Genomic DNA, 69,835 nt, shown 5'->3' with positions numbered 1-69,835 from the left:
CCTGAGCTCTGAAGTGTCACAGAGCAGACTCATTCATGCATAGTACCCTCTACGGTGTCTTACAGGGCTCCTCGCAGCTGCCCTGGGAAGGAGGCATTTCACGGAAGACCTGAAGCTTCAGGAGGACATAGTCGTCAGTGGTGGGTCAGCTCTGGGGTCTCCCCTTCTTCTGGACCCAGCCCCGCACTCGTCAGTCCCTCACAGAGCCACACAGAGATGACGGGGACTCCAATCCCTTTCCTGGGCTGGCAGGAGACTCACCCTGAGGACATGGGCACTGTGTGCTGCTTTCAGCCTGGGCACACCCCCAGGCGGAACCAAGCTGCCAGAGGGCTTCTGGGAGGCAGATCCCAGTGTCGGAAGAACTTTTGTAAAGTCTTGTCTCTTTAGATTTTGACTCAAGTCTCAAATGCCCTGCATGCAGGCTGTAATCCATCCAGATAGAATTGTGTATAAAGTTACAAGCGAGCACTCAGGCTGCTGCCCGCATTCCACTTCCACGAGTGACTATTCCATTTGCTGTGAACCCAGAGACAATTTTCAAACAGTCAGAGACAGACCAGGAGAAGCAGCAGGAGCTAACTTCTCAGCAATGGAAATGTGAAAGAAAGATCCAGGAGAACTGACTCTGGGTGGTGAACACACAATGGGATTTATAGATGATGTAACACAGAATTGTACACCTGAAATTATGTAATTTCACTAACAAATGTCACCCCAATAAATTAAAAAAAAAAGAAAGAAAGATCCAAATGCTTATCTGTCAGAAGAGCTGTGAAGGGGACACCTCTGATTTGGGGAGGGGGCAAGAGGGTGGGTCTAGCTGGGTGACCTCAGGCAAGTCACTGTCCTTCTCTGGAAGAAGCCTGAGGTCCTTCCAGCTAAGAGTTGCTTTCACCAGCAGAGGGAAGAGGGACTATTGTGCAGGCAAGGGTTGGCTAGGACATGATCCTCTCCAGCTTAAACCCACATACAGGGATATGGGGGTCAGGGAGCCCCTGTTCCCCAGCCTTGACTCCAGATCCCTTCTTTCAGTATAGGGGAGATCCTGGCCATCTGGTAGAGGAAGGGCTGGACTGGTGGGGAGTTTAAAGGAAGGTGAAGGGTAAGAGCTGAGGTAGGAAGTGAGGGTTGGGGCATAGGGAACCTCGACTGTTCGCTTTTCTGGTAGGCAGTGGGGAGCCATGGAAGGTTATTAAGCATGAAGGAAGGGGACTCTATTTAAAGAAACTGTAGGCAGGGAGAGCTGTGAGAGGGTCAGATGTCTAATACAGGGTCATCAGTGGGGCAGGGGAGGTGGCAGGGAAAGGAGAGGGCAGGCCTGAGAGACACACTCCGGTAAAAAGGGCTGACTTGGGAAGGAAGCAGGTGTGGGGGTAAGGAGGATTGAGGGGTCCCTGACGGGGTGGAGCCTCAGGCTTGTTTGGTGGATGGAGGGCAGGACAGCCTGGGGTGGAAGGCGGTGACTTGGATATTGTCCAGCTTGAGTCCAAGGTGTTTGGGGGCTTCTGGGAACAAGTCCAGGGAGCAGCTGGAAATGTGGGGTTTACTGAAAAGGAGCCACGGGATCGGAGGGGCTGTTTTGGCTAACATTCCCAAACTGGGAAGGGGTCACCTCAGGATCTTAACTTGGGTCCATAACCCTATGAAGTCTGTACTTTCATATCAAGGGACCAGCAAAGATGCAGCCCCTTTCTTTCTCCTGTGGGATCTCAGGTTCTGGGCTTGGCAGAGAGATCAGCTACCTTCTTGGGGATCAGTGCTCTTCTTGGGGACATTGTAGCCATCCCTCTGCCGCAGAGCCCGGCAGCCACTAGGGCTCTGCAACCAGCATCTTCAAGTCCAAGTTTCTGCTTTGTAGAGGGACCATCTCTAACCAGCGTTAGCCTTCCCGATCCTCCAACACAAGGGTTTCTCTGTTAGCTGCTTGGAACCCACATTAATTGGGCAGAGACTGTGTGCAGGCCCAGTGCCCACACTTTACAGGTTTTCTCTCACTTAATCCTCACAATGACCCTTGTTGGGGTGGGGCAGTATTATTATCCTTTCCATTTTACAGTGGAAGGAAGCAATTGAAGCTTCCAGGGCCTTGCCCCTCTCCACGGTGGGGGTGGGTGGTGGGTCAGGGTTCGCACCCCTTGGTGAGAGCTGCAAGGCTACTGTGTGACCTGGACAGGCATGGCAGCTCTCTGAGCATCATCTATAGAGTAAGGGACCCATCCCCACCACAAACCACCTCTTAACTGCTGACTTCAGGTCTGCAGTTCCAGCTCCCAGGACTTTCCCAGCCCCCATCGCCGTTCTGTTCCTCCTGGCCCAGCTTCTTTGGGAACAGCCAGGCCTAGGCTGTGCTCCTGGCAGCTCTGCCACCTTGGGCTCTGGTCTGGGGGTGGTCCCCGGCGGTGGGGGGGGGCGGGCAGAAGCTGGGATTGTTCGGGCTAAGATGCTGGGCACCAGGAGACCCCCAGGCTCCCATCTCTGTGCTCCAGGTTAGGGTAGGCAGGGCCCTTTGGAAAGGGGTGTCTTGAGGTTTTAATCACTTTATCAATGTTTGTTTGTATAATTCAGCCTCGAGATGCTTTTCCCTCCATCTGTCCCCACCATCTGCTCCCATCAGGATTTTCCAAACCATTTGGGACCAAAGAGGGAGGGTGGGGGCTGGGCCTCTCAGGGAGGTGGGGAGGGGCTACCTCCATTTACCTTATTGAGAGGCTTCTAGGGAGGGGCCTGGGCTTCTGAGTCAGACAGAACTGGGTTCAAAGCCTGACACTGTCACTTTCTTTCTGTATTACCTTAGGCTGGTGACTCTGAAGCCTAAGTCTCCACATCTGTAAAATGGAAGAAGCATTATTGACTCCTCGGGTTTAGTGCAGACCAAGTGAGATGACACATGCAGAGCACTCTGCACACAGTAGGTACTCAAGAGCTATATGCTCCCCTCTCCACTCATCCCCCACTTGCTTCTCTCTCTGACATGCTGGGAGCTGGTCTGTCCCTCTTTAGTGCTAGAGGGGGGTAGCCATCCCTCACGTCACTTTTCACATGTTACGGACATCCCCTTCCTTGGGACTTGCCGTCTCTTCCCTCTCCCACAGACCCTGCCCACTGCTCAGTTCCTTCAACAACCACCCTTTACATTTACCCTAAGATGTATCTCTTCTCTCTCCTAGAGGCCTCAGTCTGAGGTGGAAGGGGGCTGAGTATCATCAGCAAGGACACCTCCACACTACTCTGCAAAGGGCCTTCATAGAAAGCAAATCAACAGGGTTCCAGGGCCACTGGGGCCTCATCTTATGTCTGCTCATGTCTAGAATTTCAGGTTTGAGGGGGCCAGTGAGGCAGTAAACGAGGCCTGTCATATCAGTACTCTGATCTGGGGGGATGTCAAGGCACCAAGGTCATCTGTCTAACCTTTCTGGTCAGAAAGACGAAGAGACTTACTCCAAGGTATCTAGAAGTGAGGGACCCAGGCCTCCTGACAGCCACCTCTCTGCCCCCTTCTCTGGGCTATATCTCAATACATGAGGTCTTGGGCCAAGGGCCTTGGCGTGCAATGTGGGGAACTCCCAGCCTTCTCCTTTTGCTCAGGGGGGCCTCCCATTGCTTCTTTGGCCCCTGGGAGGGGAGATGTGGCTGATGGGAAGTAAACAGCCAAGCCTACCAGGGCCCAAACTCTACTTCCAGATCCATCCTACTCATTCGAGGTGGAAGGAAAGTCAAAGGGAGGTGGAGTACCCAGGGTGATGAGAAGACATGGTCCCACCTTCAGAAGCCCCATTTATTGGAGAGACAGCATGCAGACTGGGGGTCCTGAAGGCAACGCGTCAGTCACCCACACAGAGAAAAACAGTGGGGCTAAGAGAAGTAGGCTCCTGCGCCAAGGAGTCAGCCTAGAGGAGGTGAAGCTGGGTCAGGGAAGTGGGAGGAAGCAGAGAGAGTGGCTCAGCAGCCCCCGTGAGGGTAAATTGAGACCCACAAAGATGGAGAGTAGGAGTCAGAGCAGGCTGGGAAGATTCAGCTTCAGACAGGTGGGAGAGGAAGGAGGAGGGGCAGGAGGCCCCCTCTCTCTGCCTCAAGCACAGCAGACCCTCCAGGCCAGGTGGGGAGCGTGGAGAGAGCTTGTCATTCAGGAGGCCTGGGGGGAGGGCTGAGCAGCAATTCTCTCCCCACCCCCAGGTCCTCATGCAGGAAGCAGCTGGGAAACACCCACAAATGTCTAGGTCTCTCCACCTGGCGGTCCCAACCGCAGAGCCAAGGTACATAGAGGAACTGGCTCTGGAGGGCCCAGCTGCCTTCCCAGTCCCTCACAGCCTGGCTGCCCAACTCCTCCAGTTGAGACCTCCCCTTTCCATTTGCCCTCAAGCAGAGGGACTAAGGCTTGGTCTGGGAACCTGAAGGTGGCTGCCATGATTTGGGAGGAGCTGTCCAGTCAGAAGACAAATGCTGTCAGCTGACCTTCAAAGTATAATAGCTCCGGAAACCAGACCCCTGTCTGCCACCTTGGTCATCTCTCACCCTGAGTTGTCCCCCTGCTCCCACCTTGGCCCCCACTCCTCAAAGTCTGTTCTTGACAGAATGCTCTAGTAAGCGTGACCTGGATGTCAGACTCACTCTGCTCAAAGCCCCGAGAGCTTCCCATCTCACCTGGAATAAAATGGAAAGTCCTTGGCATGATTCTAAGCACTGCCACCATCCCAGCCTCTGTACATGGATCTCAACTTTTTTCCAAACACTTATCTATTACATTGTAGAACTGACTTGTTCACTGTCCACACCTTTAACCCCCCTGCTAAGACCTTGCTGGGCACAGAACTAGTGCTTGACAAATATGTGTGAAATGAATGGATGAGGGCACATGGATTCAGATCCAAGCCTTCCATTCACTAGCTGTGAAACAATGGAAAACAATTATTTAACACCTCTGAACCTGTTTCCTCATCTGTGAAGTGGGGACAATAAGGACCACCTCCTAGAGAAAGGACAAAATTTGAGCCCAGGATGTGGAGATTGTTGCTGAAGCTGGGGGACTGGGAATGCAAACCCCATTCTGGCCGGAGGAGCTGATGGGAGTGGTAACTCTAGAAAGGGGCTGTCCAGTCTGCAAGCGGGGCCCTACGCACCTCAGAACCCCCCCAGCTGGAGATAGACGCTCCCCAGCCCTCACTGGCAGAGGGCTGGGGAGGGAGGGAGGGGTTTTCTTGCTTGGGGGGGCAGTGGGAGGAGCAGTTTAGATCAATGTTGGGAAGTGGGATTCATTCTGAGGGTCCCGGGAATGAGATCCGGAGTGGCGGGCCAGAGATGGAGGGTGGGCTCTCCAAGGTGGAGGTGGGGTAGGGGGCGTGCCTGGAGGAGTGAGCGCTGCCCCCTCCCAGAAGAGCCCCCAGCTCAGTTCCGTAGTTGAGGCGCGGGGGGGGGGGGTAGGGAGGGCACACTTGAACCGCCAGGATCCGGATTCCACTCTCCGGGCAACGCGCGGCTCCGCACGCAGGTATGGGTAGGGGAGGAAGGTGGCGGAGCGTCCGGGGGTAGTCCCAGCTTAAGAAAGAGGTGTCTGGGCACTGACCCCCCCGCCACCCCATTCAAACTACCTAAGCGACATGCTGAGGTTATGGGGACCTCGGGCCTCCTCCCCCGGCATGTGCTTCCTCGTGAGGGGGGCCGGGAAGTGAAGGCGTCCCTTCCCCTCTCCTGGAAAAGGGCGGGGGCGGAGCCTAGGCCACCGCTCCCGCCGCCCCCAGGGCTGAGGAGGGAGGGAGGAACGGGGACCCCCCCCAGGGAGGGACTCCGGGCGAACGCCGCGGGGCGTCTCCCTCGCAGTGCCTCTCCCCGCCGCGCGCCCGCCCTGCAGGCCGTCTCTGCCGCAGCAGCGCCGCCTTCCCTGCGCAGTCGGTGGCTCCACGTCGCTGGGTGAGTGGGGGCCGCTTTGGCCGGGGCTGGGGAATGCGGGGAGGGGGCATCCCCGAGGGAGGGAGCCACGTCCAGGGCTCCCCAACCGCGCCGCTCCCTCGTCTCCCGGGAACCCTCCCTCCGGGTGCTACGAGTGGGGGCTCCCCAGGGTAATCGCGCGGAGCTCTCCAGGGTCCTGACCGCTGAGTGACCAGCCGGGAGGAGTCTCGTTACTGCCGCCTCGGAGCGCCCCCTCCAGGAGGGGCCACACGCCCGGTGCTCTCCGAGTGCTGAAAGGATTGAGGCGGGGGGGCTCAGGGCGAAAAGATGGGGAGAGAGCTTCAGAGAGGGTCCCCGGGGCAGGTTTCTCAGGTCGCGCTGTGGGTCCCTCCCATTTTGGGAACGGGGGTCTTTGCGAGACAACAGAATGTTTTACCACCCTCGTTTGCAAGTCTTCCAACTGGGAGGGGCAACTCTGGGTGGCAGGGAAGAGAGAGCATTCTAAGACCTCTCTTGCTCAACGCATCTCTCTGCCCTCGCCCCGATGACCCAGTTGCTTGGACCTTCAGGAGAGGATTAAGGGACACTGTCCGCCGCCCCAGCCCCAGGTATTTCCTCAGTCTCCTCCCACACACTTGTTCAATGTGTCCTCATCCGGGGGCAGAAGAGGCTGATTTAGAAAGGAGGGTGACCAATTTACAGATACACGCATGTGACACACTGCTGAGGACACATACAGATCCCCCAAATGGCCACACAGCCAAATCCCCCTCACACCGCCATAGGTGCATACCTAGTCACAGGCAGGTGACAGACATGCACACACACAGATGTGGAAACACATGGGGAGATAAATGCAGTGCAGAACCCAGGGACACACAGGCATGCATGAGCACATGCATTCACACACACGCTCATCCACATGTGCACAGAGCTTTGTGCAAATGCACACAAAAGGAATCCCCCTCATCATCTCACAGTCCCAAGTTGGGGGGAGATTCACCTGCCCACACTCTCACATCCCTGCCCAGAACTGCCGGGCTGTCTCCTCTCCTTTGCCATCCCCTCGGCCCTCCTCACTCTAAGCTCCTACACTGAGGGGACCTTTCTGGACTAGATGAAAGGTAAGTGTTGGGGGAGGGTTGGCTGCCTATGAGTCTCTCTGGAAAAGGGGTCCCTTGCAAGTCTGAGAAGTGCCAAAACTTCCTTTCCTGGGACCTGACGGCACCCCTGGGAACAGAAAGATGGCAAGGGTGCCCGATGGTCCCATGTGCAGCTGGCCATGTGAGGTGTCAGCATGGGAGTTGGTTTGTGGTGGCATGTTTGAGACATGTGGGATCGTGGGCTGGTGTGTCTTGATGCACAGGGTATGGGAGTTGTGCCTGCGTGGTACCGAGTGTCAGTACATGTGAGATGTGGAACAGAGGGAATGTTGTTGTGTGTGGAGGTGACCCATGGAGGGGTGTGGGCTGGTATGTGTGTGGCACGGGACGCAGTGTGTGGATTTGGTGAGTTGTGTCGCATGTGTATGTATTCATGTGTGTTGTGCATGAGTTTTATAGCATCTGGTACATGTAAGTGTCATATTTAACACTTGTGTAGTATGTATATGTGCAGGAATTGTTCCAAATGCTTCCCAGGTATTAATTAATTTAATCCTCACAACAGCGAGGTAGGTACTATTACTCCCACTTTACAGATGAGGCAGAGAGAGTTTAAAGAACTTGCCCAAGGTCACATAGCTGGTAAGGGCAGAGCTGGATTTAAACCCAGGTGGTCTGGTTCGGGAGCCCAGGCTAACACCTTATGCCCCCCCATGCCAGGCACAAGTGTGTGGGTGAACAGGCCAGTGTCTGGGCTGCAGGTGTATTTTGTGGTGAGCAGGCACATGGGAGACAATGAGGGGGCAGTGGGTAGGAAGGAGGAGGACGAGGCCTTTCTGCACCTCCCCGGACAACTCTGGAAGTCAGCCCTGCCATTCCGTGGCTGTATGACCTGAACCAGGTCACCTCAATTCCTTGATCCTGCCTTCTCTTCTGTAAAATGGGGCGAATCCCCAGGCTTCACTTTGTGATGGTGAAAGGGTATACACCTGTGAAGGCTCAGTGGCTGTCCCGAGAAGGGCTTCAGTAAATGTGAACCCTCTTCTCCTCCTCTGTCTCCAGACCTGTTCCCTGGGGAAGTGTAAGGTCTCGGAAAATGGTATGAAGTACATCACAAAGGCAAGATGCCTGGGTGCAGGCTGTGTGACCTTGGGGTGGCTGGTGTCTGGGGGCCCTCCTGGAGTGGTGTCAAGGGACCAGGAGGGCCTGATCTCTCCTCTCCATTCCTTGACCCCCTTGGGGACATAGGTGGGACTTGGCTCAGTGGCCATGGGCAAGCAGAACAGCAAGCTGCGGCCGGAGATGCTGCAGGACCTCCGGGAGAATACAGAGTTCTCAGAGCTGGAGCTGCAGGAGTGGTACAAGGGCTTCCTCAAGGACTGCCCCACCGGCATCCTCAATGTGGATGAGTTCAAGAAGATCTACGCCAACTTCTTCCCCTACGGTGACGCCTCCAAGTTCGCTGAACACGTCTTCCGCACCTTCGACACCAACAGCGATGGCACCATCGACTTCCGGGAGTTCATCATTGCACTGAGTGTGACCTCGCGTGGCCGCCTGGAGCAGAAGCTCATGTGGGCCTTCAGCATGTATGACCTGGACGGCAATGGCTACATCAGCCGTGAGGAGATGCTCGAGATTGTTCAGGTGGGCTCCTGGGCCCCTCAGAGTGCCAGGCACAGGGCCCAGCAGCTTGCACCCACCATCCCTTTTTATCCTCTCGACAGCCCTTGTGGGTAGGTAGTGACAGGTGCTATTCTTACAACCTCTTTATTAGGAAATAATTTCCAATTTAAAGAAAAGTTAAGTAAACTCTCATATACCCTTTACCCAGATTCACCAATTAACATCTGACCACATTTGCTTTATCATTATGTGTGTGAGTGCGTGTTTGTAATGTTTTGTTTTTCTGAACAGAACCCTTTACCCCTGAATACATCTGGATATATTTCTTAACAGGGACATTCTGTTACATAACCCATAATATGATTGTCAAAGTCAGGACATTTAACATAAAAACAATGCTATTATCTAACTTACAGATCATAGTCCAATTTTGTCAATTGTCTTCATAATGTTCTTTTTTGTCCTGATCTAGGATCATGCAATGCATTTTGTTTTCATGTCTCTTTAGTCCCCTTTAGTCTATAACAGTTTCTCAGCCTTTCTTTGTCTTTCAAGATTTGACATTTCTGCAGAGTACAGGCCAGTATGTTTTATCGATCCTCATTTACTCAAGAGGAAACAGATGCTCAGAGAGGTAAAGACATTTGCTTGAGGCCACACAGCCTGAGTAGGCCACCTGGCTCCACTGTCCACATTCCATCTGGATACCCAGCCACTTTCCAACTAATTAATTTAGGGCTCTCAAAGAGTCTAGTGCTGAGTGAAATGCTTATACCCAGAGCTCAGTGCATATTTACAACAACCCCACAGAGATGGACTCTTGCCTTTGGCCTCTCTCTTGCTAAGGGTCTGGGTCTGCTTCCTCCAGCTAGACTAGAATGGGCTCCCTTAGGATGTGGTGCCCTCCCTACGCTTATCAGTAAGGGAAAGCCTTAATGTTTGTCAGTGACTCCCGTGGGCCAGGAATAAAATCTCTAGTTGATAGATTGGGGGAGTTCTAAGGGTCCTGGTTATACTGGTAAATTTCACTCCTGCTGGAGGTGCCAAGCCAGTCCCATTCCTTGGACATCCTCAGGAACCTCTGCTGTCTGGACCCTGGTTTCCTTCACCAGAGCCCATCAGTGAGCCCCAGACGGCCAGTGCAGACAGAGTTCTGCAAACCCCAGTGCCTGATTAACTACAAATTGGCTCCAGTGAAACAATGAGCAGCAATTCTAGACAATTAATTAGGAGGCTAAGGAGTAGGGTTGTCACGAGGGGAGCGTTCATGCTCTAAGTTGCTCGCTCAGTCCTTCTCACAATCGAGAACTGTCGTCAGGTGGTGAGCACACTGGAAGGGGAGAGACTGTATCTCAGCCACTTGGGGCTTCCACTCTGGTGGGAGAGACAAGTGTGTACGCCATACTGACCAGCCGAGTGACAGGGGTGTAAATGTGACATCTGGGAGTTCAGGGGACTGGAGGTCAGGGAAGACCTGAGGATGTGGTAGATGAGTAATGATTATTATATGAGCTGCTGTTTACTGACCTCTTACTCTAGCCAGTCACTGTTCTACACACATCGTCTCATTTAATCCTCTAGACCAGGGGTGTCCAAACTTTTTTTAACGTTTTTCACCAAGGGCCATATGCGGTAAAATACACAAACAGCTGGGCCACTCACTCGAGGTGAAGTACGTATTGCCTCACCTGGTTTATTTAAGTAAACTAAATATATTTTTGGAATTTGCTGTGGGCCAATTAAAAATGGATTGCGGGCCGCAGTTGGCCCATGGGCCACAGTTTGGACACCCCTGCTCTAGACAATCCTCATGAGGGAGAAGTGATTACCCCCATTTCACAGATGAGAAAACTGAGGCTCACAGAGGTTAAGTACTTGTCCAAGGCTACACAGCAAATGATTAATGGAACCGGGATGCCACTCCAGGTCCACCTTACTTCAAAGCCCCTGTTGATCATTACCACCCCAACAAGCACCTAAGAGGCAATGGGTTCTAATCTGGTCTCTGCCACTAATTCCTTTTCTGAGTCTCTATTTCTTATCTGGAAAATGGGGATCATGATACCTGCTTCTCAGGGCTGTTGTGAGGTTTATAAATAATGCATGTAAAGTACTTGGCACATAGTAGGTGCCTGATAAATAGTAGGAAGTATAATTGTTCCAGGCAGACGCCATGAGTGCTGGGAAACCTGAAAGGTGTGGGGGTGTTTGGTTATGGCCAAATCATCCATCGGGGAGGCCGGATGGTGGAGAGATCAGCAGGCACCAGAATGTGAAGTGCCTCGAATGCCAAGGGCTGACCGGTTTGGACTTGGTACAGAGGGCAGAGGGTGGTGCCAATGGCTTTCAAAAGGGAAGTTCCTGCTAGATGCCAGGCACTGTGCTAAATTCTGGGGATATGGACACTAGCGAGATGTCTATGGTCCTTATCTGTATGCTGGGTTACTGGGAACAATCCTACAAAGTCATACTTAATTCCAGAGAGGAAAAGCCCAGGAAGCTGTGGGCCAGCATATGGGCCCTGACCCAGCACGGATCAGGGAAGGCCTCCCTGAGAAAGCGCCATGTAAGCAGAGCCCCAAGGAGGAGTGGGAGGCAGCAGAAGGAGCGTAGGGAAGCATCCAGAAGGAGCTGAGTGCATGGCGGGCCTGGAGGGAGGCCTGTGTGTGACTGGAAAGAGGGGGCGGCCCACTGGGCTGAGGACGTGGTGGTGGAGATCTGTGTTTGGAATAGAGCTTTCAGAGGCAGCGTGGGGGGCAGACCCAAGGAAACGAGGTAGGAAGAGACCAGTGTGGAGGCTGAAGTTGGATCTGAAACAGGGAATTTATGGTATCGGAGGAGGGAGGCATTTTGGAGGACGTTTCGATAGCAAAAAGCTGGAAGATTGAGGCAGCCGGTATGGTCCTTGAGCTCCAGGACTCAGCCGATCCCACAGGCCAAGCCCTGTGGAAAACCTCTTCGCTTCGCCTCGGGAGCTCCTGCACGTGGCGACTGCAGCACTGGGCCCAGCAGAGCCCAAGCTGTCCCCGCCCCCGGTAGATGCTCATTTGCGTTTATTTGCATAACGATCCCCGCTCCCTCTGGACCCAGCAGTGTCGGGCCAGCATCCCTCAGGTCGGCCGTGCGCCCCCTGCCGGCCGCAGCCTCACCACAACCCAGTGCCACCCCCAGTCCTGCGCCCCTGGCCGGCCGCCGAGCTCTGGCCGTCCGGAGCTCCGAAGTTTCTGACAAGCAGCGCTAACCCCGTACTTAACCCCGGAACCTTTGGCCCAGTTGTCCAACATCTCTCCTCACCTTCTGCACTCAGCCACCCCCACATTCTCGGCGTCCACTCAGAGCTTCCTACTGCGGGGTCTTTGTACACGCAGGTCACTCTGCCCGCAATTCCTTTCCTACCGAGCGCTCTAAGGGAACTTGATCCGAGCCCACTCCGACAGCCCCCTCTTCCGGGAAGCCTTCGCAGACGCTCCTTCCAGAAAGCCCCGGTTCCCTGCGCCCCCGTGACTCCCTCTTTACCGCATCCTGGCGGAAGCGACAATTGTCGGCGTACCTGGGGTCATTTTTGAACGCTGGGCGTGAGACGAGGTTCAGGCAACTCCTCTCACTCCCTGCCTTCCTCTCCCGCTCCCTAGGCCATTTACAAGATGGTTTCTTCCGTGATGAAGATGCCGGAGGACGAGTCGACCCCGGAAAAGAGGACTGAGAAGATCTTCCGCCAAATGGATACAAACAACGACGGTGAGGGCAGCGCAGGGAGCGGGGAGGGCACCATCCCCTTCCCCTCCTGCCGCCCTGCTCTACCTCCCCTCGCTCCGCCGCCGCCCTCCCCCATCACTGCTCCCCTCGCCCCGCAGGCAAGCTGTCCCTGGAGGAGTTCATCCGCGGGGCCAAAAGCGACCCGTCCATCGTGCGTCTGCTGCAGTGCGACCCCAGCAGCGCCTCCCAGTTCTGAGCGCGAGAAGCCAGGTTCCCCCTCCTCCCCGCCTTCCATGGCCCTCTCCCGGCTCTCAGCTTCCTCTCCTTTGTGTCTATCCAGGCTGGGCCTCCCCTCCAGGGTCTGCGCTCTGGGAGGGGGCTATGGAGAAGGGAACCCTGCAGTCCCTCCAGGGCCCAAGCAAGCGGTTAGCACCCCCAAATCTAACAGGCAATATCTCCTTTTGGCAATGATAGGGAGACAGGCGCTGGCTTGGAGTCAGTCCTCCCTTACCTAGATATAAGAATTTCAATCATTCCCCCTACCACACAAGGCCATGAGGCCAGACTTCCCTCCCCCAATCACCGGCCACGCCCCTACCCCACCTCCCCCCACCCCTATCCCTGCCCTTTTAGATCTCAGCCTGGGTGGAGGGGGAGAACCACGCCCAGGTGAGGAGCCTGTCTTTTTATTTGGAGGGGAGAGAAGGATTCCAGAGATGGAGGGTATGGGGGTTAAGGGAAAAGCTTCTTTGAGCCACCCTTCCTTGCAGGAGGGCCTCAACCCTTCTTGTTCTAGCTCTTGTTGGCCTGGAGATCATGATGCAAAAGGAAATCTGCCGATTCCAGCCCCTCAGCTGTGGGTCTCATGAACCCCCCCACCTGCCTTTCAGCATTTGGATGAATACAGACCCACAGACCCCTCTGTGTATTTTGTCTCCCTCAGACACACCCCGCCCACCCACCCACACACACACACACACACACACACACACAGGCCCACAGACAGATGGGAAGACAACACCCAGAGCCTCACCCACAGTATCCTGTGTGGGAAGCAGCACAGGCCCCCCTGGATGAGCCCTCTCCCCTATTGCATGCATCCCCGTGGAGCATCTCTGTTCTTTTTAATAACTTCAGAATAAAGTCTTGTTTCAGTGCAGTGGGCTCCGTGGCCGGGGGAGGGGTTTGAAAGCCCCACCCGGGTCCCCGAGAGGCCATTGAGCCCTCGTGGGCTGGCTCCAGGAATCCTGGCTGGTCACAGTGCAGACTTGGTTGCAGGACCCCAGAGGCCATGGGGCCCAGGTGAGGCATCAGCTGTCAGAGAGTCAGGGGCCCGGAGCTGGGGCAGCTCATCAGGTCATGGTCCTCCACGGGCTCTGGGCTCTCCTGCATCTGTGGAGACACAAGAAGCTGCCAGGCTGCGGGGTCTCTGTGTCTGGGTCTCTTCGTCCAGGACACCCAGGGAATGGGAGGAGGAGAGGGTTGGGAGGATCTGTGGGGCAAAGGGGCATCACTACACCTCGCCCTCCCTCTCTCTCAAATCCTGGGCCTTGGGTGAGCTTGCTGTCAGCTATGTGATTTTAGCTAGGAGATCTGACCTTTCTGAGCTTCCAACCCTCTGCCTTTGGTCACGAGGAGAAAACTATTGTCCCAGTTCTCAGTTAGAGAGGATGGGGGCTGCCCGGCAGGGAATCCCAGGAAATATCGAGAATCAGGGCTGTGGAGGGGGTGGTAGGCCTTACCATGTGGTGGCTGCTTTTCCCCCACCAGGGCCTCAGTTCCAGCAGCTGGTGGGCGAGTTGGGCGCACCGCACAGCAAACACACTCTCTGCCACGCAGAACACAAGAGAGATGCCCCAGAGGCACAGGCTGGAGCTCTGCAGGTGCACAGGGAAGATACAGCGATCTGGGGCTGGGGGCGGGACTCCAAGAACCCTTCCCACCTCTGATGAGCACCTGGGTGACCCCCACCCCATCCAGGCCTAAGCACTCACGTAAATGCGTGTGGGGTCGAAGGGACAGTCGGGCGCCAGCGCCAGTAGTTCAGGGCTCTCAAAAGTGCAGGCGGCCAGCAGTGCCCGGCCCTGGGTGGCAAAGGTCACGGCGATTGAGGCCAGGAGGCCAAGAGCACAGGTCAGAGAGAGAAGGGCACAGGCCACACTCGAGCTAAACACTGCCCAGCGCTGGATAGGAGAGGCCACTGGTCAGGCTCAGACCCCATGGGCAGCTCTGGCCCCCATGGGTCAGCCTCACCCCCTCCAAGCAGGCCAGGCCCTTCCTACCCTTAGGCCCCATCCCAAGAGGTACCACATACCAGGGGGATGCTGGGGAGGTAGCGTGACAACACGATGGCTGCAATGCCCGAGGTGATCACCTGTGGGGAGGCTCAAGTCAGCCCTGACCCCCCTGCTGGTGGAGAGTGGGCAGGAGGGTCAGGACCACCCTCGGATAAGGACTCCACCAGTGCCAATTGGAGCCTTCCAATCCCGGTGCTGAGCCCCAGCTTAGCCTTGGTCTCATTACCTCCATCTGCACGGAGGCACTGCCTCCTCATGTTTCTAAAACACAATCACTTCCTGTCTACAACCTCCCATGCCTCCCCACTGCCCACAGCTATGTATCTCAAACAAGGACCTGTGTGTCCCAGCACGGCAAGGGCAAGTCCCATGGTATACATGACTTTTCTCTCTGGAGTGGAAGAGCTTTTGAAAGAAACAAAGTAACCCAACTGGCAAATCAGGACATGTTATGGAGTAGAATTCAAAATCTTAGGAGTAAATTATCCCAGGCTCTCAGTGACCTGGCCCCAGTCCCATCAGCTATCAACCCCACCCTGGCCAGTCTCTTTGCTCGTTGCCCTGGATATGGACACCCACACACAGCCGCTCATGATGCCCACGCAGCACCCTCTCAGGAACACCCTTCCTGCTCCCCTTCACCTGCTTGGGTTGTTTTTCCTACAGGCCTCCCTAACGAACCTCAGTCCCGAGGCCAGTGTCTAACCCACCAGCTGCCCCCTGGATCTTTTGGGCTTGATTCAGCCAAGCTTCTTCCCTGAGCTCCCTCACTGTACCACGCTTGGGAAGCAGGTGGTGTGACAGGAGCCCAGCAATGTCTTTAATTAACTGTGCAGCCACAAGTAAGTGCCTCAAGCTCTCTGGGCTAAGCCCCCTTCTGCAGGATGAGCTCATGGAAAGGTCTCCGAATTTGGTGTTAGACACAAATCATTTCAAATTCAGCTTGGCTTCTTTGTATCAGCGGGAGGCTGGGTGAGTCCCTGAGTTTCAGTTTCCCCCCTCTGTAAAGTAGGGATAATAATGGCCTCACGTTGCTTGGAACAGTGAGGATTAACCGAGGAAACGAGGGCAAAGCAGAAGTGTTCCAGCCCAGAGCCCAACCCCGGTGGCCCGCCTAACCCTGAGCTCACTGCCTTCCCTGCCTTCTCATCAGGCTGGTGAGAGGAACAAAAAACAGTAATAGTAACTCCAACGGACACTGCACACATCTGTGCAGCCCTGCCCTATTCCACTGACGAAGGCTCTCCTCCTTGCTGATCCTCCTAAGCTTTGGAGCCAGCAGGCTGAGTTTCTGTTTTGCAGGGGAGGAAACAGGCTTAGAAAGATAAGTCCCTTAGCCAGGACGTGGCCAGGACGTAACTCAGACACTGATGTACAGATGTTGCCCAAAAGCTGTGGCCATCTCTGCTACTAGGTAGGAAAGAGCTTTATGAACTTCAGAATACCAGGCCTTTCCATTCATGTAGTCATCAAACAGGTACTGACATTCAGTCATAACCATAGCTACCATTTATTGAGCACTTACTACAGACCAGGCCTAATGCTAAGCTCCTGCCAAATTGGTTTTCTCAGTGTCTCCAGAGCAGATCTTAGCCATTCCCACCTCCACACCTTTGCATCTGCCATTCTCTGTACTTGGAATGCTATCCCAGCTTCCTCTACTACCTTTTGGCCCCAGCATGCCGAATACCTGGGGTATATGGTCATTGCAGTGTATCGTTGAACTGCTACTTATCCATCGTTACCTAGCTCAGGGGCCTCCACCTCCGTGAACCTTCCCGAACCCCCCCAAGCTGAGCTAATGCTCCTTCCTTCTGTCCAATGGTGCCTTGACTATTTCCCTATTGTAATAATCATCCTAGCTCACAGCAGTGAGCACTAACCCTGTATCAGACACTGTGTCAAGCATTTTATGTGGATGATCTCATTCAGTACTCATCAGGACCCTCGGAGGTGGACACTGTTACAATCCCCATTTTACAGACGAGGAAACTGAGGCAAAGAGAGGTTGAGTGGCTTGTGCAGTTGGTAAGTGGCAGAGCAGGGGTTAGTGTTCTCTGCGTGCCCACCCCAGTCTCTGGGTGGAGACTCATGGAAGACCTTTCAAGCCACCTCCAGCCCTCGTTAGCCATCCTCCCAGCCTTGTCATACCACGATGGCGGAAGCGACGGAGAGGATATTGACCACGCAGTACTGCAAAGCCACAGCATCGTGTGGGGCAGTCACGTAGCGCAGCACGGTGCCATGGAGGAGAGCAGCTGCGATGAAGCTTACATGGCCCAGCACTACCAGCACCAGCCCCGTCTTCATCAGCACCTTCCGGAAGTCACCCACACTCAGGCCACCTGTGGGGGACAGCCGTGTCAGGTCAGGGCCATGGAGGGTGGGGAAGGGGGGCTCATTCTGCTGCGCAGAGGAGAAAACGGAAGTCCTGGTTTTCATTGTGTGGTTTTCATTCAGTGGGGAACACTGGGTTCTAAATATTTCTGCATAACTTGAGACCATTAACTTGTCTTCTCTGAGCCTCAGTTTCCTCATCCAGAAAAGGGGTTCACAACGCCGTCATGAGAGTTCTTGGAAATTTAAGTTGGAAAAGTACAAAGGTGGTACTTTATAAAGGGCGGCAGTCCTTATCGGTGCTCAAGGTCATGAGTGGCAGAGCTAGGATTGGAACCCAGGTCTTTAGTTTTAGACTCATGATCCTTCTACTCAGCTCCCATTCACTGATTTATTTATTCCTGTGTTCATTACACAAATGTTCACTCAGTGCCTGTTCTGTGCCAGGCCCTAAGGTACCACAGTGAGCTTGATAGTCACTGTCCAAGCTTCAAGGAGCCCCTAGGTCACTGGGTAGGGATCAGGTCCTGCTTGGGATTTAGTGTGGTGGATAGGGGCTGGCACACAGTAGATACTCAGCTCACAACTGCTGAACTGAACTGCCTAGAGGTGGGTGACTCAGGGCAAGCTCAAGCCTCTGGGTCTCCATTTACCCATCTGTAAAATGGGAAGTATAATTAATCCTTGTCTCACAGTTGGGGAAACCTCCTTCCCCATGAGGAGATGGATGGGAAAGTGGGACATACTCTGGAGGTGCTGGAAAAAACAAGCTCTTGGTGCAGGGGTACTGGGCAGGGACCAGGCAAGTGGGGGTCCAGGTGGAGCTAGGATCAAACGCATATCAGGGACTTGTGCAAATTCCGAGTGGCCAAGTGCCCACCCAGTTCCTATCTGCACACCCCCAAGAACAGGGAACCCTTTTGCTTGGGCAGTTCCAGATTTGCTGTCTGGAATTTCCCCCCTGGGTCCTGGGGACACATCCTGCTGGTCCCCTGGCTCTGCTGGCCCCTTCACTCTAGCCAGCTCTGTGACACTGGAAGACTGGCCAGGTCCCCAGAACGAAACAACCCCTTCTTCCTTTAGCTACTTCTGGTGGGACCTGACTGAGTCCCTTTCTAGACCTCAGTCTCCCCATCTGTGGATCATATTTCATATATGGGAGCTTTGCAGCTGGAAAAAAAATGAAATCACGAGATTGAATGTACTTGGGGGCCCCATACCAAGAGGCAGCCGCCAGGAATCAGGAAGGGATGGGGCCACCCAGTCACAGACACTCTCTGTGATCGTGTACCAGACCCTCCGCCTTCTGAGGCCCAGATTGCCACTAGGAGGTTGGACAAGTAAGTTTGCGAACTTTCTACGGTGTAAGCACATGGTGGAAATCTCACGAACTTACTTGTCCAACCTTTTCGTATATAAAATGGGGTTTGGTTTAGCTGTCTGAGAGCCAGGAGCTTGCAGGACCCTGGAACAGGAGCAGATGTGGAAGAACCAATCAGAGGGCAGATGATAGGCTCTACAGGCATGTGGAACTGGCATGGCATGGTGAAGGGTAACTGCTAGCCAAACAGGAAGGGGCACAGGCGCTTCATCCCAGGGGCCTGACCCACCGCACCCCATCGGACCCCCGACCTGGCTCAGAGCTGGGCTCATGAACAGCAGTAGCAACCCCGGATCAAGACTTTGGTCAAACTGGAGGAACTGCCAGCTCGGGCCTGTGCCTAGAGCGCTGCAGAGAGTCTGAGGGCAGTCCCTGGCTTCTTGATTTCTAAGCCACCATTCTTGGAGCACTTTGCATTGTGGTTGGCACCGTAGTAAGCCCTTTATTCTTAGCGCTTACTTCATCCTCAAGGTAGCGGGTGAGAGCGCTACCGTCCCCATTTTACAGATGGGGAAACAGGCTCACCAGTTCTTTTGGCTAGAGAGTGGGGTGGGGTCTCTCCGGGTCTGTCTGATGCCCGAGAGCAGCCTCACTGTGCCCAGGGAGCGATGAGAGGAGACTCATTCGTCCCGTTCCTTTGTCTGGATCCTGTTTGTCAATGGTCCTTCCTTCCCCTCCTGGTTGGGGGAGTGGAGGAGGGTATGGAAGTGGGGACCCTTTTCAGGGTTTGAGGAAGCGTAAGTCAGGCGGTCTGGCTCAGAACTCTCCGGGGCCTGGAGCCCTCCTCTGCTCTCCCTTCCGGGCGAGGTGAGGGCTGCTCGCTCCAGTGTCTCTTCTCCCGCCCGGGGGTCCCACCTCCGCAAGAAAGCAAAGTAGGGGACAGGGGCGGAGGTGCCACGCCGCACTGAGAAGATGCCAGGAGCGGTCTTCCCTCCATCTCACTGCTGGGGAAACTGAAGCCCAGGCGGAAAGTGACCTGCAGAAAAGGCAGCCTGGACCCCGAAGTTCCGGGCTCGCACCACAGTGCTCCGCCCCTGCTGGAGGAGTTGGGTGGGTTCGGGCCGCCCGGGGAGGCCCCCCCGAGGCTCACCAAGGCGCAGACACATCTCGGCTCTCGCGCAGGGTCTCCGCGGCCGGTCAGTGCGGCTCCAGGGGCTGCCGGCGGCCTGAGGTCCACGCTTCCATCCTGGTCGGCGGCCGCCGCGCGCCTCGCAGCCGCGCCGCGCCTACTTCCCGCCCCGAGCCCGGGCTCGCCGGCACCCGGCCAGCCTCCCTTCCCGTCACCCCCCGGGCGGCCTGGCCCCGGGAGGGCCCTGGCGGCTCGTTTGCAGCCCAGGCTGGTCAGACCGGCTGGGCAGCCCTTCCTGGCCCGCCCAGTTGAGTCACAGCGCTGGCCCCACCCTCCTGTGCCTGCCTGGGATCCTGGCTGGCACCCAGCCACCCCCCCAAACACACACTCCTAGCCCACCCCCACTCCAGTGATGCCCATTTTACAGATGGAAACTGAGGTTCAGAGGAGCTGTGATCGTCCCGGCTAGGGAGTGTGAAGGGTATTAGCTGTGGTTATCGTGACCTGGTGGGCACCTGGACAGAAAGACCCCAGGGTGAAGGCTGGGAACCCACTTCTGTCTAGAGGATGGGGAGAGGCAGCAGTGGTTGGTGAAAGAGTACTGCCTAGCAGCCCACACACCACCTGGGAGACTAGGATCTCTCCTTGACCTGCTGTGTGACCACAAGCAAATAGCTTTCCCACCTTGCCCTGGCCAGAGAGCAAGGTGTCTTACCTCTCTGCCTGAGGGGGTAGGGGACCTCTGTTCCCTCACTGGAAAATCAGGGATGATAATTCCTGTCCCCTAAGATCGTGGTGAGATCAAATGAGATAAGAAAATACTTTGAAACTCTCTAGAGCATCTTTACAAAGTGTAGGTGTAGGAGGAGCAGACAGCAGGAGCGTTTCTAACCCTGGCTATTGGTTACTGAGCTTCTGAGTGTGCCAGGACTGACCGTGCCCTCCCTTCTTCCTTCCTCAGCATCCAGAAGTGGACTTGGCCACGAGCCCCAGTCAGAAGTGGTGGAGTAAGTGGGAGCCCATATTCCCACCCAGGTCTCCGTGCCCGTGTTCTTCAGTGTGGCTGTGCTGTGCCCACCTTCCTGGGCTCTCTTGGTCCCCACAGCAGGACTCTGGGAGGCACCTTACATGGCATCTGGACAACATCTGTCCATGGTGTACACCCTCCACCTCATGGTCAGTGCCCTGGGCAGGGTCTGGCTTGATGGTATCTGGGTACTCAGTCAGAGCCTGGCACACCAGTTGCCTACTGAGTGTGTGCCTTTCTGCACACCTGTGCCAGTGCCTACTGTGTGCCTGTGCCTGTGTGTCAGGCACCAGGGTGAGTACACACAGAATCTATGGAGTGTTAATGGAGCATATTGACACCAAAGGAGGGAGTGGAGCCATCTGGAACCAGAACCAGGCAAGCAGGCAGGTCTGGTAACCTCTGGCAGACATGCTTCCCGGTCATCTCCTGTCTGAAGGCCAAGGCAGGGCAGGTGCAGCGTGGGAAGAAAAGCTTGTAAGGTAGAAGGCAAGTGGGGACAGTTCCTCAAGCCATCGGGGCTTGTGCCCTGCAGGACTGACATTCGAATGTCAATGTCTATGAGGACATTTAGTCGGGCAATTGGGCAGGACTCGCCCATATTGTAAATGGTCAGCCACTTGTATTTGTGACCCAGCAATTCCATGTCTAGGTCTTTACCCTCCACTCCAAAGAGTGCAAAGATAAGCATGCATTTAATGAGGTTTGTGGACAAGCTGTTCCTAACAGCACGCAACACCACCAAAGTGACAACCAAGAGCGGTGTGGGCTGGATGGGAGCGAAGGGGAGGGTTTTGCTTTGTGGCTGTACTGTTGGAGTCTTACAATGAGCACTTATTTATTCGTGTCTTGCTTTTGTTAGGAGGGAAAGGACTGAAGGAAGAAAAAAAGTCCCCCTCATCACCACCGCCTCGTCCCCACTCCACCAACAACTTTATGATGACAAAGGTCACCTCCCAGGGACTGCCTTGGAGAGCACATGTAGTCACTACAAAGCTGATTTTAAATCTGACGTGTGTATATGCCTGTGGCTTCCTGATCAGTCAGTGTCAGGTAGTGACAGTGATACCCAGCCCATCTGGGGTCTTCTGAAACCAGGTTGGGAACCAGACCTTTTAAATGTTTCTGCTTTCAGATACATAGATGAAGATTCTCTCTTTTTATCCTGGGGACAGTGGTGAGAGTTAAAGATTATCACCCTGTTTTACAGATGAGAAAATTGAGACCAGAAAGGTAAAGGGCTTCTCAAAGATCACACAACATGTATCAGTGGCAGAGCTGAGACTTGAATCAGGCCTGTCTAACTGTGAAGGCTGCCACTGACTTCTGAGTGTGGTGGGGGGGGGAGTGGGGAGACAAAGCCCCCAGGGAGTGGGCCTGCTCTCTGGGCCTCTGAGGAGGGAGAAGTGCCCACCTGTTTCTCCCCAGACACAGTTTCCTGGCCAGGGTCCAGCCTTAGCAGCATGAAGTTATTCCTGTTTGTCTTCCTTATTGCCAAGCGGCCAAAGTCCACTAGTCCGAGCCACCCGGTGTCCCTTGCCTCTGCCCCACCCCTCCGCACACTGGCTTGAAGTTCCAGGAAGAACTCCAGGAAGAGCTCTAGTCACTTGTCCTTTACCAACTCACTGCTACACCATGGCAGCTCACTGCCGTTTCCTGGGCCTCAGTTTCCCCATCAAATGGGGATAATGATTGCCTTCCCTGTTTCCCAGATTTCTGAGGCATAACCGATTTGAGAGATATGACGATGGGTTGAAACCTAGCCAGAGAAATACAAGTAGTAATTCTCTCTCTTCCTGGAACATTTAACGACCAGGTGTGGCACTAAACTGGAGGCTGGGTCTTCCCAGGGTGTGGAGTCCCCACTGGGCTGCTCAGCTAAGGATGGGGCTTCAGGCTTTTTTCCCCGTGCAACCTCTCTTTACCTTGAAAAAGACTCCCACATTATAAGAACAGTTCCTCCATGTAAATAAAACAATCGTCCACAAAACTTACCATATTCTAATTTATATATATATATGTATATGTGTGTGTGTGTGTGTGTGTGTGTGTGTGTGTGTATATATATATACAAACACAAAACTAAAAGCCCACTGATCATGCTTGTCTGAGAAGAGGAAGCAGTTAAAGGTTAAAGGGGACTTTGCAATTACGAATTTTAGATGGTGGGAAAGGGGGGCTATTGTTATTCTTTGTATATTTTTTCTGTCTTTCACATTTCTAAAAACATAAAAAATAAAAAAAGCTCATTGTAGAAAACTTGAGGGGAAAACGGGAAAGTATGAAGAAGAAATCAGAACTACCCATAGTCTTCTCCACCCCCACGGACAACCACCATGCACGTTTGGAAGGTTTTTCCCAAGTGCATCTATCGTTTTACTCTTCTTGAGACTCCGGCCACCTGGCTCTGCCCTGCCATCCCGTCTCATCCCTTGTAATGTCTCCCTTCCCTCCATCCATCAAGGTCTCGGATTTCCAGATTTCTGTCAAGCGATCTGTGTTAATGTCCTGCTCACCCATGTGAATGATCCTCCAATACCCTTCCTTGACCCCCTCAGTGACCTTCACCATAACTCGAGACATTCTCTCTGGGGCCACACCATGAACCCTCCCCTTGCAGTCCCAACCTCAAACATCCCACCAAGGCCTCTCCTACAGCACGGCCATCTCGCGACCCCAAGGCCTTACCCTCTGACTTCATAGAGGCCACAGGTCCATCCTAATCTCCGCTGTTCAGTTACCTCACCTGGCCTCTTCACCACCAAGCCTACACCACAAGGTTGAGGTTCTGAAGGCGAGCTCCGTTGTCCAGGTGAGAGATGAGAAGTGTAAGTGTCTTGGACTTGGACCAGGATGGTGGCTACGGAGATGGAGAGGAGGGGGGATTTGAGATGTGGGATTCATATGCACGTTAAAATTTGAAAAACACAATTCTAAATCCACTTACCTCTTTACTCCTTCTCCCGCGTGGACCCCAGCTCCACAGGGACCCTTCTCCATCCTTCATCCTCTCCCTGTCTGCTAAGTCCTTCTCATCAGCCTATAAACATGCCCAAGCCTCTGCTATCCTACAAAAACATACCTCCCCTTGACTCCCTTTACATTTTCAGTTCCTCCTTTTTCACTTCCTTTCCCTTTCCTTCCAAACATCTGAAGTGGATTATCCTTACATGCTGTTTCCCTCTTCTTAACTCCCACCTCCTCCTCAGTCTACACCAAGATGGCGCAGCCCTCCTTTGGAAGAGCCCTTGACTATGTCACCAGTGACTTTTAACTCCACTGAATCCAATGGAAACATTTCAGTCCATCACATTATAATTAGCCGCCCCCCTTGCACACTTATGGCACACCTCTTTCCTGGTTTTCCTCCTACCCCTCTGGTATTTTCTTCTCAGTCTCCTTTGTGGACTTTTTGTCATCAGCTTGACCTTTAAATGTTGGTACTCCTTTACGTCCTTTCTGCTTCCTTTCTTGTTCCCAGTGGTTGGTTCATGCACTCTCATGGCTCCCCTTTTAAATGATGATTCTCAAATCACTGCCTCCAGATGAGACAGCTCCCCTGAGCATCAGACTCAAATATCCAGTTACCTTACTTCTCCACCCGCATGTCCCACAGTCATCTCAAGCTCAACATGTACAAACCAATTGCTTCATCTTTTCCCCTAAACTGCTTCTTGTGTATTTTCTGTCTCGATTGGTGGCATCATGATGTACCCAAGCCAGAACCTGGGAGTCATTCTTTACTCTTCTCTCTCTTTCTACATACATTCAATTATCAAGTCCTGCCAATTTACATCATAAACAGTTCTGTAACAAGTGCCTTTCTTTTTGTCCCTGCCATTATTTCCCTTGTTCACGTAGCGTCTTTTGCCCTCCAATCATTTTTCCACACTACTGAGTATCATCCTAAAATATAAAGAAGACAGAAATAAATGGAAAGACAACCCAGGTTCATGGATTGTCAGGCTTAATATTGATAGGATGACAATTCCTCTTAAGTTAATCTACAAATTCAGTGCAAACCTTATCAAAATCCAAGATACCTTTTTTTTTGAAGAAATTGACAAGCTGATCCTAAAATTCATATGGAAATGCAAAGGATTCGGAATAGCCAAAACAATCTTGAAAAGAAACAATCACATATCCCAATTAAAAAATGTACTAAAGGCTACAGTAATCAAGACAATGTGGTACTGGCATAAGGATAGACATAAAGATCATTGGAGTAGAATTGAGAGACCAAAAATAAAGAAATCATAAATAAAAATACACACATAATCACTTGAGTTTTGACAAGGGTACCAAGATGATTCAAGGGTGAAAAAACAGTGTTTTCAATAAATGTTGCTGGGACAACTGGGTATCCACATGCAAAAAGATGAAGTTGGACCCCTACATCATGCCATATACAAAAATTAACTCAGTGGGGTGGTCAGATGGCTCAGTTGGTTGGAGTGCGAGCTCTCAACAACAGGGTTGCCAGTTCGATTCCCACATGGGCCAATGAACTGTACCCTTCACAACTAGATTGAAGAGAACGAGCTGCCGCTGAACTTACGGAGGGGTGGCCAGGTGGCTCAGTTGGTTAGAGTGAGAGCTCTCAACAAGAAGGTTGCTGGTTCGATTCCCACATGGGATGGTGGGCTGCACCCCCCGCAACTGAAGATTGAAAACAACGACTGGACTTGGAGCTGAGCTGTGCCCTCCACAACTAGGTTGAAGGACAATGACTTGGAGCTGATGGGCCCTGGAGAAACACATTGTTCCCCAATATTCCCCAATAAAAAAAAAAGAAAGAAGAGGACCTCTTAGATCCACTCCCCTGAATTCATTCTTCCCTCAGTCTTCCTTATCTTTGTAAATGACCTACCTAGTCACTCAAGCCAAAAGCATAAAAGCCATTTCTCCCTTCTTCTCATTCTCTATGTTCTATTCATCTATGAGTACTGTCACTGCATCTCCAAAATATATATCTTAAATCCATTTCTTTCCATCTTCACTGTCACTCCCTTCATCTAGTAGCTTCGTAACTTGTACTCCTACAATCTATTTCTATACAGCAACCAGAGTGATCTTTCAAAAACATGAATCATGTCACACTGATGCCTCTCTTTAATGGCCTGTGTAGGGCTTCCCCATGCCCTACAATGTCCAGCATGTCTGGGTTCCCCCCGCCTCTCTGATATCATATCCTACCACTCTCCTCTCAATTACAACAATTCAGCTAAATTGCTCTTCTCTCTCTTTTTTCAATGCACCAGTGTAGTTTCTATCTTAGGGTCTTTGCTCTTTCTGTTCCCTCTGCCTCTAAGACTCTGTCTTCAAATCTTCAGTGAGGTTCTGCTCTATCAGTCTAAAGCAGTGCTGTCTAATAGAACTCTCTGTAGTCATGGAAATGTTCTGTATCTGCACACTGTCCAATGTGGCAGCCAACATGTGGTTATTGAGCACCTACAATGTGGCCAGTGTGGCTGAGAAACTCAATTATTTAATTATTTAATTAAAATTAAAATTTTAATTTAAAGAGGCATGGGGAGTAGTGGATACTGTATTGAACCATGAAGGTAAATCACACACCCCAAACCACTCTATTAAATTATCTTGTTTTCTTCCCCCTTGCCAGTTCTAGTGAGAAATAATTGACATACATCACGATGTAAGATTTAAGGTGTACAGAGTTTTCTTTTCTTCGAAGCATTTTTCCCTGGGTGAAACAATCTTGGTCATTTATTAATCAGTTTCCTGCTCTACCTATGAATGTTGGCCCTACAAGAGCAGAGGCCTTAAGGATCTCATAGCTATAGCTCACTGCTTAACACTCAGTGTCCGAGAACAGTGTCAGCGCCCAGAACAGTCACATGGTAGGTGCTTGATACATATTTGTTAACTGATGAATAAAACATTACATCAGTGATTCTCAAAGTGTGGTCTGAGAACTTCTGAGCATCCAGAAGATTTTTCAGAGGGTCTGTGAAGTCAAAACTATTTTCATACCAATACTAAGAAGTCATTTTGCCTTTTTGATGGTGGAAAAGCAGTGGTGGGTATCACAAAGCAAGGCAGCTCTAGGCTGTACATGGAGTCATCATATTGTCACTGCCATGCATGCACAGTATGAGAAATAAATATGCCAGTTTCACTTGACTTGATGAAACAGTAAAAATTATTAACTTTATTAAACCTCTACCCTTGAGTATATTTCTTCTAAATATTTTGACAGAATGGGGAGAATTCTGCTGTATGCCTAAGTACCATGGTTGTCTCAAGGAAAAGCACCTGTGCCATTGTTTGAGTTGCAAGCTGAACTAGCTGCTTTTTTTCATGAACACCATTTCTACTGCTTGAAAGACACACTATGGTTATGCAAATGTGGGTTTTTTGAAGACATTTTCTCTAAAACGCAGGAAGTGAGCCTGTCAATTCAAGGGAAAATTTGAAAATATTTGCTGCCAATGATAAAATTTGAACTTTTGAGTGAAAATAGACTTGTGGAAAATTTGTATTCACCACTGTGAGCTTAGTAGCTTCCCAATACTTACAGACTTTCTAATAAGATCGGTAGTGACATTAACGAATATGATTATTTACATTATATAATGAAATGTGTCAACATTGGGGAGATCTGTGTAACTCAGTGAACCAATATTTTCCAAACCACCAATTCAAAATCATGAATGGATAAAAGATGCATTCGAAGTGCAAGATAAACCAATGTATTTTAATTTAATGAAAAGTTGACTTATATGGTTTCAGGTTCCATATTGAAACTAAACTTTACAAAACTATCATTTGTCAAGTTTTGGTATAGTATAAAAGAGGAATGTACACAATTATCTGAAGTTTTTTAAAAATACTCTTCCTTTTTCCAATTATATATTTGTGTGAAGCTGAATTTTCTTTCTATACTTCAATCAAAACAAGATATCTCGAGTTCTTTCCTGTCCCTGCTGCGGCTGCAGCCATGAGTATGCTCAGGCTTCAGAAGAGGCTTGCCTCCAGTGTCCTCCGCTGTGGCAAAAAGAAGGTCTGGTTGGACCCCAATGATACCAATGAAATCGCCAATGCCAACTCCCGCCAGCAGATTCGGAAGCTGATCAAAGATGGGCTGATCATCCGGAAGCCTGTGACTGTGCATTCCCGAGCTCGATGCCGAAAAAACACTTTGGCCCGTAGGAAAGGCAGGCATATGGGCATAGGTAAGCGTAAGGGTACTGCCAATGCTCGAATGCCTGAGAAAGTAACCTGGATGAGAAGGATGAGAATTCTTCGCCGACTGCTCAGAAGATACCGTGAATCTAAGAAGATTGACCGCCACATGTATCACAGCCTGTACCTGAAAGTGAAGGGTAACGTGTTCAAAAACAAGCGGATTCTCATGGAACACATCCACAAGCTGAAGGCAGACAAGGCTCGCAAGAAGCTTCTTGCTGACCAGGCTGAGGCCCGTAGGTCTAAGACCAAGGAAGCACGCAAGCGCCGTGAAGAGCGACTCCAGGCCAAGAAGGAGGAAATCATCAAGACTCTGTCCAAGGAAGAAGAGACCAAGAAATAAAGCTCCATCTCTTTTACCTGTACATAGTGGCCTGTACTTAAACTCAGCTTTTCTAGCCATTGTCCAGTGTATGGATCGATCATTCAATAAAATAGCTTTCATCTGCCTAAAAAAAAAAAAAAAAAAAAAAACAAAACAAGATATCTCAACAGACTGAATAAAGAAGCAGATGGGACTCTAGCTGCCCTTCATTAACCCAGACATGAAAGAAATTTGCAAAAATCTCTTAACAATGTAATTTTTCTCACTACTTTGATTTGGAAAATGTAGTTATTTTTCATTGAATAATGAAAAGTGTTATTTATGTTAACATTAATGGATTTATTTTCAATAAATATTATTTTAAAATTCTTAATTTTAATTTCATATATGGCAAATATCAATAATATAACCCATATAAACAAGAACTCTTTCGGGTCTTCAGTTTTTCAAAGTGTAGAGGTCCTGAGACCTCTGTGGGAAACACTGCCACAGATTAATAGTAAAATTTGTCAGCCCCTAGTATTTTGGTGCCTTAGTGGGAGAAAACAAGATAATTATACATAAGCAACCCCATCTGGGAAAGAAGAGGAGGGGAAGCGACACCTAATGGTCGGCGGTGTGCATTGCATCCTGGGGGTCAAGAAAAGCACTGAGTGAGTCCCTCCCTCGGTAGAATGAGGCCAGTCTGGCCGCTCTACCATTTTGGGGGTCTCCCCTATCCATTGTAACTTTGTGGTCACATCTTAGAAGGATTCTGAGGATTTCCTGTTGGTATTATTTGGAGCCAAGACATTGCCTTAGGTGTTGACTAATTGCCGGTTTCCGTGTGCCCAGATTGGAGTTTTTCTGGCAAAACCACGCCCTTCACAGATGTGTAAGTTCTCTGACTGCTCACATTTGAATAACCCCATGGGCTAATAACGAAGTCAGAAGTATTGTGAATTATGGTCCATGAGTCTAGACCTTGATCATGGTGTGCTGAGGAAAGGAAAGGAGTCTCTCTTAGCAATAAGGACCTCCCATTTCTAGGCTCAGGGCCTTTATCTTCCCCTCTGCCCAGGAACAATTGTGAACACCAGGCATGGCAGGAAGGCACAACTGGTCCTGACCACTAGGCTCCATCCCACTGGAAGGCTATTTACATAGGGGAACCATCCTCTTAGTGGGGATAGGTAGGAATGGCTCGGGAGGGGCTGTTTGCTGCCTCACTGCCTTTGTTCCCACTCACTTTGGCTTTGATGTAGAGAGGTGCTTTTTCAATCTTGCCATGCATGGGAGGACCATCAGACTCCACATCAGCTTGGATTAACAATGCTGTAGGCACACAAGCCCAGGGGCCAGGCTGCCTGATTCAAGTCATAGCTCTGGCCCTGTCTAGCTTCGTCACCTTGGGCAAATTATTCTGTGCCTCAGTTCCTCAAATGTAAACTGGGGAATAACAACGGCACCCACTTCTGAGTGCCTAGCGCATGATGAGTGCCTCAGAAATGTTAGCTTGTATTATTCGTTATTCTCTCTGCAAAATTTCTCTTTTGACTCTGAAGGCTTGAGAACATAGCCAACACATACAACCTACTGATATCTTTCTACCAAGTCCCCGGGCTCCCACCTATGTGAGGTACATGGTCTGAGCTTCAGGAGGTATAACTGTATAACTGCATTGCCAGGAATGCCGACTTCCCAGCCTGGGATGGGGAAATCCTCACCCTTCTGTATCCCCCTCAACTCAGCCAATTCCACGTGTTAGGGACATCACCAGCGGCACCCCGTATTCGTCAGAACTTCTTCAGTCACAGGTGGCAGGCTCCTAACAGAAATGGGCTTTGGGTTGGGGGAAGACATTTGTTGGGTTACACTGGGGGACAGTTCAGGTGCTTCAGGCAAGGTTAGCTCCTGGCATTAAAATCATGTCATCTGCTGTGTTCAGTGTCTGTCTCACCCTCTACTTCTCAGCTCTGCCTTCCTCTGCCTTGTTTTCAATATCAGGCAGTTTCTGTCCACATAGTACAAGATCCATGCTTACATTTTTCCAGCTTAGGAACCTCAGGAGAAAGCAGGCTCTCCTCCCCTGGAATTCCAGAATAGCTTTAATTTTCCAGCTCTAGCTGTGACATCCCAGAGTGACATCACATGTGGCCTCAGAGGACTGAAAGTGCACAGCCAGGGAGGGAAGGAAAGGATTGATATTTACCAACCATCTGTTCTGTCATCAGCACTTTATATCTTCTCATGGTGAAGAGTATCCCCTTTTGGGAAGGACACTAGATCACCTCCGTCCAAGCTGGGAGGGCAGGGGTCCCTTCTTGTGTCCACAGCCATCCCCTCTGCTGTGTCTTTGGTCCCTTCCCTCTATTTTTCTAGAGACGAAGCACCATCAAATACCTTCCTCTCTCTTATATTGGCACTCTCCCTCTCTTTACTGTACTTTCTCCTGAGCCTCCAAACAGGCTGAAGTTTCTTCTACGAAAAACAAAAACAAATCTCCTCCCCCCTCCTGGAAAGAGTTGTTTACCATCGCTACCTCCTCACCTTTCACTCACACCTCAGCTAAATGAAATCTGATTTCTATTGCTGCTGTCTTCTGAAGTTGCTCTCTCTAAAGGTACCAATTACTTCCCATGTGACAAAAAAAATCCTGCTCTCGGCCAGTTTGACCTGTCTCCCATGTCATCTCACCACCATGCTTTTCTTCCTGAAATTTTCACCCCACTTGGTGTCCCTTATTTTGCTCGTTTTTGGTTCTCCTTTCTCTGCACTCATTGGTTAAAGGTAGATGAGAAGAGAAAGCCAATTCCCCTTTCATTTACACCTATGGTTTCAAGTGCCCTTTTTTCATTGGTGATTCCCCATCTCTACGGCCTGCGTCAGTCTCTAGGTGTCAGTATCTGCGCCCCAGCACAGAGCCTGAACAGAGCAGCTGTCCATATATGGTGAACAACGGATGAATTTCCTCAAAGGCAGGTGCCTAAGAAATGGCAAAGCAGCACCCAGATCTGGCACTATATCCCGAGCCACGCACAAAGGCAGACCACAAACGTCACGGTAAGCAGCATCTCCAACGCAGGTCAAGAGGAGGCACAGTTAGTCTGCACTTGCTGGATCCTTCTGATGACAACTCAGGCCTCAGCATTCAACCGGACAGTGCCAGTCGTCTTTTCTCCTAGTTGTCTTTCATTCAGGAAGCCCTCTCTCTCACGTTTGCGTGTGAGGCAGCCATGTTAGAATGGAAGGAGTACGATATCTGGAATTCCAGATCTGGGTTTGTGGCCTGCTTCTTTTTTGATCTGGCTGTGATTTCCAGGAAATCAGTGGCCATATTTGGGTAAGTTCGTGAGCTTCCTCAGGTGCACAGAAAAGAGCCACGTTTAGATGACTTTCAGTAATGGGGGCTGCGGTGGGGACACAAAGGAAGAAGCCATCTCACTCGCCCCAAGTATGTCCCAGGAGAACAGGAACGATCTGGCGACGTGGTCGGGTTCTGCTCCCAGCCCTTATGTCTCCCATGCTACACGTCTCGCACAGCTGCCTCTATCACATCTAAATTGTTCATGGCAGCGTTTGGCTTGGGCCCAAATCCTGTGTCCAATCAGCTGCGGTAAGGTTGGCAGGGCTGGCTGGCCTCACTGGATTTATGTGACCTAGATCACAGTGATTGCATGAAGCAAGGTCAGTGTGGGGACAGAGCCAGGAGTGCAGTCTCCAGGCTCTCGGCCTCACATAGAAAGGTGCTGGCTCAGGTAATAAATGGCCATCAACTGTGATTGGATGGCCATCAGCTGTGGCTAGTTGGCCGTCAGCTGTAACCAGTGAGCCATTGGGCACTAATATAACTGCTGTGGCTACGCTAGCAGAAAAATGGGGGCTAGCAAGAAGATGGTGGCTGAGCCTGCAAGCGCGGATTGCAGTTAGCACGGCGGGTTGTAGCTAGCGAGGGGAGTCGGTAGGTTGGCAGAAAAGCGGACAGCAGGTCGCACGTCCTGTGAATCCAGCCTCCAGTGAGACTATAGTGGTATGACTCCCCTATCCATGGCTCCGTGGGTGTTCCTTTTTGGCCTAGCCACATCCTGCGTTCTTATGTGGGGAGCGGGAGCTGAGACCCCGCTGGACGCCTTGCCTGACACATGGCGCAGCGAGCAGGGTCCCCCGCGTGACAAATGGCACAGTGAGCAGGGTTCGAACCTGCAAGGGGAAACTGCACTCCTGGCTCTGTCCCCAAAGTCAGTTCAGGTCCTCTGGAGGAGTTGAGGGAGTTGCAGGCACTCAGCTTCATGTTTTTTGGTTGTTGTTGTCTTCCTTGTTGTGTGTCAACTTCCTTCCTTCATTTGATAAATGAAGGGGTTGGACCAGTTGATCTTCAAAGGTGCTTCCAAATCTGACTTTCCAGGAATTTGTTTTTATTATCATTTGGCTGCACATCAGCTCCAGCAAAATGACATGTCATTTCCTGGCTGGAAGGTTTCAAGTTGTGCTATTTCTCAATAAGGTATCAGTCTCAGGAAACAGAAACCACTCTAATTATTTTAAGCGGAAAAGGATTTAATACAAGAAATCCGGTGTTTAAAAAAATAGAAGGATTGGAGAAAGGGGCTCCAAAATGGACCTCCAGAAATGACTTTCAGAACAAGAGTCAAGAATAGCTGCTAACTCTGACACAATTATGAGTCAGGAGACCACTACTAGAATTCTTTTTTACCCCCTTCTTCCACCTCCCCACCGTCCCCAGTTCCTCCAATTCCCCCCAACTCCGGTTCAAGCCATAGTTTATCTGTCTTGTTGTGTAGGACACAGCTCCCTGGCCCATGCTGGTATTAGGAGACTTGCGCTCCCCCCCGGCTGAAGGAGTCGGTCACCAGTCCTCGGTTGGAGGCCCACGGCAGCTCTCACTGGATGCCGGCCAATCACGCTGGCCACCAGCTGCTCATGGCAGCACATGGTAGCCCATGGCAGCACACAGCATCCCACAGCAGCCATGCCAACCTCCAGCTGCTCACAGTAGCCCAGCTCCAGGGAGGGCCATTGTTCAATCTTAGCTGTAGAGGGCGCAGCTCACTGGCCCATGTGGGAATAGAACCGGCGACCTCAGCATTAGAAGCACGGCGCTCCAACCACCTGAGCCACAGGGCTGGCTCGGGAGACCACTACTAGAATTCTTGCACTGAAGAACACACCAAGTGAAGAGACCACCCACAGAATGGGAGAAAGTATTTGTAAGTCATACATCTGTTAAGGGACTTGTAACCAGAGTATATAAATAAGTCTTATAACTCAACAATAAAAAAGACAAATAATATAATTTTAAAATGAGCAAAGGATTTGAAAGGATATTTCTTCAAAGAAGATATACAAGTAGCCAAGGAATACATGAAAAGATGCTCAACATCATTAGTCGTTAGGGAAATGCAAATCAGAACTACAATGAGACACTACTTTATGCCTACTAGGATGGCTATAATGAAAAAGACAGACAATAACAAGTGTTAGCAAGGATGTGTAGAAAGTGAACCCTTGCGTATTGCTGGTGGGTACGGTGGTATAGTGTCTGTGGAAACAGGATGGTGGTTCCTCAAAAAATTAAACATAGAATTTCCATATGATCCATCAATTTTACTTTTGGGTATATGCCCAAAAGAATTGAAAGTAGGGACTTCAACAGTTATTTGTACACCAATATTCATAGCATTATTCACAGTAGCCAAAAGTACAAAACCAACCTAAATGTCCATCGATTAATAAATGGATAAACAAAATGTGGTACATCCATGCAACATCCACACAATATACAATAGAATATTATTCAGCCATAAAATGTAATAAAGTACTGTTACATGCTACAATACGTATGAAACTTGAAAACCTTATGCTAAACGAAAGAAGTCAGACAGAAAAGGCTACATATTATATGATTCCACTTATATAAAATGTCCAGAACAAGCAAATGCATAGGGAAATTTGATTAGTGGTTGCCAGGGCTGTGGGGAGGAGGGAACTGGAACTGACTGCTAATAGGTTTCTTTGGAAGTCATGGAAATGTTGTGGAATTAGATGGTGTTGGTAGCTGTATACCTTTGTGAATATATTTAAAATCTACTGAGTTGTACAGTTTAAAATGGTGACTTTTGTGTTATGTGAGTTATATCTCAATTAAAAAAAATAGGACAGAAAATACACTCAGCATTGTAGCTGCAATTTAAGGATCAGAAAGCTGCCATCACTGCTTTTCAACTGCATGAAGCTAGTGATTGGACATTGGAATGCTGCTGAAGAGTAACCCACACAGCTGGGAGATGGCCTTGGCCTCACTTTCTCCTCCCAACTCTTATATAAATGGATGCAATTTATAGACACTAATTTGCATGTAGAATATTAACTGTAAGGGATTCTGGGAAATGTAATGTTTCTCTTTGCAGCCTTGGCAATATGAGGAAGAGATTAAAATGGATGCCGACAGTCCAAGTTCACCATATTTACACCAATTCATCCTTTGGCTTTTTAGCAATCTAAAGCCCCGCCCTAAAAGGAGAGATTCAAAATCCTATTAGTCATGTACCCAGCCCTGGGTGATGTTCACTCTAGCTCAGTCACAGTTCTACCTCAACAACGTGTAACCTAAGAACTAAATTATCATGTTGCCAACAATAATACACCTTATAATACTAGGGAAAATGTGGGAGGGGGGAAAATGGTTAAATAGCTGTTAAAATATATACACAATACAGCAAGGAAAAAATGAAATGCTAATGTAGTCCTCATTTGTTACGTTTTCATGAATTATTTATATTCATAATTTCTTTCTCCACTACTCATTCTAAGTTCCTTTTCTCCCAGCCAGCATCTCAGCCAGATGAGGTTCTTTATCTGGTGTGGTGACCCAAATCTTTATTCCTAAAGGAACTGAGCCCTTAGCGGTTTAGCCTTTTAGAACTTTTACTCCTAAATATGGTAGTACTAGAAGTAGCCCCAGAGGGTTTTTAGGTTCCATGCATAGCTCTTCCTGTCCCCATTGAGCAACAGCAAACCTATTTCCCTAGGTAATCAGGATCAGGCACTCCACCTAACTCAACTGTCCCCTTTAGGCTATTGGGTCAGTGGATGAGGAGCCCAAATTGGCCAGAAAACTTCCAGCCAATGGATTCATTGTTGTGTGTCCTGGTGGAAGTATTTCTCCTCTGGGTGCTGAGAATTTTAAATCAACAGAGACCAAAGTCATAGGGACAAGAAGCAAAAATTTTGTGAGTGGGTTATATGTATTTGTCACTGCTTCAGAACACATATCTCATCCTCTAGGACAGAACTTCAACTACACGAGATGTTGTCTTTCTGCTAGTGCCATAAATGAGTCTTTAGTTAGCCATTTACTGTTTTGTAAGGCCAGCTGCTGTGGGATGATTCCATGGGTCTTAGCCCATTGCCTTACGTGATGAGAGGCAGTGTGTTCTGTAGAATACATGATGAATAAGGCATTCAGTAGATTCATGGATAATAATAATGATCACGATAATAATAAATGAAAATTACACTAGCTGATACATAAAGTACTTACTATAGGCCAGGCACTGTTACATGGACTCATTTAATCCTCCCACACGAGGAAACTGAGATAGAGAGGTTAACTAATTTGCCCAAGGTCATAAGATACTTAAATGGTGGAATTAGAATTCCTACCCAGGCTTTCTGCTATGGAGACTATCCACTTGATTGTGCTTCTCAACGTGAACATATGATCAAATTTAGAACAGAATGGGCAACATATATTTGATTTTGTAATAATTGATATTTGTCTCATTTTAAAATTTATTCTTTGCGAATATTTCAGCCTTGGCATGTATGGAAACAATCTATATCTTGAACGAGTGTCTTTTTCAGTGAGGACCCATCCCTGCTTTCTCTGTGATAGAAGGGATCTGATGGAATCTAACAGTTAAGTGCCCAGCTGGCCCTCCCAGAGCATGGAGCAGGGCTCAGTAGTAAGTCAACATCAGTTTCTCAAAAAGAGAACAGCCATTGCCCAAAATAGGATGGCTTCACTCCAAAATCCTAAGGATGTGTTGTGATTCTCTTGGGAAGTTTGCCACAGTGTATATTCTGTATCTTCATTTGCCAAGGGACTTTGCACACCACTGGATCTGCTAAGTCACAAAACCCTAACTGCTTCCACTGCAGCCTGTACCCACTGGCGACCATCCTCTTTCTTTGGACCCATCAAAGCTGGTAGCCTAACGGGTTACTCAATAAACAGGTCAGTGCAGCATCACCAAACGTAGTATGTTACCTCTACAATCAGAAGCGGTCCACCAAATGCTCAGAATTTTTCTTAGTGGTGGGGGGTGCACAGTGCAACCCTCCTCTTTCACTTTTGATGACCTGTTCTGCTCCAAACGACTCCTCTTTGGATCCCTAAAAGCTTCATGGAGGTGGAAGTGCCCTTCATTGCCACAGGGATTATTGCCTATCCTCTAAAACACACATGCGTTACCAAGGCATTTTGAGTCCTGCTATTTCTTGCTTATTAGGTCCCCAAACATGATGTCATTACATGTAGAGTGATGTTCTGGGAAATGTGAGATGATTAAAGTGCCTGAAGATTAGATTTCCAGAGCTGGAGAGGTGACCTAACCCAGAGTAGGACAGCAAGATGGACTACTTGAGGACCCTGACGGGTGAAAGTAACCTGCTTTCCATGCTTTCTGCTCTTTGGGCTTGAGGGGAAAAAAAAGCATATTCCAGGTCCATCATTGTTTGGTTGCAGGTGTCCGGGGCAGGTGTTGATTTGCTTCATAAAGAGAATACATCTGAAATACCAGTTACAAGCCAAGTCTTGTACAGGGCAAACAATTTAAATGTGAGTAAGATAAGGATCACCACTCCCGAATTTGTCTTTGATGGTGGCGGTAATACCTATGTTCCCTCAGGGATGCACTATTGCTGTTGGCTTACATTTCTGATAGGGAAGAACAGTTCCAGGGACTTTCCTTTATTCTTCTTACAATAGCTTTCAGGCGGGCTGTGGGTCAATGTGAAGATTCCACCAATTGCCAAGTATGTCTATTACAACTGTGACCACAGGAACCGGGAAATAACCACGGGATGGACAGGTGACATAGACCTGGGCCACAGTTCCTTTTAAATTACTTGACCCCATGTGTCAGTTTGCTAGATATGCCGTAACAGTGTACCACAAACTGGTGGCTTAAACACTGATTTATTGTCTCACAGTTCTGGAGGTTAGGAGGCTGAGATCATGGTGTTGGCAGGGTGGGTTCCTCCTGGGGGCTGTAAGAATCTGTTCCATGACTCTGTCCTAGCTTCTGGTGCTTTGCTGGCAATCTTTGGCATTCCTTTCGCTTTTATTAATCATCCCGATGTCTGCCTTCATCTTCCATGCTGTTCTCCGTGTTTGTGTCCAAATTTTCTCTTTTTATATGGCACCAATATTGGTTAGGGGCCCACCCTACTCCAATATTACCTCATCATAATCACATCTGCAACAACCTTATTTTCAAATAAGGTCACATTCTGAGGTATTGGGGGTTAGGACTCCAACATATGAATTTTGGGGACACAAATACAACCCATAACACCCCATAAGCCTCTATTCCAATTAGTGGACCACAAAGACCTTTTATGGCCCTTGAGATTAGTGCTGGTTTAGCGCCAGTTCCGAGTATTCCCTAAAGGCCTGGGTATTTCCATTTCTCCAAGCACAGGAACATAGGTTAATGGCTTACGAGTCCTTTGGGGAAGACCAGAAGTTTTACAATTCGGTTATGATGATATACTGGGTGCCTCCTCCAGGATACCCAGCATCCTTTAGTCCAGAGCCTTGGGTCTGAGAATCGAGCTAGTGTCCATACTCTCCCTTTTGGTGACTCAAAACAGGCTCCTCTGCCATCCCTGGAGTACAGACCAAGGAGAAACTTAGTGGGTTGTAGTTCATCACTCCAGCTCTCTTGCCCCTTGGCCCCTGTCACCCCAGGATCCCATCACCCTACTGATATCAGGGATTCCATTTCAATGGCAACATCTCTTAGAATCACTCTCAGCCTAAGAAGGATATTCACTATGGTACTTTTCAAGGTAAGGTGTTCCCCGTATCTATGTACTTTCCAATTCCTTGGTGAAAGGAATATCCTGAATAATTTTGGAGGACAAAATTAGGAGATGAATAGGTCACACATGTAGTAAATATGCATCAACATTTCCATCTTCACGTTGTTTTGGCTTTGTTTTCCAATGCTATGCTAAGGAATTTTTGGTAGTTCAATTTCTTTTCGATTGTAGACCACCGTTAAGTCCAGGTGTCATCCAACCAACCAGCTAAGAGCTACTCTTAGCTGCTAAAGCCAGCATCTCTAGAATGCCCATTTTAATAAATTCAACCCAAATAAAAATAAAATTATGTTCTTTTCTTCCTGGTCTAATACCTTTAGAATCCAGTTCACACACGTTCTTCAGGTTTCTACTGATTCAAATTAGCAAAATATGACATTTCTTTTGCAAGCCTCTCAAATCAGACTGTGTTGGCATTCCAGATGCATTCTGGAATCTGCCTATAGTTACAGATCTGGTGGCAATAGGGCAGTGGACGGGCCAGAAGAAGTACTGGCATTCCCTTTCAAGGCACTACCCCATGGTCTCCAAGTAAGACTGAGAGGAAAAAGTTAAGTGGAGTCTGTGGGTTCACAACATTAGGATTTATCCAAATCCATTCATATGTCCCCTATTTCTTATTTCAGAGTCCCACTGTTTCCCAAATAATGCCCTAATTTTCACATAAGAGACCTGGTAAGGCTATGAATTTAACTTATGCTGCAATTCAATAATCTGGAATCTCCATTTGACTTTCATGGATACCAGTCTTGTGGCTTCAAGAGACAAAATTCTCTTGGGGCTCTCCTGTACATGCCTGGAGCTGCAAATGTAAAACTATGGAGCGTTTCATTTTCTTCAGCCCTTCTAGCATAGCCACTACCATTTAAGTCTTCATTTCTTACATGACCGTCTATCACGGCAGCCACCTGGTCTGCCAAAGTCTTTCCTCCGAAAGGCATTTCATTTCAGATGAGCAGTCATCTTTGCCTGCTAGCTTACCATTTTCCAGTGGCAATTAGATTCTTATTTCCTCCCAATCCAACTCGGTCATAACTAATCTGATTCCCATCTTTGAGGGCCTATTGCTTGTAACCGCTTTTGGAACCAAATATTTTATCAGTCAGGGTGCAGTAGTCGCAGGAAACAAAACCCTTCTACCTAGGTTAAGTAGCACAGAACTCAATACAGGTAAATTAGGTGTTGCCAAGAGTTGGAAAGCCTGGGCAAGTCGTCTCTAGGCTGGACCTCCAGGAAAGACTCCCAGATTGTTCTATGGGAGCTGCTACTTCTGGCACCATCAGAAAGATGAGGAATCAGGAGGCCACCACAGACTGACTACAGGGCAGGGCAATAACACATCACTGTTATTTATGGATCAGGAAACCCTTCACACCCACAAAACTTCTGGTGGACACTGGAATACCACTAAGGTCTCTATATCCTTGCAGGAGCAACAAAGTAGCTGAAGATGATCGCTGAATCACTTTTTCCTTCCACATTGCGTTTGTGCATCTAATTGGCAAAACTTATACTCAGAACCTTGTTTCAAGGGAAGTTTAAGAATATACTGTAGTTTTTAGCTTTCCAGCCTGTGGAGTGTAAGAAAGTACGTTAGAAAGACGTAGGAATGAATGAGAACCTATTTACCATATCCAACAGTTTCATTCCATCGGCCCAAGTAGGACTTGCGACCAGACACAGCCCTTTCCGTTTTAGCCCCTTTGAAAGTTGACCACAAACACCCATCTGTTTGGCTTCGAAGATTACCTCTTCCTGGTCTCAAAGGAACCTAAATGTCCTTCTCTTTAGTTGTTTTGTTAATTGACACAATCTTGTTCCCAGTCATTTCTGCCTAATGTGCTACTCTCCCCCTTGGTCCACCATGTTCCAGCCATAGAGGCCTGTACGCTGTGTGTCTGTGTGCTTAGATTGAGAATGCCCCCCCAGAGCCTTTGTACTTTATTCCTCATGCCTGTTAGCCACATCGTTCTCACTCCATTCAGGACTCTAATAATACGATGGTACTTTTATCAAAGAGGCCTATACTAGCCATCTGAAGTAGTACCATCTGCACTCTCTCTTCACTTTCCCAGCTTTGATTTCTTCAGGGCACTAACCCTCATCCAGTGTATGTATCTGATCATCTTTCCCCACTACGGTGTTAGTTTCACAGGAAGAGAAATTTTGTTTTCCTTATTAATGCATCCTATACCTGAAATATAGTAGGTATTTCAGAATGAATGAAAGCTCTACCAAGAGGAAATCAAACATTTCCCACATTCTGAGCTGAGCAACTTTTCCGATGCATTACCCGTGTTCTCCTCCAGGTGGTGGTGACAGGCCTTTTCATCCACTAACCTCTAGGAGGTAGAACAGTAGTGCTGCAAAGGATTGTAATAAACTTAGTTTTTCATAGCCTCTGGTCTAGAGTTCTGGGCTTTTCTTAGTTGATACCCATAACATCCTTTTGCTTTTTTCTTCCTGCAGGAGGAAAAAAACAGGGGCCTTTATCAAAAGCATTTTCACTATACCATCTCACTTAATCTTTACACTCCATAAATAGATTATCTCCATTTTGGCTAAGAGAAAACAGACTCAGAGTAAGTTGCCCAAGTCTCACAGCAGTAAGTGGAGCCTAGAGAATAATACAGATTTCCCTGCAGACTCCTGTCCCTCCAACAGCCTTTTTAAATTTTATCCAAGTTAACTGAGGTAACTGCTGTCTTGCTGAGGCTTCAAGAGAATTACAAGTCTTGAGTTGGTAATTTGCATTTCAGAGATTTCCAGACTGTCTGCCCCTTTTCCCAACAGGCTCCCTTTTTCACATGTGGACACCCTCTAGGGTGCCTTCTTCCAGAGGTCAAAAGTCCACTAACAGCATTTCCTGTCCCAGGTGCAGGGAAATGTGCTAAGTCTGGTTGCAGTGCCCGAGATAAGAACCGTCCAAGATGGCTATTGTCCAGACTCATCCTCATTGTGGTAAAGCACAGGCCAGAAAGACAAAGAGCAGGTGCACCTGTGAAAGGAAACAGAAAGACATCTGGTCCTCAGGGAAAGGATGTTTTCAATTCTTCCTCTGGGCCCAGGGCTAAGGTGATACAGAAGTTTGGTACTGGAACCTCCTTTAAATACTGTCTGAGCGCTGGGAAAATTAGGGGCAGGAGAGAGTAACTCAGTCACAAAGTGAGTTACTGCCAGATTTGAAATCTTATATCACGTCTCATGAAATCTTGTAATTTTTCTGCTGTACTGTGAATGAGTGTTCATTTCTTAGATCATTGTTCTAGACAGAGCCAAAATCCCTTGTAGCTCAATTCTGATGAATTTATAAGATCAGATAAAATTGAATACGTTGAGATTTTAATGGCATTTCCTCTCTGCTTTCATTACAAATTTGAGTCAGGTTCCTTAGGCTCTTATTTAAAATATATTGGCAAAACTGAGAAAGCTCTTTAGGACAGGGAATGTGCATCTGAGATCGTAACAAACTTGGAGATTATTCTTTGGTGATTATGCAGAGTCAGTGCATTTCTTCCTCCAGTAAGAATACAAATTTCCCAATTTGTAATTCTGCAACAGTCAGTGGGGTGCCTCTGAAGAGCCACGGAACTGCCACCCCTACCCTCCTCTGGGAACACATTTTTAGTAGTGACTACAATACAGAAAAGGCTAAATAAAAAGCTGTAACAGGAAAACTGCACAGCTGCCTCTAGAGGGCAAACAAAGTTCATTTTAATCTACAGCTTCTCTGTTTGGCTGACTCAGCTATTTCTTCAGTCTGACTACAGAGTCCAAAACAAGCCTAGCTTTGCTTCCTGTCATGCTAGGAGTCCTTGGTTTCGATGACTCCCCTGCAGTCTGATTAGAATACAATCCTTCTTCCCTGGGATTAAGAGCACTCAGATCTAGAGACTGTTAAACATGCAGTGGTCTGTTTCAAACACTTGGCTCTGCCCACGCCAAGGAAAAGGAGATGAGTTGAATTGCAACAGAAATCTTTATTAAAATGTGTCCTTAAGTAATGTTAGCATACATACAATATACACACATACATCTGTACACTCTTTGACACACCTCACGGATTGCCACCATCAGTGTAACCAATAAATTAAAACTAAAAAAGGCGGGGGAGAGGGGAAGGGTGGGACTAAGGGCAAAATTTCCATGTTTTATCTGTAAGAAATTGCAAATTTCTTAGAATTTCCTTGGGGGAAACTTATGACCAGAGAATCTTTGAAATAAAATACATAAATCTCCGCCCTTCCCCCCCGAAAAAAAAGATTCCAAAAGATGCAGTTACAAGTGTGCTTCTCAGAACAGGAGCATTCATTCCACTTCATACTCTGGCGTCTGCACCTTCTGGCTTCAAGACAGTCTTGCCCTCAGCTGGGGCAGAGAGGTTCATATGGGCACTTGGGCTCGGTGCACCTTGGGCTCTGGGAGTCGGGGGGCAGGCTGCAGTATGGGAGCGAGGGGAGCCACACTCATCTGAAGTGATGTCCGGCACGTCATCTGACTGTGTATCAGAGCTCTCCAGGTCACTGCGGATGCTCTCAGGCTGGGCCAGGCTGATGTCCCAAGGTCTGCTGGCCAGGCAGTCTTTCTGTTCACAGCTTTGGTGTCTGCAGGGGGGATGCTCTTCATTGCTGCCACTGTCGCCACCGCCACCACCACCACCACCATCTTCTTCATTCTCTGCCATCTGAGCATGAACATGGAGCGAGTCCTCTGTGCTGCTTCCACTCACCAGCTGATAGTGGCTTGGTTTGGCTTCAATGTCCACTTGGATTTCCATATTGTTGCATTCTCTGTGGAGACAAAATCCACTTTGCTGAGTCATGCATGAGTCATGCTCTACCTGTTGGTGAAAGCAGTTTGTGGGTTCAGGATTAGGAAGTCCAAAAACAGGTCAACAGACTAGAGCTCGTGTTTAGCAAAAATAAAAAATTAACCTCACATTCAAGTAAGATGGAGAAGAACAACTAGATCCCTTCAGTTAACTTAAACACATACACACCCCTCTCTGCCAAGAAAGAGCTTCCAAAATTCAACTAAGTGTGGGAGCCTCACACTACCTCACCCAAAAATGAAAGTGAAGGAAGATTCATAGTTTTTTACTACCATGCCACAATTAGAAGAAACTAAAAACTTTCCAAAAGGAAGTGTTGCAATCACATCATACCAGGTATACTAGCGTCTCAAAAAATAAAGAGAAATAGGCTACAGGAGAGCCACATCAAGCAAAGGGCAACAGGAGAGCAGAAACCATAGACCCACAGACATCAGTGAACACCAATCCAGCTCTTTAAATACCATGTGAATAATTATATGTTTAATAGATAAGAAAAGCCAAAAAAAAAAAGGAAGGAAAAAAACCCTCTAAAAACCAAGTGCTAACAAGAAGAATCAATCAAGAGCTGCCAAGAACCTGCTCAATGAATTCAGAGTACACACACTGTGTATCCCACTAGATGGCACACAGAGCCCTAACATACGGCACTGAGCTACTGAAGGCCTAGGACCCGACCAAGAAATGTAACCTCTCCTGGGCATCTAACTGTTCACATACCTGTCCTGTGGGTTGTAGGAACTGATTATGGAACCGGCCATAGCGCGAGTGCTTGCGTTGTCACTAATTGCACCAAGACTGGCTGTGTCTTTGGGGAAATTTTCCTTTTGGACATCGGCTTGGACTTCTAACCTGTGTAAAGAGGGGACGTGCAAGTTAATATGAGGCCTGGGTATTCCGAGACAGTCTGCTTCCCGGCACACATCTCTTCCGTTATTCTCTTGCAACCTGACTTGATTTGATCTTCTCCAATTGCCAAAGAGATGCCCACACATTTTCTCTCTTAAATACGCATATCTATGGAAATCGTCCCCTCCTTTCTACCCCCATTGCTACTGCTTAACTTCAGGCCTCAACATCTCCTGCCTGGAAAATTGCAATTGGGCTCTCTATCCAGTAGCCCCGAGTCCAAGTCAGACAACTTCCAGATCAGTGCCAATGGGGACAGAGATCTGATCACTTTCCCAGTCCTCTCTCGGCTCCCTGCTGCCAAGAAGCATTGAAGGTGTTCCTCATCTGTGTCTACGCTCTCTCTCCAGCTCCTCTCTCACGATACGTCCTAAGTCATAAACATTTTCAACGTTTTCTTTTCTGACACACCTAGACACATTTTATACCACCATGACTTCGCACATACTATTCCCGCTCTCTGGACATTTCCTTTCTCTAGCTGACAAACTCATACTCAGTCCTTAAGAAAGAAAGTGTCATCTCCCTCTCACTCTCCCAGCAAACCAGTGCTCCCACAGCACCTGCTTAATGTATCAATTCACGGATCTCTCTTCCACTCATCTGTGAGGTCCAAAAAAAGAAAGATCTTATCTTATTCACTTTACCCTGCAGCTCTTCCCCGTACTAGGAACTCAAAACATTTAGCAATCAACTTACCCGGAAGCTATAAGATTGAAGGACACACAGGAGCCAACCTCCTATAAGAGCAGCAAACTTTTCCACTGGTGTCTCAGAACTAAGAACCCATAACTATTTCCTTTCTTGGCTCCAATACCATTTTGTTATACACGTAAGTATTTCCTCACAATGGGTTTCACAGTCAAACCCATCTGACTCATTCATTTCCTATAAAAGGCTTTTATAGAACTGGAACAGCTGGACTGGCTAAGTAAGTTGCAGTTTCAGTCAGTCAGTCTCCAATTAGGTCTGTCTGCTTATTTGCAGGGGTATTGGTTTTAAGAAAGCACAGCAGTGAATTCTCCAGCATGAGGGGGCGGGATCCCCTGGTTAGAGACATCCAGAAGCAGGAGACACAGACAGGTCAGCAGCAGCCAGCAGCTGCACATTTGAGCCATCTCCGTCCCCCCGCCCGTGCCTCTGCTGTGCTGCTCCAGCCTCAGAGGCCCTTGAGACTGCGCCATGGCCCGGGAAAATGAGGCAGCAGAACGGAAAGTACATTGAGTCAGGGACCTGGCTTCTAGTTTCGGCTCTGTCACGGAATCACATTCACAAAGGCCAGCTATTTACATGATTCCCAGGTGGTAGTTCGTGCAATGACTATGCTAGAATCACTTGGGGAGGCTTTTCAAAATACAGATCCCACTCCAGGAGATTCTAATTTATGAATACTAGGATAGGGCCCTGAAGTCTATTTTTAAGAGACTCCCAGGTGACTGACAGGCACTCAGGTGTGGGATCCAGTCTACCTGCCATCTGTTGCTTGACTCCTTCTAATAGCCAAATGGCCATCTGGTTGGTTTCACTTTAAATACTTCCAGGGATAGGTAGCTGAGGATTTACTAAGGTAATCTATTCCTTCTTTGGATTTTATATAGATTTTCTCTATATTCTCTACAATGAAACAATTAGTTCCCCTCTAGCTTCAGCCAAGTTGTCTTAATCCACCTCATGGCATGAGTCAGAAATTCAATCCTTTCTTCCAGTTCCAGGCACTCCACATATCTGAAGGCAAGCATCGCCCCGCCCTCCCTCCCTTGCTTTGCTTTACCTTTACCCCTCCCCAGGCCTCTCGTCTTCAGAACATTCAACTAACTGCTTCTCATGTAACATCTGTTACGTTCCTCTCAATGCTCTAGTTTATCTAACTGGTGAAATGACCAAACAAGTCACAACCTTTTTAGTCATAAAACTTTACAAATTCTCAATATAAGATCATAGGATTTATTTTCCTTATCTAATAAATGGGAACAGGAAGGTAATAAGATCATAGCACCAATAAGCCAACAAAATAAAGCGTAAATGTTGTTCAACTGAAGGCCAGCGACAAGCCTAATAGAGAGCACAGTCTTGGAAATTCTACAAAAATGTCTGCTTTCCCTTCCTAAAGCAGACAGCCTAATAAAGTAGAGGGAGGATCTGAAGTCAAGATTATCTTTATATGGAACAATGGAAAGAACACTGAACTTTGTGTAAGTCACTCAACCTTTTTAAGACTGTTTTCTTATTATAAAAGAAAAAAGAGAAAAGCAAAATCCTTGATGATTAAATCAAAATGAGATGACATATGGGACATGCCCGGCAGAGAAAAAGGGCTCATACAGGTATGTCACTTATTGTAATTCCAACTGGTTCTGTCAGAGATTATCTATTTGCTTACCTGCTGTATTTTCCCTTGCCACTGGATAGAATGCCCCCACTCAGTGTGCCTCCTGAGAGGGCTGCGAAGCTGGCTGTTTCACTGTATGGACCCTGCATAACACTGAGTCCATCTGTCGGGCTTCCGCTGGTGCTCAGGACACTCGTCAGACCTTCAATGCTGCTTTCTCCAATGCTGGGGTTCTTGAGGGCTCGCCAGGCATCTGCCACTGAGGAAGGAACCGAACATCTTAATTCAAGATAGCACAGCATCAAAACAGTCTGGCATTTTCCTGCAGTGACTTCAGAGTGAACAATATTCACTCAGAAAAGCACTTACCTACTCAGTTAATGAAAAGCCACTATATGCAGCCACCACACATCTAGGGTTTACCATAAGTTCATATTTAACCTTCCCAATAACTAGGCACTAATAGCCCCGATTTTAGATGAGGAAACAAAAACTTAAAACTAAATGACTTGTCTAAGTCATGGCTAGTCACACAAAACTATAATTCAGATCCCAAGTCCACTATTCCAATATACCTTAGATGCCATCTAATCAAACATGAAGATTTCAAAATATGTTTAGGTCTCATGTGCTGATTCTAGTAGGAAGCTTGAAAAACCTTTGGGGATCTTTGTGACCCAGCTGAGTTAATATGATACAGTGGAAACAACATCAAAGTAGAAGTCAGAAAAATTGCTCTAGTCCCATCTCTGCAGAAGCTCCTAAGCCCATTAAACAGACATTGAGACAAAAGCCTAAAGAAGTTCCCATTAAACGTGGAATAATAATAGTTTCTCCCTTCCCTCTTCAGAGAGCTGCTGTAAAAAAACAAGTGAGATAATAATTGTGTAAAGTCCTCTGAAAATTATAAAGTACTGTGCAGATTTAAGACTTTATTATAATCACTACTATTACCAGTGAACCTAGAGTTACTTGGAATCCTACTAGTTTGTACCTGCCACACAGAGGCAAGTACCAGAGGAATTAACCTAATAACTTTGGAACAAAGAAATGAAAAGCTAAAAATACTTTACCCCCTACAAAGCTCATTATCCAAAGTAATCCAATGGCAATCTCTCTGTAAAATGTGCTAAATTTTACTGATTTTTACCTTGTGTCCCATAAATTCAAAAGGATATTAAAATCTTCCTCTTACCTGTGATTGGACCATCATCTTCATCAAACTCAATTTTTACTCCCTTTCCGTTGGCTGTGCTAACTCCACAGCCGCCTCCACGACAGAGCGAAATGGGCACAACCCCATAGACATAAGCCAGCATAATGGGGACGCCAATACCTGGGGGAAGAGAAGAGAACATGTCAGCAGGCCATCAGGTTCCAACTGTCCTGAATTCTCCTTCCCAGCCTCAGCACAGATAAATCACTTTATAAAGGGCCAAGGAAAGGCAAAAGATGGCTAATCCCAAAGAGGCAGACTGGTTTAACAGAATGACAACTGGGCTTAGAATCAGAAAGGCCTGGATTAGAATCCTGGCTCCAACTTACTAGCTGTGTGACCTTGGATATATCGTCCCAGGGTTGTCAATGATTAAAAGAGAACGTACAGTGTCCAGCACAGTAAGTATATGTTGCTTTCACTTTCCCCCTTCTATTCACTGTTGAAGTGCTAATCCAAGAACAAATCAATAACCAAACATTAAATAAATGACTCCTGGGGTTAGGATCCCACCACAGTATTAATTCCAAAATCTTACTGCTGTGTGAGGCTTAGCTGTAAAAAGCAAAGGCTCTGAAGTCAGACTGCCCTGATTCACGCCCCAGCTAAGTGACCTTGGGCAAATTACTGTACCTTCCTATTACAACCGTGCTGCTATGAGGATTAAATGAATACATACATACAAAATACTCAGAACTGCTACTGGCACATGGAGAGCCTCCATAAATGTTACTTGTATTATTATTACTCTAAAACAAACCCTCATGCCTCCCAAAATAGTGTGAAGCATTAGGCAAATCAAAATAAAAGCAATTTGTTTTGTGGGTTCCATGGCCAGTGGAGAAAATAAGAAAATGAAAGGTGAAAAACTAGGCCTTAAAGTAATATTCTTTAATTCAACCATCTCTGAAAGATCCCTAACTGATAATTCAGCTTGGCCTGATAATTATAATAGTGCCTAAGAGAGTTAACCCAAGGTGGGTTTGGTATAAAACACAGGGGCCTCCAGAGTGAAACATCTGGCCAGCTGGCTAAACTGTTATAGTCAGAAACCTGATGAGGGGTGGGGGGGAAGTAGGATATGATGGTGGAAGAGGGGGGAGATGGGTGATGGGCGAGGGCAGGGGACAGAGGGAGAGCGGTGCGGAAGTGAGGTCTTGGCTAGCTTCTTACCAACACTAACAGCAGCGATGACTGGGGATGCTATGACCGACAAAGTCACACCTCCTGTGATAGCCAAATTCCTCTTATGTTTAGAGGTTTTCCTTCCCTCATACCTGCTGTGAATCTAAGAATAAGAAAGAAAATCCAGGTCAGCAGGTTAGGACATCAATTTTTTTTTGCCAGAGGGTAAAAGGAAAAGTGAATATTCCCATATATGCTATCTATATTAAAACATATCCCCCCCCAAGGAAGCATCTTTCTCAAATTTTAACCTAAATTAGACCAAGATGATATAAACTAATATAGAAAAAGTTAATCTAAGAAGAGACAAAATAACTCGAGGGTAAAGTAAGCATTTCACCTTTAAGTCACTGAGACAAACCAGGCCCAGGATGTTAATAAGAACTTTGAGATCTCTTGGGGGTTTATGAAAATCCATTTAAGAAATTAAGGTTATTTTTATCCAAGAACCAGCTGGTTTTCAGGCAGCTCTGAACATAAGCTCCTCCCCACTTCCTTCAAACCTTTACTAACAAACCTGAAAATGAAACATTCAAGAACTCAATGTCTTACCTTCCTGCCAACATAAACAGGAATGCCAATGACCATGGCAGGAATGGCAATGCCAGCAATGAGGGAAATCCCCACCGGAGCACCAATCAATGTGCCCAACTGCCAAAGAATTTTCTTCTTACGGCTCCATGGCTTCTTGCCCCAGAACGTGCAGCCAGAGGGGCTGCGAAAGAAACATACTGAGGTTAATGTCAGTGTTACAGATGCTGGAGGGCTTGATTAGGGCAACAGCCTTCTTTTCAATAGGAGTGATTAAGAGCTATAAGAAGTTCCAGGAAATGAATACATCACATGAAGGGAGCAAAGGACAAGGCCAGACTATTAGAGCTCTGGGCTCTTTACTTGTGTTTTGGTAAAGGCTGGCCTCCACACTTGAAACCTCTTCTCTCTTCCTTCCCGCTGAATTCTGTCTTCCCTGACCTACCAACCCTGATCTAGTCTCCCTGCCTGATACTGCCAGGCATCCTGCAGACCCTGCACACTTGACACCTGATCCAAACGCATTGTGCCTTGCAGCAAACCAACACTCTGGTTTGCAAAGTTTTCTTGGCGTATGTCCTAACACATCCAATAAATAATGTAAACCATGTTCCTGGGAAAGGATATAAAAAGACTTTGTCACAACCTTTATGTCAGTTTCAGTTTCGTAGTCTTGAGTTGGCCACTTGTACACTCAGCCCTTTTAGTCCAAATATTTTTGTTCATTCCCTTTGTCCTGTCTTCCCTACCACATGGGATAAGCAATTACAAAAGCAAGGATCATGTCTTATGCACCCCTGTGTCCCTTAATAATTGAAAACTATAAGTACTCAAATGTTAGCTAAGTTGGAAATTAAAGTGTTTCCTCCACACAATGAATGTTAAATTTGTAAATATTAACTCCTTCAGAACAATATTTTAATATGCACTCAAAGAATTCTTTGGAAACTCACTATATGCAAGGAGCTATAGAAAAGTAACTCTGGCCTTAAGAAACTTATGTAGTTTAGCAAAATTAGACATGTACAAGAAGTAGTGATGACATTTATAAAGAAACCTTTAAGGAATGTCAGTGAAGAATGAAGCAGAAAAAGCTGGGGAAGGCATCACAGATGAACAGCATTTAAGTGGCCCTTGAAGCACGGATAAGAACTGAACAGGTTAAGATAAAAGAGGGTTGCTGGGAGGGTGAGGTGATTAGAAAGCATTCCAGACAAAGCAAAGAACAAGAACAGTATGGAGGGGTAAGATAACACAGAAGAGATACAGAGAACAGCAAGCCCAGATTACATATCTGGAATATAACATGTATGAAAGCAAATGGAAAAAGCTAGGAAAGAAAATTAGGGCCAGACCGTGGAAAGCCTTAAAAGCCATGCTAGGGAAACTGAACTCTATCTGGAAGGCAATGGAAACAGTTCCTGGAAGTTGCTGAACTGGAGGAAAACATGATCAGACGGGTGCTTCAGAGGAATTTTTTTAGTTTTCTTATGCTATAATGACAGGACAGACAGCTATGTCTTGTTGACATCCTTTTCCCTAAATCAGCAAGAGAACAAGCCTATAAAAGCAATGGACACATGATCTGTCTCACCTGAGGTAATGCAAGTCTGAGATCTCTTTCATACAAAGCCAACAGAATTCACAACCACACACTGCACAGGTCATATGATTACAGCTTCCATCATTCATCTTGATAATGTAAGCACTGCATCGTGGGCATGGCTTGATGTCATCTGCTAAAGGGGAAGGAAGAACGGATAGAAAAATACCCCCTGTTAAATCTACTGACGTTATTATTCCTAGGAGTACATATGAAAAATGAGGAGGCAGTCAAGAACTTTTGACTGAAAATTCCAAATTGTGCAACCCGCTTCACTGGGAGGCTAGCTATGTCTAGACCTCAGGAAATTTCATAAAATGGATCCTGTCTTATATTGAGCTTCCTATCCTCAAAACTGACATCTTACATACCGTGTTTCCCCGAAAATAAGACCGGGTCTTATATTAATCTTTGCTCCAAAAGACGCATCAGGGCTTATGTTTCAGGGGATGTCATCCTGAAAAATCATGCTAGGGCTTATTTTCTGGTTAGGTCTTATTTTCAGGGAAACATGGTAGCACTTCAGCCACACTCTGAACAAGGAGACTTCCCTGGAGAGGAAGATGTTTCCAAAAAAATGAAATTTCACCAGCCAATAGTCTGGCAGAATTAAAAGTAAAGTCCAGCAGGAAGAACAGTCTGCAGACTGGAATTGGCTTTAAGTTTTGAAAAACTTTAGTTCAGGAAATTCATTTCTGATACTCAGGCTCACCTAGTATCATTGTGATGTGCGGTTAACATATAATTCAGTCCTTTTCCATTATACTTTTAAATTCAAAACTGAAAAACAACTGGGTATGCTATATAGCATATACCTGGTAATTTTCACAGCAAGCTAGAACTATCCTATTAAAATGACAATTTTAGGAGATTAATGCTGTGCCAGGAAAAAGTGAATGGTAAACTCTTTCCTACTAGCCTCTCCCAAATGACATCAGTGAAATAAATACATTTATCAAAGGCAATGAACCCACTGACATTTTAAAATAGGTTTACTCTGACTTGTAAAGGTTGGAACTGAACGCGTCATGTTCCTTCTTTCCAGGTTAATCATTAATCCATATTATTATTTCCTTTCCTTCAATCTGTAGCCTGCTTCCAAAAGTGGTGATGCACTTAAGGCTAATAGGAAAACAGTTCTGGTATAACACTAAATGTCTTTCTTTTTGCTCACCATGAAAGTTGTGAAAAAGCCCCTTGCAAAAGGACCTAACTGCTGTACAATCTGAGACATATTACCAAGAAGGTAGAAACCAGAGTATTTAATTTTGTTGTATTCCAATTTTACCTGGGTTGAATAACCTGTGATGGTCAGAGAGGGAAGTTACATATCAAATATAATACTGAAAGTACTGTCAAATAGTTTCTGCTTTCTGCTCCCAGGAAATACTTGGTTACAAAATAATGTAATCTCTCCCAGCTTTGGGCTCACATTATGAAGTATAAAATAAAGAGACAAAGGAGACAATGGCAATTTATACCTGGTCCAGATTCTTGCCCATAACTGAGACCCGAAGTGTGCTTGGTCCGTACTCGCAAAGTCTGCGCCCTCTGCTGACGCGCCATGTCGCATGTCTGATTTGGATGCCATATTTGCTTGCAATGGTAGCAGAACTCGGTCTGGCATCCTTCCCTCTCACAGGTCAGCTTTGGGCAGCTGGCACAGCCATAGGCAATAACAGCATAACTGGGTGAAGAAATAGGAAGTGGTAACAGAAAGGTAAGAATGATTTAACCAAGACAAACATTCATCAATTCCAGTGGGGTAACACTGTTTGGCACCCCCCAATACTACATATGATGAAGAGAAAAAACACACACATATAACACATATGCACAAGTGTGCCTAACAAACTGTAAAATGTATTGTGTGAGAAAGTAAATTTCCTGAAAAAATAGGGGGAAATAGCACATTTAGCTTGAATTTCTAGCATGTATTCAGTCATAGTTTAAACTTTTAGGAGCAGTTTGCACAGCAAGTTTCATAAACAACAAGGTACAAAATAATTTCCTTTTGATGGTTTACTATATTTAGAGAGATAAGAATTTGTTCAGATATATGGTGATGGAAGGAGAACTGACTCTGGATGGTGAACACATGTGAGATATAGACGATGTATGACAGAACTGTACACCTAAAATCTATGTAACTTTACTAACAATTGTCACCCCAATAAACTTTAATTAAAAAGAAAATAATTTGTTTACATTAAGAGATGGAACATTTGTAAAATTAAAGAGCTATAGCCAAAACTAAAGCAAGTGTACTTTTTCATTTTTAAGTTCCACAGTGAAGCCGGTCTGACCACAGCCTGAGAGACAACAGCCATAGATGGATTCATGATCCAATTTTCCTACTGAAAGTTCATACTATCTTTCTATACTTTTTTTCTTTCATTCTCAGTTCAAATCTATACCATAAAATATCTTTTTCTCTTGATAGGCTCCAGAATCCAAGAATACCAATTATCTATCATATTAATTAATATAGACCTAAGGCCGTATCTCCTCCCCTCTTCTGACCCATATTCTCAGTAAAGACGGGCAATTCAGAATCTATGAGTACCAGCATTTATGAGCACCAGCATTTACTGTTTCTTATAATTCATGTGTCTTTACTAAGAATTACTCTCCTCAAAAATCCAATATATGTACAAATATTAGCCTTTGTGACTAATTCTAAATATGTCAATTAAATACTCAGATTACACTAATAACTGGACACTTATTTAAAATAAAATTTTAAAATAAACTAAGAAAAAATGAAAAAGGGAAGACAGCAGTTGTGAAATTACACACAATTTTTAGACAGGTCAATGATTTCAGGTTTGTCATCCGCTATTCCTCCAATAGCCAAAGACCTCAAATACTTACACAAAAGGCTAATAATGGTTTCTGGGGGACGATTTATCCTATGGTTTGTTTATTTGAATGTGCCATCAGTGTTCATAAGAGCAACTCAAGTTCTCAGGTTTATCATAGATTCTGCAAATTGATTTGAAAATGACACTAAAAATATGGATGACAAGGTATCGATGTTATATAACATTTGCCATATTGAAACTCTTCTCAGAAAGAGCAAAGGGAGAATAGATCAACGTAGATCAATGTATGAATGTAAATGATTCATATCCTGTAGGGGTTCCCAGCAAATCTAGCTGCAAAATTACTAAACAACATTTCTCCTGAAGAAAGTAACTTGCTTGCTATTGTGTGTTAAATGGGAAAGGCACTAGATGATCCAGAAAAGTATTAAGTCAACCTCTGATGATACAAATTAGATAGACTGCCAGTCAGAAAGCCTTGAACATTTCATGATCCATTCATTCCTACTTTACATGGTGGGAGTAAATATTTAACAATTTACCCCCAACCACCCTGTTATTTTTAAATAAGAACATTTGATAGGATTGGCAATGTCAATTTTGGGTGTGGAATTTGGTTCCAAACAAGTAAAATAACCCCAAATGCTCATGAACCCACATCAATCTATTACCATGACTTAAGACACGTGAATTACTCAGAATTATTCAAGGCACATGATTTGGCATTCCTGTTTTTGGGTGCCTGGTCTGGGTTCCTTGCCCCTGACTCATAGTACATGACACTGAGCTAATTAAAAATCCCCAAACCTTAGTTTCTATTCCCAAAATGGAGTATTCCCAAAATGGAGTATAGGTGCTTGCCATCTTCAAGTGTAACTAAACATGGTCTGAAACTGCATTTGAGATCTTGTTCTGAAAGGTATGGTATGAAAATAGCACTTGTTTTTGGTCCTACTTCCTGGGCTTTGCATACTCTATTTCTTCTGCCTAGAAATGTCCTTTCCTTACTTCTTGCCATGGCAAATACTCATTTAAGAACCAGCTCAAATGTTCTCTATAAAATCCACTAGCTGGTTGTCTATTTCATGCCTGTGTATAATTACTTCATAATATTTATCACATATTGTAATTATGTTCCTATGTATACTTCCCCAACCAGACTACACTCAAGGAAAGTATCATCCATTTCTCATCTTCAGGGTCTAGCACACTGGTTCATGTTTAAAATACCTATACTGAATGAAGGCTAGAGAACCTTCCCTGCTTGGATTCTTTTTTTTTCTTTTCCTTTTTCCCCTTCCCTCCTCCCCCAACCCCCAACTCCAAGTCAAGCCATTGTTCTCAGTCTACTTGTGGAGGACGCAACCCACTGGCCCATGTGGGAATCGAACCAGCGACCTTGGTATTATGAGCACAGCACTCTAACCACCTGAGCCACCCGCCGCCCCCCCCACTCCTGCTTGGGTTTTTCACTTTCCCCAGGGCATTCTTCTGCTCTAAAGCAATCTTTTAAACTTATCCATGTACCTATGGACTTACTATATGCCAAGGACTAAAACTTAATTCTAAAATTCTGTGTAAGCCCACTTTAGGAGTAAATTCCTAAGTTCTAAGTAGAGCAATCTTATTCCCCAGGTAATAATAGGAAAAAAGCTTCATCCTTGAGACCAAATCTGCCTTAACCATCTTGTTTCTCTTCCATGTCTCACTCTGGAATCTCTCTCCTCCGCTGCTTCCTGCTCTTAGCTTATCTAAGCATTCAGGTTTGCTTAATTAGAAGCTAAATAGAAGGTGTAGGAAATTACATGCTGCAAAGAATACAGATGTATACTTTCTCCCCCTTAAGTTCATACAACTTTTACTAATTTTGTTAATTTCCTAAGTCATCATAATGGGTGACAGCTAGACCACAGCATTATCTAATTTCAGCCATGGAGGAAAAAAAATCCCATTAGTATGAACCTGATTATGTTCCAACAGACCCCGGTAGTTAAAGAAATGTGTTCCTGTATGATATCTGTACTTCCCAGCTCCAAGTTCATTTTACAAATGAACCCTGAGCATGTGTAAGGGTGGTAGACATGAGCCAAGTTGTCACAACTAGACTCAAGACATAGTCTTGTATTTCTGTACCTCTAGGCATTTGCTCTTAACATTCTGGTTTAAGATGCATTTTTCCCTACCTATATCTTTGCCTGATATGAATTCCTACTCATATTCTTCAAACCCCAGATCAAATATCACCTCCTCTGTGAAATTTTCGTTGACACTGTCATGCAAAACTTTTCATCTGTCCTCTAAAAGCACTTGATTTTCTTTCGTATTTGTTGCAGTGCATTTATAATGATCTGCCTACCACCTACCTACCTATTTCCTCTACCAGGTGAAACTCCCTGTCAAGAGGACCATGTCTAAGTCCTTTTCGTAATACCCAGTACTCATCTAAGGCTCAACAGTACATAATTCTCAAAAGAGTTTGTTGAATGATCACCTGTCCGTTCTCTTCTTACCCACCCCCCTATATGTTTCTCAAAAAAACTGTGCTGTTTGTATTCTTTTTCTTATCAACATTCAACTATTGATCCTATTCTTCTGAGAGCTAACTGAAGATTCTGTTCATAGTATTGTAGAAAAAGTTGGAATATAGACATCTTAGTCTAGAGGAGCTCTCAATCTATTCAGAGAACAAGACTCATTGTTAAATAAGGACACTAATAAGAAGGAAGGCCAGAATAACCATAAGGGAGTTTATACAACTGCAAAGAGTCAGGGAAAAGTTTCAGTCACGCCTTAAAGATGCCATAGAAAAAAACAAAACATGTTTCCTGGTGATCTAAATTTGGGAAAATTATACCAGATTGAAAATTTACACTGCGTATTAGCATTAACAAGATTTAGTGTATATCAGCATGTTTAAAGAAGCTCAGAAATAAGGCTGCTTTATTTTGTTCAAGCCAACATTTCCCAAAACATTTCTCTTTCCAGTAATGACTATAATATACCTTGGGAAATATTGATATATGTGAAAAATAGAAAATAAAATCAAAAGATGGTTGGATAGTATAAAGGGGCTTAAATCATAAGGCTAGGTCATATAAGTAAGTTATTAAAGACATTAGAACTCATCTTATAGGTCAGGTATGAACAGCTTTAAGCAGGGGAGTCATATAAAGTGCTCCACTTTAGAATGAGCACTTTCACAAATATGAGTGTTTTTCAGATTCTGAAAGGGTTTAAAGATTGTCAACAGGGCATTTGAGAGGAAAGCATTAAATATTTACATGATTTGAGGGTTTCTAAAAAGACTTCATGTTAAAGCAGAGACTCTAAGGGGTAACAGGATCAACTGCACCATTTATTAGCTGTGAGACATTGGGTCCCACACAAACTTCTCTGCACTGGTTTCTCCTTTATAAAATGAGTTTACCACCATCTACTTGTATGAAAGTAAAACGAAATTATTTCTGAATGAGGTTATAGTCTGAAAATTATAACGAACTACAAAAATGTCAGTTATTTGTATTTTTAGTCAATTTTATCTCATTTAAAAGTATGTTTTAAAGATTACACTTTGTGGTATTGTACTTAATAATTTTAAATAATAATGTAAATGTTTCCCCCCTGAAATTGGTTCCCTTATTTACAAATAAAATAGTCTCAAGAATGTGAAAAGAAAAATTCAGGACTCTCTGCTCTGTTCTACAACTATTCTATACACAAATACTGAATTTGTTAATATATAGTGTTCCCACTATCAAGAGTAATCACAGTAAAACTAATGATCAGATCTCGGTAGGACCACTTCCATGCTGCCCCCACCCTGCCAATATACACACACATAGACACACAGAGAGCAAAGGGAGAGCTTGATCTGTGGGCAGTAAAGACGGTCAGATATGAAAAAAGATAATTGGGGGCTTAGGCTTCTCTTCTAGTGCTCATTCACCATTTTTAACAGACCCAGAAGAATAACCAGTTTGATTAAAACAAAACAAAAGAAAACAAAACAAGCTGTTTTTTTCTTGGCATTAAAAAAACGAGGCAAAACCACTGACCACATCCCCAGGGAACCCAGACACCTGTTTGGGAAGTAACAGAATTTTACAGTTACTCCCTGTTTATCTAACACCTTCAACTGAAGATCTTAAAATATGTTGCAAACATTAAGTCTCTCAAGTCAGGAAAGGATTAGGACTATTTCAGATAAGAAAAATAAAGAGGCTGTTAACAGAATCAGAAAAGAAAATAGAGGGGGCCTGCCCTGTGGTTCAGGCGGTTAGAGCTCCATTCCATGCTCCTACCTCCGAAGGCTGCCGGTTCGATTCCCACATGGGCCAGCGGGCTCTCAACCACAAGGTTGCCAGTTCAATTCCTCGAGTCCAGCAAGGGATGGTGGGCTGCAACTAGCAAGGGACCTGGAGCTGAGCTGTGCCCTCCACAACCAAGACTTAAAGGACAACAACTTGACTTGGGGGGAAAAAAAAGAAGTCCTGGAAGTACATACTGTTCCCCAATAAAGCCCTGTTCCCCTTCCCCAATAAAATCTTTAAAAAACACACACACACACAAATAGATTCTAGCACCTTTGTCTCACTCAGTATTGTCCTTATGAAATGATCCAAACAGTAGCATCCACAATAATAATGACAAGCCCATGCTTTTTAAAACTGAGGCTGGGCCATAAGAATATTGACCTTGGTTGGAGTTAAGACCAGTGTTCCCACTAGTTTTAGGACCCTGAACAGGTCACTCAATTTATTTAAACTTCAGTTTCCTCGTCTGTAAAACTAGATCAAATCTATCTTACAATGCCGCAAGGATCAAAGTAAATTATGTATGCCTGGCACATGGATACTCAGATGCTAGGTTGCTTTCTTTCCCCAGACTTCACCTTCTTTAAATCCACAGGTAACATATTAAAAAGAAATTATATATAGGAGGAAAAGGGGTGGTAGAAGAGGATAAAGGGTTGGGTCAAATATATGATGATGGAAGGAGAACTGGCTCTGGGTGGTGAACACACAATTCAATATATAAAAGATGTATTATAGAATTGTACACTTGAAACCTATGTAATTTTACTAGCCAGTGTCACCCCAATAAATTTAATAAAAATTAAAATTATATATAAAGTTATAATTCTTTCAGCTAATTAAAAAAATAAACTCTGGATGATAACTGATCCAATACTTGGCTAAATTAAGAAATGGCCTAATTCTTTAATTCTTTAAATTCCAAATCAGTAATGATTTAAAGTTGTCATCAAGATTGTAAATTAATTCCTGTCCATTTTTATTCATGTGAAGAAAGTCTGAGATTGCCTTCAGAGAAATGAAAAACAAAAAGGGAGCTATTCCAGAAAGATAATCAGTGGTGCCACATTTCTCAGTTAAAATTCAAGGAAACTCACATCTCAAAAAGGAGTTAATATACTATTCCCAAATTAACCATGTAGTGTTCATTTAAATTTCTTTGGTTCAGAAAATAGATTAGTAAGTGTCTGTAATACATGGATACCATATAAATTAACCTCATAGGGCCAGTAAGATCACCAGACTACCACATGTAAGCAAAAACTTCCGAGTCTACATGGTCCTTTCTGATACTTTTTAACTGAAAGTGAAAATGACCTACCATAAACAGGATAGACACAGTACCATTGACCACAACACTTCAAAGTAATTCAGAAGCCCCATCTCAGTGAGGTTAAATAACACACTCATCTCTACACACATTTGGCAGAACAGAAAAATAGAAGCTAACTCTTACTCCCCTAGATACTCTACGTGGGCTTCTTTTGAAAGAAAGAAACAAGAGCATCATGGAAATCTTAAAAGAGCTTTGATATATAGGCTACAATGAAAAGCCCTTCTTAACTCCTTTGAAGCAAAGGGTCAAACAGCTTTTTACTAGCATTGCATTTAAACACTGCAAGGAGTCCCTAGCATCTTTTTGTCCCCCCAAAATGCCAAAGAATAAAACGATCTGCCCAAGGTCAAAGAGCAGGTAAAATAGCACCGTCTGACTCCCAACCACTTAGATGAGCCCCTCTTTGCTGCATGCAATCACTCATAGGATGTGCTAACAGTTAATACACAATCAGATTTCAAAAAGTGGGGGGAGGAGGATCTCCAATGAATGCTCCAGACAGTGAAATCCGGCGGCATTACGTCTCTGTAGAGTCTCTGTAGAGACTGCATTTTTTCTCACTGACCTTAAAAAATTCAGCATACACGGAGCATTAAAAAGACCGTCATCAAGAACTGAAGATCAGAGGGGCTGGGAGACACGTTTTCTCCTACCCAATCAACCTCTGGGCATCCTTCTTTCTCAGTGACCCACTGCTTCCTGGACAAAGGGTCCGTTCACTCCGCACCCTGCCCCAAGCAGCAGTGTGAGAACCACATGGGGCCTCCCAGTAGCTCGGCACAGAAGACACGCCATGTCCAGGGGGCCCCGAGAGCCCGGCCAGTGAGCTGTCTTTTCTCCCCAGGGCCATTCTCATCACCCCAACTTTCAGCAGAGGGCTCACCTTCTCCTGCAGTGCTGCTACGTCTGCCACTGGCCCGATGGACACACCGCTCCGAAGCGCTGCCCCCTCAGAATACCCTCATTCCGTCTTCTGCCACATGTTAAGAGACGCCCCTCACCCCCAGACAGAGGGGCATTTACCCGACAAGAAAGCGCCGCGCTCCTTGACTTGGTGGCTAGGTCCCTCCTTCGCCAACGGCTCAGCCCCCAGCTCAAGCTGCCGGGCAGGGGTGGGGTGTTGGGTGCCTTCACCGCAACTCGTCTGGGCTTGCGGACGGTCCCAGGTACCAAGCAACGGCCGGGGCCGCGCGTCTCCACCGGGCACCCCTCGCGCCTCCCTCCACGCTGGGGCGCGCGCACACACACACACACGCGCGCACACACACACGCGCGCGCACACACACACACTCACACACACACACGCACACGCACACGCTGCGCCGAGGGCCGCCTCCCCGGGCCCGCCACGCGCAGGGCCAGTCCCCAAGCGCCAAGACCGGGTCCGGGACCCCGGGCCGCAGCCCGCCACCCCCGGCGGCCACGCCCCCGCGCTCACCCGCAGTCCGGGGCCGGGCACCAGCGGCAGTCCGGGTCCGAGGCCAGGTAGCGGCGCAGCATGAATTCCTCGTACTTGTGCATGAGCGGCGGGTCGGCGAGCAGCAGGCGGATGTCGTGCGGGTTGAGTCGCTCGCTGCACTCGGGGCAGCTGATGGGGACCCGGCTCTCGCTGATCTCCAGGCGCAGGTAGTGGCGGAGGCAGTCCCGGCACGAGCGGTGCGGACAGCTGAGCAGGCGCGGGGCCCGCTCGGGAGGCAGCCGCACCAGGCACAGCGGGCACTCCACCTCCTCCGGGCCCGCGCCGCCGCCCTCGGCCGCCTCATCCTCGAACCCGGGCCCCACCGCCGCCTCGGCCTCCTCTTCGGCCTCAGCGGCTGGCTCGGCGGGCAGGACCTCGGGCGGCGGGGCCTGCGCCGCGGCTGGGAGCTGGGAGGGCGGCGGCGGCGCGGCCGGGGGCGGCGGCTCGGCCTGCGGCTTGGCCCGGGCGCGGCGGCCGCGGGCCGAGGCGGAGAAGACGCCGTGGAAGGTGAGGCGTCGGCGCCGGCCGCCGCTGCGGCACTTGGGGTCCGGCGTAGCCGCGTGTAGGGATGTAGAGCGCGGCGACTCGGAGTCCTTCTCGGAGCCCATGGCCCCCAGAGGCCGACAGGCGAGGGGCGCCCAGCGCCGCCACAGCGCCCACCTCAGCGGCCCCTCAACCTGCGCCCCAACCGCCGCCTCGGCCGCCGCCGCCGCCGCCGCCCTCTCCAGGATAGAAACCAAACGGCGTTGACAAAGTGGTTATAAAGGCTCCGCCCCGCCCCTCGCGCCGCTGCCCACTGCGCAGGCTCTGTGCTGAGATACCTCACAGCCCCGCCCTCCCGGCCGGGCGCTGGGGCGGCCGCTAGGCGGGGCTGAGCGGGGAGGGGCCAGGCTGTGGAGGCGGAGCCTCGTCTCCCAGTCATTTTATTCCAGGACAGCCATCTTGAGGAGATTTTAAGCTGAACAGCCTGTCTTGGTTTCCCCCAGTTCTATCACCCTCTACCCCCATCATCCCAAGATGGAGTTTTCGGTTTGCCTTTCCTCATGAATAGGTGGAATACCACTTCCAGAAATTGATGCTTCAGTTACTTCATCTGTAAAAAGCAGACAAGGGTAGATTAGATAGTGATTCCTAACTGGTCCACCTTCCAATATTTCTTTCGTTGTTGCGTATTAAACAAAAACCACTAATAAAGAATATAGTCATTCACTGAGCATCCACAAAGTGGAGTCATTACTAGATAAGCCAGAGAGGGTCCCCCCATCTGCAAGAGACAATTCCTTAACCTCGCATTCAGTGCTCTCTGTGAGCTAATAAACTGTGTTACTAGGCCCACCTCATGCTATCCTCCCAGTGGCCTGATTATTTACAATTTGTGGAAGGAGGCCCAGTATGCATTTATTTATTTGTTTGTTTGTTTGTTTGCCTGAAAGTGCCTTTCTTCTGCTGGTTCCCCACTGCTCTGACTAGGGGAGGATCCGGACTTCTGGACTCTGGCTTCCAAATGCGAGGCAACCAAGTGACTTCAGCAGCAGTGAGAATGTATCAGGATTAGATTCAGATGCAAATAACAAAAGAAAAAATGGCTTATGATAGACATTTCTTTCTTAATTCATGAAAAATAAGGCCAGAGGTAGCCAGTTCAGGGCTATTCCACCATCCTCAGCACTTGATGTCCAATCTTAAGGTTACCTTGTTATGGCCCACATTCCACCTACAGGGGAGGAAAAAGGAAAGAAAGATGACATTTTTCCTTTTAAGAAGGCTGCCTTGGAAGTCCTGCACTTTTTTGCTTACATCTCATTAGCCATAGTCACGTTGCCATACTGGGAAATGTAGTCTTTTAACTGGCACAATGTACCCCTAAAAATAGGGGCTCTGTTATTAGTAAAGAATGGTAGAATGAATACTGGAAGGTAACCAGCTGTCTTTTTCATAGGTGGTATTTAAAACCATGAGAAAGGTCCTTAGAAATAAGCCATGAGTACCTTTAAACTTTTGCGGTGAAACAGTAGAAGAGAAACCAGCAAAAGAAACTGAGAAGCAGGGGCTGTGAAATAGGAGAGAAACCAAGCAGGGGTGATGTCACAGACATCAAGATCAAATGTTTCCAAGGGGAGTGGTCAATTGTGACAAATGCTCCTGAGAAATAAAGACATATAAAAACAAAGACGTGACCACTGGATTTGTCAATACCAAAGAGACCTATAAGGAGGAGGAATATTTCTCTTCAAGAAGAAAGGAGGTCTGGAGGCGGCCAGATGGCTCAGTTGCTTGGATTGTGAGCTCTTAACAACAGGGTTGCTGGTTCGATTCCCACATGGTCCAGTGAACTGTGCCCTCCACAACCAGAATGAAGACAACAAGCTGCAGCTGAGCTGTTGGAGGGATGGCTGGATGGCTCAGTTGGTTAGAGCACAAGCTTTTGACAACAAGGCTGCCGGTTGAATTTCCGCATGGGATGGTGGGCTGCGCCCCCTGCAACTAAGATTGAAAATGGGGACTGGATTTAGAGCTGAGCTGTGCCCTCCACAACTAGACTGAAGGACAACGACTTGACTTGGAGCTGATGGGCCCTGGAGAAACACACTGTTTCCCAATATTCCCCAATAATAATAAGAATAAAAAGAGAAGTACTTCGCAGTACTTTAAAAAGAAAAAAAAGATGGAAGGAGGTCTGATGCCGGATGGCTAAAACAACAATTAATTTCTACATATTGTTCAGAATAGGCTAGGCTCTGCTGTGGTAACAAATAACCCAAATATTTCAATGGCTTAAAATAACAATGGTATATTTTTCCCAGTCATGCAAAATCTGCTGTGGGTCAAGGCACTTTCCAGGGTAGCTCTCCTCCACTCCACTGGGTAACTCAGACAAACAGACGACTTCCATCCTGGGCTCTAACACCTCAACATGAGGCTGTCAGGATTGTCTCAATAGGAGAAAGAGAACTGGAAGGTTGTACACCAGCAATTAAATACATCAGTATGGAAATGACACATGTTATTTCTACTCACAGACTATTGGCCAGAACTTGTCATACAGGCTCAATTTGCCTATGCCATTTTTGACTGTTCTCAATGCCCAATGTCCTGATCAACTGTAAAGCTCGGTTGGAGGTGTATGCCTGTGGTAGGAATGAAGAGTGGGGTAGAGAGCTGTCTTGTTACTTGGGTCAGGTCGTGCCAAAGGAGATGGGGACCCCTGATTCTAGGCAGATGCAGATGGCCTTTAGATGCTTCTCCCTATGCAGCTGACAGAAACAGCTGTCATAATCCTAGCTTGCTGAAAAGCTCAGCATACTAAACGTTTGTCTTGGCTCTGGCTCCCAAACAAACTCTGCCTCAGCTCAAAAGTGCCACCATCAGTACTTTGGCACTCTCATAAATGCCACTGGACCTTGTAGTGGCCCCGTTTCTACTGGGGTTTCTTCTATCCTGAATTCATCACCCTTGAATTGAGGGACTAAAGCAGTTCCTCTTTTTCTTCTGTGTCTCCCCTTGATAGAAACTGAGTAGTGAATCAGGGAGATGGCATGAGAGAGAGAAGGATTCTTATCCATCTATTCACTCATTCAGTAAATATTTATTATATGTTGTGTTAGGCCTTTTGCCAGGCACTAGGGTCATAGCTTAAGGAGGGGGGTGCAGTGGTTACAGACAAGAAAGTAGGTCATTGGGATACTAGGTGATGAGGACATGTACAAAAAGCTGTGACAAGCCACAGGAAAGTATAGCAAGCCTTGCTCAGGGTCGTCAAGGATGGTTTTCCTGAGGAAGAAGAGCCCTTTGGCTTGGATCTCAAAGGATGAATAGGAGTTGACAAGTTGTAAGACACTCAAAATTGAGGGAGTCTTGAGGAAAGGCATAGGGGTACAAACCCAGGATCAGTCTGAATAAATGTGAAGAGCAGGTGTGACAGAAGTAGAGAATGTTTGGAACGATGCACAAGAGAAGAGAGAATGGAAAGGGTCTGTATTATGACTCCATTGGATGCAAGAAAAAAAAGTCTAATGTGGACTAGTGAAAAGGACAAACGTTTTGTCACCTCAAAATATGCCTTTTGGGATATTGATTTGAAACTGGTTGTTAAGAAACAAAAGACTCAGAAAGAACCTTCGATCCTCCTCATTACCTGCTTAAGGGAATTCAGACAGAAAAAGCAGCTTAAAGGAAGCATCACCTTAGCATCATAATATACACTAAGTGTGGCAGACAAGGAGAAATCCAATAAAGCCTGTTTCTCTCTGTGTCCCATTGTTTCTGGGTGGACTGCCAAGAATTTATCACGTTTGCTCTTTTTCATCTACCTGTAAATCGCCTGCTTTCCCTTTGAAATCCCAGACCCCTACCTCCTTTTCTTTTGTCCAGAATAGCACAGAAGCCTCAACTGCCTAAAACCTCCTTGGGTCTCATATTTTTATGGCACCTCCCACATGTGTTTCCGTAATCAATTTTGGACATTCCCTGCTGTTAATCGGTCTCATGATTATTAACTCAGCTACAAGAACATAGAAGGTGGGAGGAAAGTTATTTTTTTGACACCCTGCCCCACACTAGCATAAGCCAAAACAGTGATTTTGGGCTCATGTAACCCTTTGAGACAAACACTATGGCAACTGTGCCCTTGGTCATGGGGGATGGGATGCCATGACTGGTAGTCCCCACCTGGACCCTATGGTTGGAACTGGGATAGGAGCAATTCTTCTGTTTTCACAAAAAGAGAAGGGCCAAATATGAGCAGGTGAAATATGAAATGTTCACCAGAGATAGGTGGGAGACAGGTTACCAGAAGTCTTGAACACCAGACTGAAAACTTTTAGCCTTTGTTCTGTTAGGTAGTGGAACATTGTGGGAACATTTTGATCGAGGAGAGCCATATGTACAATGAAGTTGGCCTGAAAAACCTGTCTTTCTTTACCTGAGGCTCTACTTTTGAGCTTTCTCTTGCCTTTCAAGGTTGCTCTGAAAGCTAATTTTTTTTTATGATGATTTTTTTTAATTTTAATTTATTTTTTTTATTAGTTTCAGGTGTACAAGACAAGGTAATACTTAGACGTTCATCATTTATATCCCTCACACTGTGAACCCCCCTCCCCCCATCCATTATCCCTCCGACCTCACACCCAGCCATCACATTATATATATAAAATTATAGTTGGCATTCATTAATGTTTAGCTTCTGGTGTACAATGCCATGATCAGGCATCCACATTCTCTCTGAGGTGGTCTCCCAAATAGGACGCATGTCCATCGGATACCCAACAAAATCTTTACGACATTATTGAATAAGTTCCCCAAATTAATTTTCAGAAAACCCTGAGGCCATCTTGTGGTTACCAGCTGCTTCCTAATCCCTTCACCTTTCCCCTTATCCCCAACCCCCCCCCCCGCCCCCGCCCATCTAACAACTCTCGGTTTTTTCTGAAAGCTAATTTTTATCAGATGTCCCCTGAATACGGACTGTGCCCCAGCTCCTACCGCTGGCCTTAAAAGTAACCTCTACCTGGTGTGACTCCTGCCTTTTCCCTCTGGATCGGGAGCGGTGAATGGTACCCGGCCTAGTCAGTCTGATCTGACTTGCCTCCTGTCTCTTGACCCTTCCTCCTCACCACCTGCCTCCCCATCCAACTGGCAGTCCTCCTGCTCTGACCTGCCTCCAACCCCCACACCCAAGGCCTACTTGCCTCTACAGTGCTTATGGAACCTACAAAGTGCTTACAGAACCTCTGCCTGCTTCAGTCCTCATTATCTCTCTTGCCTGAACTTTGACCCCGCTCCTCAATTGGCCTCTTGTGAAGCCCTCAACTCATGTCAACCCCTGCTCAAAACCTGTTTACAGTTCCCACTGCCAGGCTCACCTCTTTCCATGTATCTTGGAATTGAGCCATTTGGGCTTCTTGATGTTATCGAAACATACTCAGAAATATCAAGCCTGATTCTTTGCAAGTGCTGGTCTACTTGGTGTAGTCCCATGCCTACTTCCAGGCTCATTTCCATGATCATTGTACCCCTGTTCTACAGTCAGACCCACCTCCCTCCCTCCTTTGTGTCTCTGGGGCACGATGTAGATAACTGTAGTGTCACACCTTTTGCAAGGATGACTACATCATTTACTGTCCAAACCCAGGACACTTTTGAGACTGAAAAGGAATGCTATTATTAACCGTTCTGGTTCAAAAGGTGTCAATCAATCTGGTCTAGGCAAACTAGAAGGTATGGTTACCTATGTACATTCAACATTGTCATAAAACCTGGCACTTGTCATAAAACCTGGCACTTTCACTTTTCTCATTCTATCTTTGAGCTCCTTGAGATAGTACTGTTATCCCCATTTTTAAGATGGCATAAGAAAAACCTATCTAAAGAACAGGGATCCTGCTCTCCATTTAGGCCAACATGGAGCCTCAGAGAGAGAGGAGAGTTGCAGCCACACAGCCAGAAGGTGGCAAAGCTGGCCTGGGAAGCCAGATTATCGAGTCCAAATCCTGGACTCTTCTGACTCTAGAGGTTGGTACGTACCACCACACCTGACCTGTCCAATACAACCGAGTCTCATTCTCTAGGTTAGTCACGTGTGATTCCCCTAGATGAAGGTAGAAATGGAGTTATTCATCTTTTATACTGGCCCCTTCCAAGTCCAGGTGGAGAGAAAGCTCAGGGCATGTTTTTTGGATAGATGACTACTTGAGGACAGAACTGTGTTTCATCTTAAAAATCTGTGCTCCCTTCCACACCTTAAACCTAATATAGGACTTGCTATTTATCTATTCATTATGCATTAACATTTATTAAGCACCTACTATGTGCCCAGTAGTATGTTGGTGATATAACAATGAGCAAAACAGACAAGGTCCCGGTTCTCATGGAACATCCAGTGCAGGGGTGGAAAACCATAGGAAAAACAATCACAAATAAACAGTTACAAATCAGGATAGATGCCAAGGGGGGAAAAAACCAAAACTGGGTACTGGGGTTTAAGAAACGTTTTGGAGGTAAATTTAATAGATTTTGGTCATAGATTGGATGGACAGTGAAATAAAGATGACTCTTGGATTTCTGCTTAAAACAGACATGGGGACACAAAGAAGGAGCACTTTGGGGAGTAATAAGGTCGGTATGGATGTGTGGGGCTTGTGGAATTTCTGTTTTAATTTTTCCCACCTCCAGACAGGTTAATTGATTTGCTCCAACTGCAAAACTATGGCATGTTAACAGAAACCTGCTTCAGCCAGCCCAAACAAAGCTGGCTTCCCGGCAGTACTGTAGAAAGAGACAGGTCGGTGAATGCAGGAGAGGAGCAGGGAAGGGATGTGTTCACGGAGACAATCAGACCTCCCAGGGTGCAGTGAGGACCACCGTGGGACGCCAGGGACAGCGGTACATAATGAGAAGAGAGCAGGACCCCCGCCCTACCCTGGTCCGCGCTGGGCCAGCGCATTACGCCCCGGTCGCGCGAACCAGGGGAGGGGGCTGCTCTGTGCCTGGAAATCGGAGAATCTCTGGCTGGCTCCGCGGCGGTACTCACCAATTGGGCTGCGCCTGGTGGCGGCACCACGTGACCAGTCTCCCTTCCCCCTCCCCTCCCCTCCCCTCTCGGGCTTTCCAGGGAAGACCGGCATCCCCGCCATCCCGCCGCCCCCGCCTTCCCACTGCGGCTCCTCACGTGCTGCACCCCCGCGGGGAAGTGCTCCGCGAGTGGCCGGGATTTCGCCGCAGTTCGCCGCAGCGCGGCGAGGAGGGAAGACAAGCGAGTTGCAGCCGCAGCGCCCGCAGTGTTTTGCGTCAAGGTCAAGCGTAACCCCTCTCCTGCGAGGCTGCCTCGGAATCCCTCCCTGGCGGTCCTCCCATCCATTCCCACCGCCGCCGCCATGCGTCCGACCTCAGTATCCCTGGCCCTCCTGGATCACTGCCCCAGCCTCTCGCTGGGTTTCCTGCCGGGCCAGACGGGGATGAGAAGGCTACAATCTATGCCACGGGAGAAGATTCCCAGCAGCTTTTCTCATGTGTGCATAGCATGCTGTGTCGCCCTGCTTTAAACCCCGCACTGGCTCCCAATGCCCCTTAAGCAAGCATTAAGGTACTTCACAACCAAGCCCCAGTTTAACCCTTTCCAGCCCCACCGCCCACTTGCACCAGAGACCCAGTGCCTCAGGACACCTTGCCCTTCCAGGAACAGCCATCACTTGCATACTTAAGTGACTACTCTTGCTGTTTCTTCTACCTTGGGTCCCCTTTGGGAACTTAGCAAATTCATAGGCTCAAATTTATTATAATTATGCAATGGAGGGTGGAAACTGGCGCTGAAATGCCTCTTACCAGAGGTCACAAAAATGAAAGCCAACAGGGGTTAAGCAGGAGAAATAAATGAGGCCAATAGGCAGGGGCATAAGAAAAATCTGTCTAAAGGACAGGGACCCTGCTCTCGATTTAGGCTAACATGCTCCTTGGGGGGAACGTGATGCCAGATATTTGAGTTTACAGGAAAAGCTACAAATTCAGATTGTAATCTCTCAATTTTTAAATGTCGATTTGATTTTTAAACATCCCTGTGGGCTGGATGCAGCTTATAGAGCCTCACTGTGTGATCTCCTCTTAGGGAAGAGGATAGTTTTCATCGAGAAAATACTCTGAAAAACTGTTTAAGGGCAAGGTAAGGCTTGAAGCTCTGAGAAGCAGCTGTTGTGGAGGCAACAAGGAAAAGGACTGGAGCATCTACCAGAAACTGGAGGACTGGATTTGGGTAAAACGCATGAACAAGGGGTGGGGAGAGGCAGCAGGAAGCCAGTCAGGGTTGCCCACCCACCAACATTAACCCACCACCCACCACCATGAATGACAGCAAACATTTCCTCCCATCCTTGTAGGGCTTCAAGATGGCCTGCAAGGGGCCCTTGTGGTGCTGTGCCTCGTGTGTGTGTGTGTGTGTGTGTTTGTGTGTGTGTGTGTGTGTGTGTATGAAAAGGAGATAGGAGGGGAAACTGACAGTTCCTCCACCCCCAATCCCTAAGGCTTCAACAAAATGGGATAATGCCTAGAGCAGAAATTGCAGAGCTCCTTAGGAAGAGAGAGTGGAAACAATAGCCAAAAAGGGGCAGAAGTCCCTTATCCTGAGATAAGAGCTGACCCTGGGCTGGGGGGGCTGGGAACAGTATAGAGAGAAATAGAAGAGTCAGCGGAGGCTGTATTGGGAACCAGGGTATTTTTAGTTCACCCTGAGGGTTTTTGTGGCTTT

General features: G+C 47.2%; 4 protein-coding genes across 12 annotated transcripts; 2 read left to right on the top strand and 2 right to left on the bottom strand.

Moving 5' to 3' along the window:
- Positions 1-5,417: 5,417 nt before the first annotated feature.
- HPCA (hippocalcin) lies at positions 5,418-13,470 on the top strand. 5 transcript variants are annotated; one of them, XM_081057868.1, is made up of 6 exons: positions 5,418-5,488; positions 5,818-5,907; positions 6,440-6,494; positions 8,238-8,636; positions 12,248-12,353; positions 12,470-13,470. In XM_081057868.1, exons 4-6 carry the CDS (start codon positions 8,259-8,261, stop codon positions 12,565-12,567), a joined length of 582 nt encoding a protein of 193 aa, XP_080913994.1. In that variant the 5' UTR covers positions 5,418-5,488; positions 5,818-5,907; positions 6,440-6,494; positions 8,238-8,258; the 3' UTR covers positions 12,568-13,470. The 5 variants fall into 5 exon arrangements, with proteins under 5 accessions (XP_080913994.1, XP_080913996.1, XP_080913992.1 ...); XM_081057870.1 differs by lacking the exon at positions 6,440-6,494 and having other exon boundaries at positions 5,444-5,488; XM_081057866.1 differs by lacking the exon at positions 5,418-5,488 and having other exon boundaries at positions 5,579-5,907.
- TMEM54 (transmembrane protein 54) lies at positions 12,983-19,581 on the bottom strand. Its single transcript, XM_081057871.1, has 6 exons — positions 19,417-19,581; positions 16,760-16,953; positions 14,626-14,685; positions 14,306-14,494; positions 14,054-14,188; positions 12,983-13,703 (listed from the first exon to the last, which is right to left on the bottom strand). The coding sequence occupies exons 1-6, from the start codon at positions 19,430-19,432 to the stop codon at positions 13,629-13,631; spliced, it is 669 nt and encodes a 222-aa protein (XP_080913997.1). The 5' UTR covers positions 19,433-19,581; the 3' UTR covers positions 12,983-13,628.
- A 7,775-nt stretch (positions 19,582-27,356) lies between these two features.
- Positions 27,357-28,067, top strand: LOC308500989 (large ribosomal subunit protein eL19-like). Its single transcript, XM_081056489.1, has one exon. It carries the CDS (start codon positions 27,384-27,386, stop codon positions 27,972-27,974), a length of 591 nt encoding a protein of 196 aa, XP_080912615.1. The 5' UTR covers positions 27,357-27,383; the 3' UTR covers positions 27,975-28,067.
- A 13,956-nt stretch (positions 28,068-42,023) lies between these two features.
- RNF19B (ring finger protein 19B) lies at positions 42,024-61,307 on the bottom strand. Of its 5 annotated transcripts, none has more exons than XM_081055489.1 (9): positions 60,580-61,307; positions 52,149-52,354; positions 50,659-50,803; positions 49,086-49,248; positions 48,522-48,636; positions 47,328-47,468; positions 46,184-46,391; positions 43,615-43,746; positions 42,024-42,853 (listed from the first exon to the last, which is right to left on the bottom strand). In XM_081055489.1, the coding sequence occupies exons 1-9, from the start codon at positions 61,206-61,208 to the stop codon at positions 42,382-42,384; spliced, it is 2,211 nt and encodes a 736-aa protein (XP_080911615.1). In that variant the 5' UTR covers positions 61,209-61,307; the 3' UTR covers positions 42,024-42,381. The 5 variants fall into 5 exon arrangements, with proteins under 5 accessions (XP_080911615.1, XP_080911619.1, XP_080911616.1 ...); XM_081055493.1 differs by having other exon boundaries at positions 42,024-42,903; positions 50,659-50,800; XM_081055490.1 differs by having other exon boundaries at positions 50,659-50,800.
- Positions 61,308-69,835: the final 8,528 nt, after the last annotated feature.

This window comes from Rhinolophus hipposideros (assembly GCF_964194185.1).
Source record: "Rhinolophus hipposideros genome assembly, chromosome: 8".
NCBI lineage: Eukaryota > Metazoa > Chordata > Mammalia > Chiroptera > Rhinolophidae > Rhinolophus > Rhinolophus hipposideros.
This window is presented reverse-complemented; position numbering and strand designations above follow the sequence as displayed.

Excerpts from the sequence above, each read along its gene's own strand:
- TMEM54 (XM_081057871.1), bottom strand. Across the intron at positions 14,495-14,625 it reads ACCTCCCCAGCATCCCCCTG|CGCTGGGCAGTGTTTAGCTC; the intron begins GTATGTGGTACC and ends TCTCCTATCCAG. Across the intron at positions 14,189-14,305 it reads TCGACCCCACACGCATTTAC|AGCTCCAGCCTGTGCCTCTG; the intron begins GTGAGTGCTTAG and ends GTGCACCTGCAG.
- RNF19B (XM_081055489.1), bottom strand. The coding sequence starts at position 61,208 with ATGGGCTCCGAGAAGGACTCCGAGTCGCCGCGCTCTACATCCCTACAC. Across the intron at positions 48,637-49,085 it reads CTGTTTATGTTGGCAGGAAG|ATTCACAGCAGGTATGAGGG; the intron begins GTAAGACATTGA and ends TCTTATTCTTAG. Across the intron at positions 46,392-47,327 it reads AGATGATGGTCCAATCACAG|TGGCAGATGCCTGGCGAGCC; the intron begins GTAAGAGGAAGA and ends TTCCTTCCTCAG.
- LOC308500989 (XM_081056489.1), top strand. The coding sequence starts at position 27,384 with ATGAGTATGCTCAGGCTTCAGAAGAGGCTTGCCTCCAGTGTCCTCCGC.
- HPCA (XM_081057866.1), top strand. The coding sequence starts at position 5,609 with ATGGGGACCTCGGGCCTCCTCCCCCGGCATGTGCTTCCTCGTGAGGGG. Across the intron at positions 5,908-6,439 it reads CGGTGGCTCCACGTCGCTGG|TTGCTTGGACCTTCAGGAGA; the intron begins GTGAGTGGGGGC and ends CCGATGACCCAG. Across the intron at positions 6,495-8,237 it reads GTCCGCCGCCCCAGCCCCAG|GTGGGACTTGGCTCAGTGGC; the intron begins GTATTTCCTCAG and ends TTGGGGACATAG.